Here is a 72089-nt window from a genome sequence, read left to right on the forward strand (position 1 = left end):
AAATGAGTGAAACAACTGAACAACAACAAAAAGGTGTGAAAGCTGTCCTTCCATCTTGTCTCCTTGCTCCCTCACTGCAGTTTCCTGCTCACCTAAGGACGTTAAAAAAAATTGCCTATGTGGAGATGGGGACCTTCTGACTTAGCAAATTTCTGTAGACCACATGAGTCACTAGACTCTGTCTTGTCAACCACACATATTTCCGTATGGAGTAGATGGGAACCACGTCCCAAGAAGCTAAGCACTAATATATTCTTACTGAACACTTTGGCTGTGTTAGGGCAAAATAAACCTTTTGTTAATTGTTTGATGACTGGCAAATGACTTGTTTTGACCTAATATCAACCCTGAACCATATCCTGGAATTATCCCTGCCACTAATATCTTGTCAACAATACCCTCAGACCCTATTTGTGCTTTTCTTCTAGTGCTACTTACATATTTGGAGATAGTGCCTATACATATATGTGTGTATACACACACACACACACACACACACACACACGTATATAATACATACATGCATATATACACATATATGTTTATATGTATATGTGTATATACAAATGCGCAAACATATATGTATATGTACACACATATATCTATATATTTATATTTATATATATTCATATATAAATAAATATATAAAATGTATTTGCATTGTTGTTATTATTTTTCTACTTTGGATCAAGTCAATGGGACATGATTCATAGCATTAAAATGTTGTAGATTTACACCTAGAAGTGAACTAGAAACTATCATTAAGTCAACTTTTCTCATTTTCGAAAAGAAGTTGGGGACCAAAGTCTTGATGTAAATTCATTATTACATTTCTTTTTGAAGTGAGAGGTCATCTGGCATAATAGAAAGAACATTGGATCTGAAGTCAGAAGATATGGTTCTAGTTCCAGTTCTGGTACTCACTCCTTGTGTGCCCTGGCCAAGCTGTGTTATCTCTCTGGGCCTGCTTCCTCATCCAAAATGCAAGGGTTTGGAAGGTTGGACTAGGTGCTGTTGGAAGTCCATTCTAGGCAGGCATATGGCAGATCCAGCCTGTAGAGAGCAGATCATTAAATTTCCAATGGAAACATTTAAAAAGAAAGTAGCAAATGCTCTATATCAGTGTGAGGTTTATTGTTTTGTTGATTATGTTGAATTAAGAAAGTGAGAGGGGAAATGTGAATAATGTGGATTAAGCTTAAAAGTGAGTCTTGTATTTTCAGAGAGCCAATAGTTAAACATTTACCAGCAAAACCCTGCTTCTGTTTCTAATTCTACAAATTATTAAATTAAATAATTATACCGCCACAATATCTATATATATCCACTAACCTTCATAAGTGCAAAGAAAATTAATCCTCCCATGATGTCTTAATAGAATTGTGAAAACAAGTCTGATTGTCAACAATTGTGTCTAATTCTGTGTTCCATATATTGAGGCCGTGAGTCATCACAGATATTGTGATAATTGATTTTAGTGGGGGGTCTATACTTTCTTTTCACTCTTTAGAGTGTTTAACTTATTGCAAATTAAACACATGACCACAGTTTATAAGAGGTCATCTTGTTGGTCGTTCTTCAACGATTTCAATTGTGTCTATGACCCATTTTGGAGTTTTCTTGGCAAAGATAAGGAAGTAATTTATTATTTCCTTCTCCAGCTCATTTTACAGATGAGGAAATTGAGGCAAACAGGGTGAAGTGACTTGCCTAGGGTTACAAAGCTAGTATCTGAGGCCAGATTTGAATTCAAGTCTCCCTTATTCTAGGCCCAGCACTTTAACTGCTGTGCCACCTAGCTGTCTTCTAGGGAAACAGAGGTGACTTGCCCAAGGTCACACAGCTAGTAAGTGTCTGAGGCCAAGTATGAACTCAGATCTTCCTAAATTTAGGCCCAGTTTTCTGTACACTGATCTATCTAGCTGCCCCACATTTATATGGAACATTAAAATTTATCAAATTTTCATAACAATCCTGTGAAGTTCAATTCAATTCAATCCAATAAACATTTATTAAAAGCCCACCGTGTGCCAAGCAAGCACTGTGCTAAGGGCTAAAGTTAATAGTACTGGTATTATTAGTCCTATTTCAATGAGACTTAGAGTTTAAAGGAACATCCTTATAATCACACAGCAAGAATCAGGGGGAAATTTCCATCAGATTTCAAGCTCATCAAAAGCAGAGACTGGCTTTTGCCTTTCTTTGCATTCCTGCAACATAGGCACTTAAAAAATGCTAGTTAACTAGTCAGCAGGCCATTTTCCAAGCAAAGTACCCACAAAAACCATATGTGCAACATAATTGTTGATTTCTTGACATGGGTAGTAGCACAGTGTCTCACAAATAGTTGGATTGTATTATCAAGAGATTTGGAGATAGTGGTCCAGTCTCATCATTTTATGTTTACCCAATAGAGAGGGCTCTGTCTAGGTACCTTATCAATTTCCACAGTAAAGCCCCACGTATTTACCATTCTATGATTCCTTTGGTGGTTGTGTTCGATTCAACTGGGAAACCCTCAGGTAGGAACACAATTTATGTACATTGAAGAGAGTTGTTACATCTCTCTAGGTCCACTATTTCCTTAGTGTGCGTGGGGCAGTAAAGAGGGGAGCATAGGCTGGGCAATGTAAATTTATCAAATTAGTATCTTGGCTGGAGCTTCCACCAAGAAAATCACTGCCTTCTACTGGGCCATTTCAGTGAACTCTAATCAAATGAGGTAACAACACAAGATGATCTGTAGAAAATTTTTACTCATTACTAAAGCAGTTAAATGAAAGAAATAAAATTGTATATATTAGAATGACTACCACAAAGGTTTTGCACCCCTGGCCTCTCCTGAGGATAGCGAGCTTTTCTTTAAGCTACCAGCACATCTCCAATGCTTGGAATTCTTGGACACAGTTCAGATGCCTAACGTTAATGTTCCCAGCAGTAGATCCCACAAGTAATGAACAAACTCTTCCCCCCTTCCAATGTTTCAGATTCCAGTGATTTGTGGAAATTTGTGATCCAAATGGCATAGTGGATAGGGCATTGGAGTCAGCAAGACTGACCACTGAGTTCAAATCTGGCTTTGTGACCTGGGGCAAGTCACTTAGCCTCTGTTTGCTAAGCTTAGTATGGTGCCTGGCACATAAGATATGCTACGTACATATTACTATCATCAATAATTACTATTATCTTCTTGTTCCTCCTTCTCTTCTTCCTCCTCACTATCATTGTAATTGTCGTTACCATCCAGGGCAGTATGTTTGGTCACTGGCTGTGCATCAAAAAAGCACCTAACAATAATATGGATTCCAATTCTGATTCTTCTGCTCACCAGCATTCCTAGATATTACCTCCACCCTGGCTAAGCCTCCAGACTCTACTGCCTTCTTTGAGGCCCACAACCTTTCCTAAATCAGCTTTCCCTTTATTTTTCACTGCCAGGAAAGTGGAAAAAGGACCAGATTGGACGTTCTGCATCCAAACCACTTTCCCCCTGCTCTTTTACATCACTCACCCTATTCTAGAAAATAGGGCACACCAGTAGGGCTTACACTTTTAATTTTTTTTTATTTTTTTGCAACCCAAGGATACTCTTCAATACTGTATATGTTGTCTCACCTTTAGGGAATAACTGTTCATGTGCCCCTTTCCAATTACTATATCCATCTATCTATTCATCTATCTACCCCCCCTACATTTATGTCTGTCTATTTCTATGTATCTACCTACGTAATTATCTATATATCTATGTATTTATGTATCTATCTATCTCTTGTCTATATTTTATATATGCTTATATGAAATGGAGGAGGCTGGTGACCTGGTACATAGAGATTGGCTTATATAATTCCCATGCAGAATAGACAGGGTAGACTGCTCCTGAAAATCATGATGGCCAATAATGGAAGTGCCTTACTACTCAATATGGAATGTGCGTAGACATTCTATAACTGTTCTGGCTCTACTAACTATGGTAAAGAATGAATGACCTTTTGGATTGGGTGTGGAGATGGAAAGAGAATATATTCCAAAGGCAATAATTAGTCTCTTCTTTGCCTCTTCTTAATTTGAGAGGAAGCCATAATGCAAACCTCTAGACTGCATCAACCAAGCTCTAAATGCCTGCTTCCCAAAGCTTTTCCCACTCTCCAGCTTTGCCTAATCACATCTCTATCTATATATTTCTGTCTACATGCATGTTATCTTCCAGAAAATAATGCAAACTCTTTGAGATATTGCTTCATTTTTGTCCTTGTTTCCCTCGAGTCAGTGGGGCATAAAGCCAGCAAGTCCTCAATACAAGTGCTGCTTCTGATGTATATTGGCTGACAACCCTGAGGATGTCACTTAATATCTCAGTGCTCTAGGCAAAAATAGGTGATCTTCATTGATAGAGGGACAGGCATTCCTGGGAGTTCCCCATACAAAACAAATCAAAGGACCCCAATCTATCTCCATTTATTAGCACGTAGGAATTGCTTGACAAGATTGGGTGCTTCAATTGATGTAATTAAAAAAATACTCTAATTTCAACTATTTATGCAAGTGTATAATAAATGCAAATAATTACAGGTAGGTATTGTAACTTCACTTTAAAATAAAAATTTTTATCATATAAACTTTATTTTCTTTGCTAGATTACATGCCTCATCTTGGTCCTTCTTAAAGTGTGGTCCTTCTAATTAATAAATCCATATTAGATGGTTAATTGATATAATTGAGAACATTGAGCTGATCTTTTTCTGTCCTCCCCTACCCTATTGGAGCATATTGAGGAGGGTCTTATATATAGATCAGGAAACTGAGGCCTTGGGAGTTTAAATGCCTTGTCCCAAATCACACAGCTATCATATAATGTAGCAAAGTCAATTCTAGGTTCTCTGAGGCCCAACCCAGTGTTCTTTTTTTTTTGGCTAGGCAATGCAGTTAAATGACTTGCCCAGGGTCACACAGCTAGTAAATGTTATGTGTCTGAGGTCGGATTTGAACTCAGGTCCTCCTGAAATCAGGGCTGGTGCTCTATCCACTGTACCACCTAGCTGCCCAAACCAGTGTTCTTTCCATTACAGTATGCTAATGACATAGCAATATAATTTCATTGACTCTACAAATATATCATGAATTAATATTAGCTTAGTTTTGGTGATTTGTATACTTAAAAAAATTACCCACCCATGAATAGTAGTCCACAAACTAAACCCCACCCTCCCCCCCCAACAAAAAAAATAAGTTCAATCTGGTTTGTTACCAATTAAAGAAAATCTTTGTTGAATGATATTTAATTAAATTAATACAAAATAACTGAGATTTTTCCATTTTCCATTGGGTAAAAGCTTCACGGGTACTTGACTTAAGTTGGTTTTGCTTCCACCTAGTTCCCTTTATTCTTATCTCTTCTGGGATCAAGGAGGTCATTACTCTGGTACTCCAGTCTTTGTGATGGTGAATATTGAACTGAAGGATTAGAGGTGATTTATAGCTTAAGTATTTCCTTCTAGGGAGTTTATAATTTCTTTTCCAAAGTCTCTTTCATTTGAAATTTTCTGCTTTTCATCTCAACCAAAAGGTGAATATTTTGAAGAGCTTGAGAGAACTCAATTCCGCAGCTTTTCAAAAAACTTATATGAGGATGGAAAAATGCATTTTTCTACTATTTCAAAAAAGCCTCTGGCATTTATTTACACTCACAGTACTTAAGAGCAGTTGAAGTTATAATCCTGCAACTTGGCAGGATCACAACCTTCATCAGATTAGGAAAATCAACAAGAATTTGAAGAAAAATTTCCAAGTAATTTTGAAAGTTAGAATGATGTATACATAGCAGTGTAAGGAAGCTACCAAAAATAATCCATTCTTTAGGTTTTAAAGGTTGAAGTAAGATTTTCTTGAGATTTCCAATAATATTCATGCCTATTTTTAAAAAAAATTTCCCCAAGTGGAAGTCACTGAACATAATATTTGTAAACATAGGCCTAACATCAGAAATGCTTAGTTCAAGTTTTCACTTTTGATGTTTTAAACAATCATCAAGTGTTTAAGGTTCTACCATGTGCCAAACATTATGTTAAGTGTAGGGAACACAAGGACAAAAATAGATACAGTCCCACTCCTCAAGGCATCTTCTATTACTCTGGGAGAGAATAGTACACATGCAAGTATACACAAATACAGACACAGATAAAGATAATTGAAAGTGGGAAGCACCGACCTTTTATATTGTCTGGGCCCTCGGGTGACTTCAGCATATTTTCCCAGACTCATTGTACATCTCTTTCACACAGTCTTCACGTTAGTCAAACAGTGCTGTTTTGGGCTTTCCAAACTTGCCATTCTATTTCCTGTTCAGAGCCTTTTCTAAGTTGTCCTTTGTGACTGGAATGCCTTCTTGACTGACCTCTACTTTGTAAAATTTCTAGTTTTCTTCAAGGATTTAGCTTAAGTCCAAACTCCTACTTCTCTCATTGCTGGTATTGGTGCTCTTCACCTTGTCAAGTTACATTATGTGTGTGTGTGTGTGTGTGTGTGATTAAATGATGTTCCTTAATATCTAATTAGTTTATCTTGGACAGTGTTTTTGGATTGTTTGTCTTTTCCCTTTTCCTTTTTTTTCTTTGTAGAACTGTGCCTTCTGCATAAAAGGTATTTAATGAATATTGTTCTATTGGATTGAATTGATGTCCCTATAACCTTTATTTCTGCTATTTTGTAAACCCAATTCAGAGGTAATAATAGTCACCAGTTTGCTAGCCCAGGTTAATAACTTTTACATAGCATTTATTATGAGTCAGACACTGTGCTAAGTGTTTTACAGTGATCTTATTTGATCCTTGCAACAACCCTGGGAAATACATGCTTTTATTATCTGCATTTTACAGATGAACAACTAAGGCAGAGGCTAAGAGCTTTTCCCCAAGTCACATAGGTAGCAGGTGTTTAAGGCCAGATTTGAATTCAGTTCTTTCTTACTCACAGGCCCTGTGCTCTAGGTACTGTGATATTGTGAAAATATTGCAGTATCTTTACTGGTAATTATTAAATTGATTTGAAATCTGCTAATTTAGTTGGAAGGCCAATTTAAATTGCAATGAGAAAACCTACCCAGTTGTCAGAAGGAAATCACTTCCAATCCAAATGTCTTTCTTCTAAGGATAGGATTCCAAAGACGAAAGATTTGAGGACATGTTTAGAATCTTTGGTCTTCTTGCAGATGAAACATTCAACATTATTCCCATTTCCTGAATGAAAATCACTTTAACCCTCGAACTGATTTAAAACTCTTATTGTGCTGGTGGAGGTAACTTCCTCATCCTTGTTATTGTCATAGTATTCCCAGTATTGAAAGGAAGGAATCCCTCTCCACTACAACCCATGTGACCTTGGGCAAACCATACACTTTCAACTCTTATGCTCCAAAGTCCTCAACTATAAAGTGAAGGGTTTGGATTATAGGATCTTTATTATCCAGTTTGGAATCCCATGGGGCTATGTTTATTATGTAGATAGCAAAAGATAAGATTATGGAATTATTAATTTAGAATTCAAACTGACTTTGGAATCAAAACAGTCAACACCCCCCTCCCATTTTACCATTGAGAAAACTAGGGTCTAGATAGAGGCAAAGTGGCTTCTCCAGAGGAAAGAGTGAAGTAAACAAAAAAAATAAGATTCAAACCCAGGGCCTCTGGGAATAACGTCTTCCCTGAAATTAGTTTTTCAGGGCCAGGAATTGGCTCTTAGCTAGTATGTCTTAGCTAACTTTAATAGTCTGTTTATTTTGCCTAAGGAAGGCATTCAGCTTCATCACCTCATTCAACTCCACAAGCTTTTTTTCTGTTAGCAATGTGCAAAGTGATATTCTAGGCTAGTGAGATTCTTAACTTGGGATTATATATACATATATTATATACAGACACATACATACATACATACATACAAACATGCACACATATACATGCACACATACGTATATATACACAAACATATACATAATTATACATTATATATCCTACGAATATGTTCATATGGGTTATATGTTGGTATTGATTAATATGATATATTATATACATATATGTATAAAAGTATTTCAATATAATAGCTTTCCTATATAATCTTGTCTATTTTATTTAGTCAATTGAAACATTCTTCTGATAAGGGGTCCATAGGGTTCACCACACTGACAAAAGGTCCTATGACACAAACAATGGTAAGAGCTCCTGTCTAGGGCTACAGAATTAAAAAAAAAATTCTCCTTATCCTCGAGGAGACTACATTCAACAGACTCACTATTGCCAATATATTTTTTAATTAAAATATCTTTCAATCTAGAGGTAAGTCAATGATTTTTGCTAGTTTTTATAATTGTCATTGCTCTTGACACATAAGGCTTTTAGGTCCAATGACTCCCCATTAACTTCAGTGTCATTTCTTTGTCTGACTTTACCACTTTGAGTTCTCAATACAGCTACACTGAGCTGCCCAAATCACAACTCATCTACCTTCTGTATCTATCTCGCTGAGCCATAAATTTGTCATGTAAAACCAATGACGAATCTTATTAAAAACCTGATACAATAGGGGTATCACTTGTCCATCCCTTCATTTTTACCTATTCTATCTTCAATTTAAATTTATTCACTGTGGACCATAAGATGCCCTATCATGGGGAACAAGGAAAAGGGAAGAAAATCTATGGAAATCTACTTCAGGAAAGCAAGAGGGCAATTTACTACACAGCATGCCCTCCAATATGCACAAACAAGAACTTGTCATAGCCATCTGTAGTTGTGTTTACATAAAGATACATGCCAGCCAGAAACCAGAGGAAGTCTTGCTGAATTAATGGATATGTGGAAGCAGAGTGTGTGTTTGCAAAAAAGGCAAAGACTTTAGCATATACATGCAAGTCGATTAGCAAGTGTGAAGAAACTTGGAATTGAAACTTTTGTTGCTGAATATATGTACATACATAAATATATCTATAGAAGTATGTGTATATCTATATCCAAATATCTATCTAACTATATATATGTAATGCTTTTTTTTTTTAATACATCAAGAAGATATGGATGGCTCATAGCTGGCAGCAGGAAATGTAGCTCAGTGGTAAAGAGAATGCTTTGTATATCTTGGGTTTGTTTCCTGGAAACTCTAATAATTCAATCCTTGTGCAAATGTCCAAAATAGATACTCAATAAATAACTATAGAATGAATTAATAACATCCTAGCAAAAACTCTTCTGAAATAGCTATGCCCTGTTGGATGGCTTTGTTATTGAGTTTGAGTCAGTGTGTTGTTACTGATTGAGAGTTGAATTTGCCTGAGGCAGCACATACTGTAGCTTTCAATAGCAGATGATCTTAGGCCATATGGACATCACAGCCTAATAGGAGGGACTTCAAGTTGACATGTTTAGGCTGAGAGGTGGACTAGCTGTGTGGGTAAGGAGTTAGCCTCAGAGTCAGGAAGTTCTAGGTTGAGTCTTGACTGACATATGATAGCTATGTGATATTAGCCATGTTATTGAAACTCTCAGTGCTTCCAGGCAACAATCCAAGAATCTCAAGGGCAGACCAGTACTGAGCTGCGTTGGTAGAGGAAGCAAACTCACTAAGTGTTCCCTAAACTTATCAAATCACAGGTTCGATAATCAAAAAAAATGTCTGAAGTGCCTACTATGCACAGCTGTGCTGAGTGCTGGGGATACAAAAAAAGGCAAAAGACAGTACCTGCCCTCAAGGAGCTTAGCATCTAAGAAGAGAGACAACATTCAGACACAGACATACAAAGCAATCTATGTACAGGATAAACAGGAAATAATTAAAAGAGGCATAGTGCTGGAATTAAGAAGGGTTAAGGAGGTCTTGCTGTAGGATTTTAATTGGGACTTATTAGAAGCCAGGGAGGTAAGTAATTGGAACCAAAGAGGGAAAGCATTTAAAGTATGGGAACAGACATATAAATTGTCTGGAGCTGAGAGATAGAATGCCTTGTTCGTGGAACTGCCAGACGAACAGGGTTACTATATTGAAGAGTACATGTTGGGGAGTAAAGTATAAGAAGATTGGAAAGGTAGAAAGGGGCTAGGATATGATAGGTATTGAAGAGTAAGCAATGTTTCATTTTTTTTTTCTGGAAGCAACAGTGAGTCACTGGAGTTCATTCTGTATGGGAGTGACATGATCAGACCTGTGTTTTAGGAAAATCACGTACGTAGCTGAATGTAGGCTACGCTAGAGTGGGTAGACACTTGAGGCAGGCAGATCCACCAGTATGATATCGTAGTAATTAAGAAATGAGGTGATGAGGGCCTGCACCAGGGTCCTGGCAGGATCAAAGAAGGAGGTGTATTTGAAAGATGTTGCAGAGGTAAAATCAATAAGCCTTGGAAACAGCTTGGATATTAAGGGTGACTCCTGGATTGTCAGCCTGAAGGACTGGGATGATGGTGTTTTCCTCCATCATAATAGATAAGGTAGGAGTTGGGGAATGTTTGGAGGGTAAGACTGTGAGTCGTATTTTGGATGCATTAAGTTTAAGATGTCTGCTGGACATCTCCATCAAGATATCTGAAAGGTAGTCACAGATGTGGGATTGGATGTTAGCAGAGAAGGACAGGTAAATTTGGGAATCATGAGCACAGCAGCCCAATCCCTCCATCTTTCCCCAAAGAAAGAACAACATTTACACTAAATAATTTCCTTGGAATTGCAATATCTTCTTTTTTGTTTGTTTGTTGGACAGCAGGAAGAATTTCAATGCACCTTATGAAAGATACTAATACTCATTTCATGTACCATAAGCATTAGTGATTGTTATAGAGATTTTAAGCACTTTGCATTTAAATGAAATCTGAAGCACTTTTATAACAAACAGTGTAATGGATAACAGAACATTTTTTTTCATATTTGATTAGTTAGCACAAAAGCAGTGAAACTTCACAGTAATAGTCTCCCATTTAGCATTTTCCCACGTTATGTTAATTTTTGAACTCTTCCAGAAGTTTAATTTTTGTCAAAGACACAGAAAAGGTATAGAGCTTTCTTTCCTCCTACTGTTAAAAACAATAATAATAATGGAACAGATCAGCAACTTTCAGGAAATTATTTTTCAGTGCACCTGAATTGGTCAGTTAATTGGTAGCAATAACAAAAACCGCACAGCACCCTCAGGTCAGAGGTGTCTGTAGTACAAATAGTCAGCCATATCTTTCTGAGGTTATGATGTTTGTCTTCACTGTAGCTCACACCCATAATGATGGGAAACACGCTCAACTAGGATGGTCTGTATTTCCCAACTTATAAGGACTGAGAGCATAAGATGAAATAAAACTTTTAAAATAGAGAAGCAACACTCTCTGATGCTAGCAATGCCAAAAAGTCAATGCTCTCTATGCTCCAATAAAGATAGAAAAGTCATTTGTATTCAGGGGATCATGGATTTAAAGTTTGAAGGAACCTTAAAGACCATCAGATTGAACCCTCTCATTTAACAAGAAAGTGAGGCCTACCTCACTTTGTAGATGTCCCCCACATACCTACTCATCTATCTCACACACAGAGTAAGTTTCTGAGGCAGAATTTGAACCCAGTTCTTCCTCATTCAAATTCTATCATACTTTTCTCTGTGCTACTATGTTTTCTCTATATACTACATTGCCTCAGGGGAAGCTAGGTGGTTAGAGGGCTGAAACTGGAGTCAGAAAAACTCACCTTCCTGAGTTTAAATCTGGCTTCAGACACTTAGTAGCTCTGTGACCATGGGCAAGTCACTTAACCCTGACTTGAGAAGGAAATGGCTAGCCACTCCAGTACCTTTGCCAAGAAAAACCCAGATAAGATCATGAAGAGTCAGAGATGACTGAAAAATGACTGAACAATGTTGCCTCAGACCCATATTTTCATTCTCATTATTTATTCACAGATGGTGGGCATAAAGCTCTAAAAAGATTTTTTGTGTGTATATGAATGTTTTTATGCCTATAAGAATTTCTAAATTTCTAAATTTAAAATATATTTTTAAGGGAGTGAAGATTTCTGGTTTAAATGTCAATGTAAAGCATCATAAAAATCTCCAACTATCCCATGTGTGCCTAAGTGTAAAAAAAAAAGTCAGTATATCAAATAATTATCAAGAAATTCCCCACATGTACAAAAATATTTATAGAAATTCTTTCTGTGGTGCAAAGAATTGGAAATTGTGAAGATGCCCATCAATTGGGGAACGGCTGAACAAGTTATGGTATGTGAATACTGTTGTGCTATAAGAAATGATGAGCAGGTAGACTTCAGAAAAACCTGGAAAGTGTTGTATGGACTGATGCTGAGTGAAGTGAGCAAAACCAGGAGAACATTATGCACATTAACAGCCACATTGTATGATAACTGACTTTGATGGACTTAGTTCTTCTCAGCAATGCAAGGATCTAAGACATTTCCAAAAGACTCATAATAGAAAATGCTATCCACATCCAGAGAAAGACAATGGAGTCTGAATGCAGTTTGAAGTATACTATTTGCTCTTTTTTTCTTCTGTTTTGTTTTGTTTCTTCTTTCTTGTGGTTCCTTCCATTGGTTATAATTCTTTACAACATGATTAATGTGAAAATTTAAAAAAAATAGGGATTAATAATAAAAAGGAAATTCTAAGAAAGACCACCATAAGAATTTCTATCCAACCTTTGATTATACACATATGTGTGCACACACGCATGCTTGCACGTGCACGCACACACACACACACACACACACACACACACACACACACATATAGTGATTATAAAAAGCATAAGGGCATTAGGAAGCAGGATTTACCAAGGAAGCCATCGTAAGCTCACATAAATAGGCCTGAAAACTTCTCTAACCAGGGATACTTGACAAGGAAATGAAGTGTACAGCATTCTGAGCAAAAATACTATGGAAGACCTGGAGATTATAGTACTTTCCCTGAGGACATGAAGGGGAACATGAAATCCACAGTGCTCTGACTAGTGATATTAAAGGGAAGACTTAGGCTTAATATCATTCTGAATGCAGACCCACCAAGTGAGGAGGAGCCTTTTACTAGGAGCTTTCAAAATTGAGGTCAAACTACAAAGCAAAACAAACAAATGAACAAACAAAAAACTTCTTACAAGCACATGAACAAATATATGAAAAAACAGCATCTATCCTTGGCAGAAGTCAAAGATCAAGAAATGAGATGGGAAATTTGAGTAAGCAAGGGAGAACCAGCAAACAAAATGAAGAATTACAGTATGTAAAGAGTGGTCCAAGAGGTAAAACCAGTAAACAAAAGTGATTCTACAATTACTAAAGAGCTTAAGGTGGTTGGGAGAGGTAGTGGCATGGTAGACATAGAGAAGAAAAGGAATAGATTATAAATGAAATTATTTCTCACACAAAATGGAATAGTGTAGAAGAAAGGATTAAAAATCAAACTCCTATACTACACATATAAATATATTAACTTAACACTAAGTTAAATGAGAGATTGGTTGAAAATTTAATATTCTGTATGAAAAACAAAAATCATTGGTAGTAATTGTAGTCTTGGATAAAGAAGTGATAAGATATGGCTAAAGAAAATAAGCAGGAAAATAAAGTTATGCTTAAACTCACCATCGATACATAGATAATTAAATAGCATCATTTATATACATACATACATATACATGATGAATGATATAGAATATAAGTATTTAAATCTAACTGATTTCCTTTGCAGAAATACAGGAAGCAAAACTGTAAGAGTTGAAGACATTAATTAAGACCAAAATAATTCTAGCCATAAGATACACAAGGAAGAATTGAAATGCTTGAATAGAATTTTAGAAAAGTTAGAAATGTTAGAGCTCAATCAATTTGTGCATGGGAACCAAACATATAGATATTTCTGAGCCATACATGGGACCTTTACAAAAACTGACTATATGGTAAGAAAAAAAGAGGAAAGAAAAAAATAGAAGAAAAAAGAGGAAAGAAAAAAAGACAAAAAAACCCCATATAAACAAATAAAAACAAGCAGGTATATTAAACATAATTTACTGTTCACAACACAATTATATTCTCATCAATAAAAAATTTAAAGAAAGGCTTTTAATTTAAATGTATACTAAATAATTGAATTCTAGAGAATTAATAATTCAAAGTATGAATCAACTTTATAATATATAATCTTACAAGAGAAATCAATACCAATGGCAATGACAACATACCAAAACTGGATTGGAGTTAAAGCAATCCGGGGGGGAGGAGTGAAATTATATCTCTAAACACTTTCTGCAGCAGAAGAATAGAAAAAAGAGTTCAATAAAGAATTAACTTAGAAAGCAACAGATCGTAAAATGTCAACTAAGTGCAACATTGAAATTCTGAAAATCAAAAGGTGATTAAATTTAAAAAATGAATTGATCAAAATTAGAAGCTTTCTTAAAAACAAAATAAAATAAATTAACCATTAGCTAATTTTTTTTTAATCGAAGAGATCAAAAATGAAATGCCAATATAAAAAAGGAGAATCTACAAGAAAGGAAACAGAAAAAAAGAAATTTTAGACACTATTTACCCCTCTCTATTCCAATGAAAACAAAACTGTCAGTGAAATATATATACATATATATATATGCACACACACACACACACACACACACACATATATATATATATATATATATATATATATTTGAGAAAACATAAAATAGTAATGTTAACAGAAGAAACAATAATTTATGTAACTCAAACTCAGGAAATAAAATTGAATGAATCACAGAACTCCCCAAAATATGGAGCAAAGTGGGATATAAAGTGAATCCATAAAATCCTCAGCCTTTTTTTGTATTAGGTAACAACAGCAGCAGCAATAATAGCAGTGACAGCAGTGGAAGCAACAGCAACAAAAGCAAAGCTAAGTGGCTGGAGAGAGAAAAAAATAAATTCTACTCAAAAGACTGAGAGAATGTAGTCAATATTTGGTCATTCATCTCCAAAGGCCTACACTAACATAATTTGAATACAATTACAAAACACTTTCTACAAGTAAAGCAGACCTAACTCGTTATAGTGATATTAATTGAGAATAGTTGGACTGAGCCAGTATAATATAAAAACACAATTAATTTACACCGTGAGTGCCTTGTGAATTAAAATACCAAAGGATTACTTTAGGGGAATAGACAAACATCATCTCAAGGAAAAAAAAATGCAAATTTCAAAAGAATACTGTCTGTCTAGATTTCCAATTATACTTCAAAGCACTATTTATAAAAACTAGTACTTATCAAAAAGAGAAAAACTGATAGATAAATAATTTCCAGAAGCAAACAAATACATTAGCATAGTAGATCAAATCCTCTGGACCCCAAGTAATATGAGAGAAGAAACAGAACAAAAGGGAAAAGCCATGAAAAAAAAAGTTAAAATAATAAGCTTTGATCTGCATTCAGAGTTTTCTCAGGATGTGGATAGTTCTTTCTCTGGATGTGGATAGCATTATCTGTCATGAGTCTTTTAAAGTTGTCTTAGATCAGGCCTGCACAACCTGAGGCCCTCGGCCTCTTATGGCACTTGGGTTGCTTGCTGCATGTGGAAGGAGGGATTTCCTCTACATACAAAGGATGTTTTCCTCTACATTTTTGGCAGGCTGCCTGAAATGCTCTGGCATGCTTCCAGTAGCCCAAGGAGCTGCCCATTGGCTACAAGTTGGTCAGGCCTGTGCTAATGACTCAAAATTCAAAAAGAAAAATAAAAGACTGCTGAGAAAATGCTAAATCAGTCTGACAGATATTACATTTGTATCAAACATTTATGGGGGAGTGCACCCCAGATTTACAGAGACCCTGTTTGGTAAATATGATTTTTTGCTACTAATCCACTAAAAATACTTCTACTGTAAGCTAATGTCATATACCAAGCAGCTAGATGGTACAGTGGATAGAATGTCTTCCCTGGAGTCAGGAAGAATCCTCTTTGTGAGTTTAAATATGGCCTTAGACACTTAATACATGTGTCACATTGAGTAAGTCACTTAACTCTGTTTGCCTTGGCTTCCTCATCTGTAAAATGAACTGGAGAAGGAAATGGAAAATTACTTCAGTGTCTTTGCCAAATAAGCTCCAAACGGGGTCATGAAGAGTTGGATACAACTCAAAAACAACCATGACATATACTGGCTCACTAAGGATGCAAAACACTGGAACTACAATAAGAGGAGGAGTCAGGTTACCCCAAGTCACCTTCTGGGGACCTGACCCTCAAGTGTAAATTCAGATTCAGGGAATGGGAATAGCTCCCTCATGATACTATATGGACAGATATTTTAAAATTTATTTGCTTGCTTTTAAATATATAAAAATGAACAGAATAATAGACTAATTGTACTGCTTGTCTATGTCTCATAGTTTACTACCTTCTATACTTTGTGCATTTTGTAAATGTATTCTCAACATTTTTCTTTCTTTTCATCCTGTTTTTTTTTTGAGGTGATCACTACAGCTGCCTCTAACACTCAGACAAATTCCTTTACTACTGAATGGCTTGCTTTTTTTTATCTTTTCATCCACACCTACTGAAGATGATTAATTTAGCCAATCAGAAGTTGATTCCACTGGGTTGTCAGTTGCCTTTACCAATAGTCAAAACTTTACGCTGTAATCATTTCAAGTGGAATGATGTGAGTTGGAGAAAAGAGCTTCCTTCCTTATGTACATAATTAAGATTCACTGCTTCCTATACTAGTCCTTTGTTTTGTTTTGTTCTTCTATTTTAACTTTATAATATTATAGGAAACTTCTTAATACCTCTTCTATACTTAATATCTCTTCTGCATTTTTTTCTCTAATCTCTTCAGGACCAAACTACATCATTATGATTAGGCAGTGTTCATTTCCATTTTTATAATTATACTTTCCATTTTCATTGCTTTCAGATAATATATTTCATTAAATTTATCAAATAGTCTATAGCACTTAAGATGAAAAATTCATTCATCATGAGTACATATCTAATATGAAGGATCATTAAAATTTGCTGTTTTTCTAAATTTCATTAAAAAAATACCCCTTCAAGGAATTTTGACACCCTGATGGTATTGTGCATGTATGTGTTTTCTCATTTTTATCTTTCATATCAGCAGTATTGAATTTTTGCACACTATATTTTTTAAATGGATGAGTAAATTTCTAGGAAGAAGAGGTTGTGTGGGTTCTGTCAGTCCCTATTTATAGAATCAAAAGGGTCATTGCTTATCTTGTTCTGCACATTGCAGACCTGAGCTGAGTATGAGTTTCTTTGAAGTCAGTAGGGGCTCAGCTCTTAGAAAAGCTCCTCTTGGTACTAAGGAAGAGAAGAAGTGGTTTTCTCCATCAATAATATTTTTATCTTTTTTATTTATTATGGTATTTTTAAACTAAGAAATTAATTACACTCATTTATGGAAGATCTAATAGAGGGAAAAAATTACAAAACTTTCAATTTATAGAAAGCAAAAATGTTTCTTTTTTTTTTTTGCAGAGATCTGTTCTGTACTTTTTCATTCAAGTCCCTTGCACTATAGTGTGTTAAACAAAATGGACATTAAATGTAAGTATCCAGACCACAGTTAATATATTGAGAGCGATAAGGATTTGACGAAAATGATACCACTTAATCTAATTGATCCTCAGTTTGCTCATCTGTAAAATTAGAGAGTTAGACATCTGAAATCCCTTCGTTTTAAAACTGTTCAGAGTGAATAGGCATCAGGCCTAAGTCATGTGATTGGCTATGGTTTTGTATCATTTGTATCACATCTTGGATCAATGGAGCATTTACTCAAGCTTTGTCCAGGGCAGTCATCACATCTAGTGTCCTTCCACATGGGGTCATTTTCTAAGGGTACCCTAAACTCTAAACCTCTGCCAGGGGGAGTAGAATCTTTAGCACATAAGTCACTTTTTTTATCCTGATATGGCTGGGCATTCAGTTTCATGTGCTCTTGGTCACCACCATTCCTGTCTCCCAATATGGACAATGATCTGTGCTACCATTAGCTGCCACCCCATTGCCCTTAACAAATTTTGCCCCAGTGAAAGAATACTAGATATAGCTTGGTTTTGCCCACTCCAAGTATAAGACTCTGAAGTTTGGGGGAAAACATGAAACCAAACCAAACCAAACAAAAAATCTGTATTCTCATCCTCATATTCAATGAATCTGGAATGAGGTGAATGGTGATGTGTCTATATGCGTGCATGCCTGAGTAGGTTAAGAATGGGGAGGGGGGGTGATCACATCCAAGGCATTTGCAATGTAATGTAGCACTTTAAATATATATCCTGCTGGGGCAAGTAGGTGGTGCAGTGAATACAGCTCTGGTGTTGGAGTCAGGAGAATCTGAGATCAAATCCAGCCTCAGATATTTAACACTTACCAGCTGTGTGACCCTGGGCAAGTCACTTAACCTCAATCACCTCACCAAAAAGCAAAAAACAAAGTATTCCACAAATCTGTAAGAATATGAGTCATTCCCCAATTGATAAAGGGTTGAATAATATGAACAGGCAGTTGTCTGATGAAGAAATCAAAACAATATATAGTAACAGCAATATTGTCTTAGGGACAACTTTGAGCAATTAAATAATTTTGGCTATTATAAATAACCAAATTAGCTGCAAAGGACATAAGAAGAAAGGTCTTGTCTGCATCCATAGAAAGAAATGATAAATAGATGTAGAGAATTATCTCACATATATGTGTAAATAGAAACATATGCACACACATATTTACACCAAATGGCAGCCATCTCTAGGGCAGGGGGAAGTGAGGGAAGAGAAAAAAAGTTAAAAAATTATGTGATGATTTTATTATACATTTAATAGGAAAAGCAAATTGTGCATAATAGAACTAGTTTCATGTGCACTTATCTTTTTTTCTATTATTTTATAGAAATGATTACTTTATTTCATAAATTAAAAACAAAATAATTCACATATATATGATATGAATACACACATATCCTACAAATGAAATTTTTAAGTATAAAAAGAAACATTTAAGAGATTGACTTGTAATAAAATCGATTTAAATTTCTGCATATTTTAAGTAGAAAATATGGTAATTTTTCACAACTTCAATACAAATGCATATTATAGGAATTCAGCTTTGAAGAAATATTTTCTCTAATCTCCAAACAGCCTTTACCAGATTGTAAAAGAACTTTCAACCTGATAAGAAAAATAGATCACAGAGAGACATCTAAAACTAAAACTAGGAGGATAAATCAAATTAGTCATTAGCAGGCTATATTACAGACAACATTGGGGAAAAGGGATCAACCTGCCAAACATGAAAGCCTCCTACATCAGCCCTGTGCTGTTGGAACCAGATTCTCACTCACTATGGCCCAGTAGAGATCAAATCTGTCCTTGTAAAATGAAGAGTATAATTTAACCAGAATTACAATAATTACCCAAATAATTTGAGCAGCTAATATTTTTTTGAATTATTCAATTAACCACCTCCATGTTCCTCATCTAATTTAGAGAGAAATACCTAGACATTGATACTCTTCAAGTTTTCAATTAAAATATTAGATCCAATATCTTTTAATACTGCAGATATTTTTTATGTCTTTCATAAATATATGCAAATGTAGACAGATAAATAGAGGTATAGGTAAGTTTAATATGTAGGTTTCTATCTAAGCTGTATCTAATTAATTATGTAGCTTACCATACTGTACCTAATGAGTTCAAGAAACATTTATTAAGAAACAATTACAGGTGGCACAGCCAAGATTACGAAGAGTAGCCAAGAAGTTTCCTGAGCTCTCCTCAGTTTCCCTCAAAAAAAATATTAAATCAAGCCTCTAAACAGATTCTGAAATGACAGAACCCACAAAAAAAAGATTGAGTGAAACAATTTCCCAGCTTAAGAAAACCTAGAAGAACTTCAAGAAAGTCTGTCTCACTTGGGTAAAAAGGAGAGTGCAGCCTAGCACAGATGGTGTCAGTGCAAGACAGTGTAAGGCACTTAACCGCAGCACAGATCAAGAACCTAAGCCCCTCAGTCCTGGCTCACAAGGCTAGTGGCATAGTAGGTCAGCTGTGAGGCCTTGAGCCATAACACGAAAGGGAAATTGTCAGCCCCAAAACCCAGTCACAAAAGGTACAACTAGGCTGGGGCCACCCCAGCACAGTGAGCAAGCCACCAGCACCTAAGGACCTGGAGTGGAAAGCCAGCACCTCACACAAGTATCTTGGGACTTGTGCCCCAGGAGAAGAATTGAACTTTAAATAAAGACCAAAAAAAAAAAAAAAGAGCCCTGACCATAGAAAACTGCTATGGTGAAAGGGAAGATCAAAACAATCTAAAACAGACTAAAAATTATTTCCCAGCTTTCTGCTTTCCTTCTAGTCTTGGTTGCATTGGCTTTGTTTGTGTAAAACCTTTTTAATTTAATGAAATAAAAATTATCCATTAGGCATTTCATAACATTCTTTAACTCTTGTTTGGTCATAAATTCTTCCTATCTCCATAGATCTGATAGGTTAACTATTTCTTGCTCTCCTAATTTACTTATGGTGTCACCCTTTATGTCTAAATTATGTGCCCATTTCAACCTTATCTTGAGACACAATGTGAGATATTGGTCTATACATAGTTCTTGTCATACTGTTTTTCAGTTTTGCCAGAAATTTTTGTCAAATAATTTCAGTGTTTCTGATAAAGGCCCCATTTCTCAAATGTATGGGGAACTTAATTACATTTATAAGAATACTATTCCTCAAATGATAAATGGTCAAAGGAATAAACAAGCATTTTCCAGTTATTTATATTCATGTTAAAGCTATTTATAGTCATGCAAAGATACTTTAAATTACTGTTAATTAGAGAAATGCACTGTTCATTAGAGAAGATAGAGAAAATTAGAGAAACTCTGAGCTCCTACCTCACACCTATTACGTTGGCCTATATGACAAAAAATGAAAATAATAAATGTTGGAGAAGATGTGGGAAAATTGGAACACGAATATGGTGTTGGTGGAGTTGTGTACTGATCCAATCATTCTGGAGAGCAAATTGGAACTATGCTCAAAGTGCTATAAAACTGTGCATACCCTTTGATCCAGCAATACCACTACTAAATCTGTATCCCAAAGAGACCACAAAAATGGAAAAGGACCCACATGCACTAAACTATTTCTAGAACCTTTTTTTGTGGTTGCAAAGAATTGGAAATTGAGGGGATGCCCATCAACTGGGGAAGACTGAACAAGTTATAGTATATGAATGTAATGGAAAACTATTATGCTATAAGAAATGATGAGCTAGCTGATTTCAGAGAGAAACCTTGAAAGACTTACACGAACTGATGCTGAGTGAAGTGAGCAAAATTGAGAGAACGTTGTCCACAGTACCAGCAACACTGTGTGATGATCAACTACAATAGACTTACTCTTGCCAGCAATTCAATGATCCATGAAAATTCCAAAAGACTCATAACAGGAACTGCTATCTGCATCCCTTGAAAGAACTATGGAGTCTGAATGAATATTCAAGCATAGTATTTTCCCTTTTTTTTTGTTTTGACTTTCTCATGTTTTTTCCATTTAGTTCTGATTCTTCTTTCACAACACAACTGTTGTAGAAATATGTTTAACATGATTGTACATGTGTAACTTTCGCAATTAAAAATAAATAGCTACATGTAAAATACTGTACTTAGTTCAGGGAAAAAATACACATAAAATGTACAAGTTTCTTAGAACTCTAAAAATTTATTTTTTTTTCTTTTTTGCATTCTTTTTTAATTCTTTTTTAATTTTTAGACAATTGGGGTTAAGTGACTTGCCCAGAGTCACACAGCTAGTAAGTGTCAAGTGTTTGGTGTGAGGCTGGCTTTGAACTCAGGTCCTCCTGACTTCACGGCCAGTGTTCTATCCACTGCGCCACCTAGCTGCCCCTAAAATTTTATTTTTTAATGGGAATGATAAAATAAAATCAAGTCAATACAATACAAATGCTAAAGAACGAATGTGAAAAAAAATCTCACTACAACAGCATACCATTTGAAATGCCAGAGTTTTAAGGCATAAACATGAAAAAATGTGAACAATAGTAAAGGTAGCTGTGCTAAATGCCAAATGGATGGGATATATAATAAGTGGTATAGGATTTCAGAAGATGCAGCAATAAACTAAGTTGTGGAGCAGGCTCAGAAGATTTAACTAAATAGACTGTGGACAACAAAAACAGTCTTATAGAGAAGATAGGAGACAGAGGGACAATTCTAGTCATGGAAGTTGGAGAATGGTAGAAATGAAGTAACACGCATCACATGTAGAGGCAATAATGAATAGACAAGTGTGGCTAGAACCATTCTTAGGGAAAAGTTATGGGAGCTAAGTTAGAAGATCTAAATAAAGTAGACATAATGGAGAGGCCTTAAATGTTGAACTAAGAAGTTTCTCATAATTCTGTACCCAGTGGGAAAAGGTTGATTTTTTTTTATTTTAACCTAGAGGTGATTCATGTTAAATAGTTCATAATTCAGAATATTTATCCAAAAAATGGCAATGATGGAGGTAGGAAAATTGGTGATTTATGAAATAATTAATGAATAAAATGTATTAATCACTTTATATATGTTGAAACAAGTTTAGGGATACAAATGAAAAAAGAAAGTCCCTGCACCAAAATAATTTACATTCTAAGTTGTAAAGATAACACATATGGGGTAAGAGGATGGACTGATAGAAAGATAAAATGGTGTAGACTTGGGAATCATCTGATAATAAAATTAGTAATTGATAAGAGTGGATGAGATTGCCAGTGTAACTACTGTGGAGCAAGAACAACATAGAAATAATAACTGAGCCCTATCATACAGCAAACTTTGGGGGGATTGTAAGAAGATGTATAGATGGAGGTGAAATGGAGGAAAAAGAACAGGAGGAAAAGAGCAAGAGGAAGAAGAGGAGGAGGGGGAGGAGGAGGAGGAGGAGAGGAAGAAGATGATTATGATGATGAAGAAAGAGGAGGACAATTAACATTTATATAACACTTAGGATCCACCAATTACAATAATATGAATATCTATATCTTGATAATAGTTATTTGGATGTCAGACCTTTCTGACATGCTCATTTGCACATATACATATTTCAAATGATTAACAAATTTGTATTTCTTTAATAATTGGTAGATGTGTTCTATTTCATTTTGTTAGCTTATAAACTACAGCACAGTAATTTTTTTTTATTTTAAATCATATTGATCCTGAATTTATATGTAAGAAAGGAATAAACTGTAGATTCAAAAGCTGTATGAATGCTTATAGTTCCTTACGGTAGAATTTAATAAAATAGAAGGAGTTATTTTATTGAAAATGTCTCAATGATTTTCAAAGTAGAACTCTTAAAAGTAGGCCAAATATAAACATTTTTGATAATAGCAAATCTAAAGGGCTACACAGTCTATTAAAGGAAAATATATGTGTGTTTGATCTATCTGTGCATATAAATGCATATATTCATAGCATTTGTAATATTTATAAGTAATTACTTATTCTGGTAGAAGGTAATGTTGGGATCCTTTTTTTAAAAATTTTAGGTCCATCATACCAGTTTCTGTTTTGTTTTGTTTTTTGTTTTAACATTGGAAAAATAACTCAATGTCTCTTGAGACTCTTTACTATATTGATCATTTATTCTTTTTTATATATGAAATCTTCTAGATTTATATATATATATATTTGGAGTTGTTTTACCATACCTCTAATGATCTTATGATAGTAACCCCACTCCTACACAAAATAGCTTCTATGATTTCTCCCTCCTCTCTAACTACATATAACAAATTATTTATAATTCCCCTATAATACCTGGGTCTGTTTATACCTAGAGTACAATCAGCCAGTTTTCCATTGTAAATATTTCATTGCATCAGCTTAAATACCAACTCCCAGAGAGCTTTCAGTAAACTCTCTGCTGAGTACATTGCCAAGGACAAAATTTGTTTAGATATACAACACACAAATACATATACGTACTCCCAAGTAGACATCCACAAAATAGTGATCACATCTAAGTTATATCCTACAAAGGAAATGCTGAATTAACCCCTCATATAACTTTATAAGCAGGGTAACTAATTTAGCAGTGTGCTGCAAAGAGCTCAAGATGGCTTGGGAAATCCTTTTGCTAATTTTCAGTGTGAGCGTTAACACATTGGAAATCAGAGATAGGAAAAAAAAATTCTACAAATCAGAACTTGATTATTTTGTTGATTATCTAGATTTAAGAATTTGATGGTGAAAAATGTTAATAATGCATATTAAACTGAAAAGTGGATTATGTACTCATTTTTCCCTACAGAGAGCTGGTTGTTCAACATTTCCTAGCATACCTCCGAAATAATGAAATATTATCCATAGGGTTAGGAAGCTACCTTGCTCAGAGAAAACATAAGTTGGAACTGGAACTTGTTCTCCTTTTCACTATCAGAGATATGAGGATAAGAATTATTGGGAAGGGTAGAGCAAAGATGGTGGAGAAAAGGCAGTGACTCACCTGACCTCTCCCCCCAAACACTCCAAATACCTTTAAATAACACCATAAAACAATTCCTGGAGCAACAGAAGCCACAAAAGGACAGGGTGAAGTAATTGTGCAGTGAAAGACAACTTAGAAGGTTGGCAGGAAAGGTCTGTCACACCTGAGTGAGAGTGAAGCACAGTCCAGCACAGGCCAAATCAGTATATCCCCATTCCCAGCCCCAGCAGACAAGGAGCAGACCTTGGGAACAATTGAATCAGCAGCAGCAGCAGCAGTTGCTACTTCCAGAGCTCTCAGCCTATATATAGTAAGCAGGTCAAGCAGCTAATCAGAAGAAGATTACAGAGGTTTCCTTGCTAGTACTGAGACAGGACTCTATCACTTTGCTCATACCAGGATATGGGTTACATTCCTGGATGGCGGTCCCAGGGTGAGGAGGAGCAATAACACACCAAAGCTTGAGACCATAGTGGAGCAAGGACGCTGATCACAGAAAAGTGTGCTTATGGTGGCTCATAGACCAGAGCATAGGCCAGGAGAGTTGTAAACACATACCTCTTTAAATCATACCACCTAGGAAGAACTGAAAATTTACAGGTCCCTAGAAGTCACTGAAAACAACTGCACAAAATCCCTGAAGTTTGGGACAGTGTACCCTCCACCCTGGAAGCAGAGCCCTACTTTAACAAAGAGTTAAAAGTCAAGACATGGGCTGGGGAAATGAGCAAACAACAGAAAAAAATTCAAACCGTGCAAAGTTACTATGGTGACAAGGAAGATCAAAACACACTCAGAGGAAGATACTAAAGTCAAAGGTCCTACATCCAAAGCCTCCAAGAAAAAAAATGAATTTTCCTCAGGTCATGGAAAAGCTCAAAAGAGATTTTGAAAATCAAAGAGAAGTAGAAGAAAACTTTGGAAGAGAATTGAGAGTGATGCAAGAAAATCATTAAAAATGAGTAGACAGCTCTGTAAAGGAGACAATAAAATACTGAAGAAAATAACACCTTAAAAGTTGACTAGGCCAAATGATACAAGAGGTACAAAAAGCCCATGTAGAGAAGGATGCGTTAAAAAGCAGAATTGGTCAAATGGAAAAAGAGGCTAAAAAATTCACTGAAAGAAAAAAAAAACTACTTAAAAAGTAGAATTGGCCAAATAGAAAAGAAGGTACAAAACCTCACCAAAGAAAATAGTTCTTTAAAAATTAGAATTGAGCAAATGGAAGCTAATGAGGAGAAACCAAGAAACAATAAAACAAAAAGAATAAATTAAAAGAAAATAGAAGATATTGTGGAATATCTCATCAAAAGAACAACTGACCTTGAAAATAGATTGAGGAAAGTAAAAAAAAAATGATTGGACTAGTTACCCTCCCTTATTAACCTTTGACAGCCCAGAAAATATCACCCCAGGAAAAACCCTGGAACAGCTGAGCCAGAAGAAAGATGGGGTGCAGCAGTCCAGTAGCCCAGGTAGCTTGAGGGATTAATGGGAAAGGCCTTTTTTACCCTGGGGGAAGGAAAGCAGTACAGAACAGGAGGTGTCTCAGCAAGCTAGTGAAAGGCCCCACCTCAGCACACTAAGAGGAGACCCTGAAATGCAGATGGTGGAGCAACAAAACCCTAACTCCTGGACCCCCAAGTGCCTCACTGAGGGCTAGGGAACTGGTGGAAATCAGCTCAAAAAAACCACCAGGTGCCTCAGCATTCTGCAGCACCTGGATTTTCCAGTGCCTCAGCAAAACTAAGGGAAGCAGTGCTCCAAGGGACCCCAGGCAGATAAACACCCTACAACATCCATCTGAAAGGACCTAAAGAAAGTGAAAGGAAGAAAGACCCAAGCAGGCAGGAAATCTCCAGGAGCCACACTACCCAATCCTACCACTGGAGATCCAGTGTTGCTGATTCCATCCTAACACCAGTAAGCTGCCAGAACCCTACAGCCTCCAACTGCCAGCATTGGAGGCCCCAGCACACAAAGCCAGCAACTAGCCCTAGGCTCCCAACATAAGAAGCTTGGTTCAGTGCCCTCTGCTGCCACAGGAGAGCTCAATCTCTTTAAAGGCCAGGAAATAAGCAAACACCATGAGCAAAAAAGAAACATAAGATAGATTCCTATTATGGGAAGAGTGAAGATCAAGGCAGGAATAAGAGGACAACGTTGTAAACAAACCCACATCTGGAACCTCAAAAGGGGATATGAACTGTTCTGAAGTCCCAAAAGCCTTCTTAGAAGAGCTCAAGAAGGATTTTAAAAGTCAAATGAGAGAGATAGAAGAAAAAGTGGGAAAAGAAATGAGAGGTATACAAGAGAGTCAATAGCTTGGAAAAGGAAAGACAAAAATTAACTGTAGAAAACAAGTCCTTAAAAAATACAATTGGCCAACTGGAAAAATTAAAAAAAAAAGCACGGAAGAAAACAAATCCCTAAAAATACAATAGCCCAAATAGGGAAGGCGGTACAAAATCTAATAGAAGAAAAGAATTCCTTAAAAATTAGAATTGGGCAAATGGAAGCTAATGACTCTATGAGAGAGGAAGAAATCAGTCAAACAAAAAGAAAAGAATGAAAAAAAATAGATGAAAATGTAAAATACCCCATTGGTAAAACAACTGATCTGGAAAATCGATCCAGGAGAGCCAATTTAAAAATTATTGGTCTATCTGAAAATCACAATGAAAAAAAAAAAGCCTGAAAGGTATCTTTCAAGAAATAATCAAGGAAAACTGCCCTGGGGTCAGAGGGTAAAATAGCCATAGAAAGAATCCTGAAAGAGATCCCAAATTGAAAACACCAAAGAATATAGTAGCCAAATTCCAAAATTACAAGGTCAAAAAGAAAATACTGCAAGAAGCCAGAAAGAAACAATTCAAGTTTTGTGGAGCCATTGTAAGGATAATACAAGATTTAGCAGCTTCTCTGATATTTTGGAGGGCAAAGAAGCTAGGATTACAACCAATTCAGCAAAACTGAATATAATCCTTCATGGATAAAATGAAAAGACCAAAGAGAAGAAGAAAAATATATTTCTTGATAAAAATCCAAAGCTGAAGAGAAAAATATACTTTTAAATACAAGACTCAAGAAAAGTTTTATGTATGTATGTATGTATGTATGCATGTATGTAAATATGTATGTGTGTGTGTTTGTATTGCAAAGATGTGAGTTAAAAATGAAGGGATGCTATCTAAAATTATAAAATTGATTGGTGATAGAGGAATGTGGTAAGAGAAAGGGAAAGGGAGATATAGACTAATGTAAATTATCTCATATAAAACAGGCAAGAAAAAGCTTTTACAGTGATTCTTTCCTTCCTCTCCCCTTACATTACTTCTCCCTTGTCTCTAGTTCCATATACCACACTGTTTATCCTTCCTGTATAATATTTAATGTATTCATCCTTATATGAGGGAGCACTGAAAAGGAGAATTTTCATTTTTCTTTTTTAAATTTTTCTTTTTTTTTTGTTTTTAACATTCACTTCCATAAGATTTTCAGTTCCAAATTTTCTCCCCATCTCATCCCTCCCCCCACCCCAAGGTGGCATGCATTCTGAATACTCCTTCCCCTAATCTATCTCTACCCCCTTCTTTTGTCCCCTTCCACATCAATTTTCCTGTGGAGCAGGATAGATTTCTATACCTCATTTCCTGTATTTCTTATTTCCCATTTGAATGTGAAAACAATTTTTTTTTAAACAATGTTCTCCTGGTTCTGCTCAATTAACTTTGCATCAATTCATATAAATCTTCCCAGGCATTTCTGAAACTATTCCATTTATCATTTCTTATAGCAGAATAGTATTCCATCACAATCAGATACCCTGGCTTGTTAGGCCATCTCCCAGTTGATGGGCATCACTTTGACTTCCAATTCCTTTTATAAATATTTTCATACAAATAGGTACATTTCCCTTTTTAAAAAAATATTTATTTTTAGTTTTCTGCATTCAGTTCCACAAGATTTTGAGTTCCAAATTTTCTCCCCATCTCATCCCTTCCCCCACTCCAAGACAACATGCATTCTGAATACCCCTTCTCCTAATCTGACCTTCCTTCTATCTCCCCCCTTCTCTTATCCACTTCCCCTTCAATTTTCCTATAGGGCAGGATAGATTTCTATACCCCATTTCCTGTATATATTATTTCCCATTTGAATGTGAAAACACTTTTTTTTACTTTTATTTTTAGAACTTTGGGTTCCAAATTTTCTCCCTTCCTTCCTCCCACCCACCCCCATTGAAAAGGCAAGCATTCAATCATTCTGTCTTTCTACATTGGGTTGTGAGATTCTTATGCCCTAATACCTGGTCAATTTTTGTGTAGGTGCCATGTACCACTGAGAAAAAAAGGTGTATTCCTTTCTGTCCCCATACAGTTTTCTCCAGAGGTCAACCATAGCTAACTTTTCTAAAATTCTATTCAACTCTTTAACTTCTTTCTTGTTTATTCTGTAGTTTGACTTATCTTGTTCTCAGAAAGGAAAGTTGAGATCCTCCACTAGTATAGTTTTGCTGTCTATTTCTTCCTGTATCTCCCTTAACTTCTTTTTTAAGAGTACCACTTGGTGAATATATGTTTAGTCATGGCATTACTTCATTTTCTATGGTGCCATTTAGAAGGCTGTAGTTTCCTTCCTTATCTCTTTTAATTAAATCTATTTTTGTTTTTGCTTTGTCTAAGATCAGGATTGTTACCCCTGCTTTTTTTACTTCAGCTGAATCATAATATATTCTGCTCCAGCCTTTTACCTTTACTCTGTGTGTATCCCTCTGCTTCAGCTCTATTTCTTATAAACAGCGTATTGTAGGATTATGGTTTTTAATCCATTCTGCTATCCACCGAATCTTTTAATGTTGAAGCTGCAAGGTCCTGTGTAATTCTGACTGTGGTTCCATGATATTTAAATTGTTTCTTTCTGGCTGCTTACAGTATATCCTCTTTAATCTTGTAATTTTGGAATTTGGCTGCAATATTCCTTGGCATTTTCAATTTGGGATCTCTTTTAAGAGGTGATTGGTGTATTCTTTCAATGACTATTTTCCTGTCTGGTTGTAGGACTTTTTGGCAGTTTTCTTTGATTATTTCCTGAAACATGTTCTCCAGGCTCTTTTTTTTTTCTTTCCATTATGGTTTTCAGTTAGACCAACAATTTAAAAGTGTCTCTCTTGGATCTAATTTCCAGGTCATTTTTTTTATCAGTGAGGTATTTTATATTTTCTTCTATATTTTTTCATTCTTTTGTTTTGTATAGTCATTAGCTTCCACTTGCCTGATTCTAATTTTTAATGATTTGGGGTTTTTTTTGACAAAAAAGATATTTTTATTTTGACATCTGAATAAGTGTTGACTCCTCAGGACACTGCCTTTCACATCTTTTCCAACTTTTTCATCAGGTTGCTGCACTGTGCCTTTCTCTGAAACATAGATGCCATCCAAAAAAATTTTTTTTTTTATATCCTTGTTTTTGATTGAGGTAGCCTGTTGGATCAGGACAACTGAGTTTGATGGAAATTCAATATAATTTCCTTCAAGAATTAACTCATATTTTTTGGGCTTAAAAAACAGCACAAGCAACACCTGGTCTCATTCATACTTTTTGGATATATTTTTCACCCAAGAAATTTCTGATTTTGAGAACTGAGCCATCCTCTTGAATAACCACATTGATGAGGAAGTGAGCATACATAGACCTCATCTTGTAACAAAAACCCAGGGTAATGTCTTTGATCATGTTTTGCACATGACTATAGATTGTGCATATGGTTGCAAGTTCTTTTCGATTTTCCCACCACTCGTCCACCTGGATGGAGCCTTTTTTTCCTTCTTTCAAAGGACACTGAGCTCAACATTGTTATTGTTGGAATTCCTACAGAGGATTCCTATGATCCCCTTCATAATAACTGTCCAACTCTTAAGAGAGATGCCAATATTTTCTGGTATGTTGACAGTCTGGCTGCTTAGAATGGTCTTCATTCTGTTAGTGAATAGGCTAGAAAATGAATTAGCTTCTTCTATTAGAGTTTGTGCATCTTTTCCCATTTGGCCCATTTTACTTTTTAAGGGGTTTTACTCTTCAGTGAGTTTTTGTGCTTCCTTTTCCATTTGGCCAATTCTCTTTAAGATTTCTCCAGTGTACTTTTGTTTTGTTTTGTTTTCTATCTGATCAATTGTATTTTTAAGTATTTGTTTTCTACAGTTAATTTTTGTCCTTCCTCTTACAAGCTATTGACTCTCTTTTGCATACCTCTCATTTATTTTCCTAATTTTTCTTCTATGTATTTGACTTTTACAATCCTTCTTCCAAGAAGGCTTTTTGGGCTTGAGACCAATCCATATTCCCCTTTGAGGTTTCAGATGTGGGTATATTGAACAATGTTGTCCTCTTCTGAATTTGTGCCTTGATCTTCCTTGTTCCTATAATAAGTCTGTTTCTACTTATTGCTCATGGTGTCTGACTATTTTTTTGACTTTTTTTTTTTAAAGTTGAGCTCTCTTACTTCAGTACAAGGGACACTTACCCAAGCTTCTTGTCCTGGGATCCCAGGACCTGGTCACTGTCTTTGTGTGCTGTGGACTCAGGTTCTAGCAGTTGAAGGCTATAGGGTTTTGGCAGCTTATCTGGTGCTGGTCTGGAGTCAGCAATACTGGAGCTCTTGGTGTATAGATGGAGCCTGGCCTCTGGGGAATGCCTGCTCACACAGGCCTCATACTCTAATGTTTGGTTCCTGCTCACTCGGGCCTTGCACAGCTTTATATTGCTACTGGAGGATATCTGTCAGCCTAGAATTTTGCCTCCTGGAGTTGTGCTTCCCAGAGTTGTGTTGAGGCACTGGGTTATTTAGCTGCTGGAGAATGCCTTTGCACATGGTAGTTTTCTGAGCTGGTGTCTCCCAGTTCCCTTGCTATACTGAGGAACTTGAGGGGGGCTAGTATTGCTGCTTGCCAGGTATAGCACCATGGCTCTCAGGATCTCCCCTGGTATGCTGAAGTGGGGCTTGCTGCTGGCTTGGGACACCTCCCTTCCTGTATTGTTTCCCCTCCCACAGATCAAGAGGGGCCTTTTCCATCAATCTCCCAAGCTTCCTGGGCTACAAGACTGCTGCACCCATCCTTCTGCTGGTTCAGCTATTCCAAGGTTTTTCCTGGGTTGATATTTTCTGGGCTTTCAGAGGTCAATAAGGGAGGGTGAGAGCAACTGAATTTTTACTCCACCATCTTGGCTCCCTGAAGCAGAAAGCCTACTTTTTCTTTACTTTCTTTCCTTTTCTTTCTTTCTTTTTGTTTGCTTTTGTTTTGGACTGTGTTTTCTTTTACAGAATGACTTACAAGGAAATGTCTTTTACATGGTTACACATACATAACCTATGTTAGATTGGTTGCCTTCTCAATGAGAAGAAGGAAGGAGGGAGGGAGAGAATTTGGAACTCAAAATTTGAAAAAAAATGTTAAAATTATTTTTACATGTAATTAGGAGAATAAAATTTAAAAAATAATAATGTATTGAGGGGAAAAATAAACATTCATCTATTTCACTTAGATTGTCAAATTTGTCAGCATATAATTGGGCAAAATAGTCCTACTAATTATTATTATTTTTCTTTTTTTATTAATTTATTTTGATTTATCAATAATCACTTCCATAAGCTTTTGAGTTTTAAATTTTTCTCCCTCCCCAAGATGACACTCAATCTGATATAGGCTATACCTATACATTCCTATTAAACATATTTTCACATTAGTGATACAAGTAAGAATTAGAACTAATAGGAGGAATCAACAGAAAGAGGAAACAAAACACAACAGAAGAAAAAAAAAGAGCAAGTAGCATGCTTTGATCTGCATTCAAACTCCACAGTTCTTTCTTTGGATGTAGATAGTATTTTCCATCATGAGGCCTTTGGAGATGTCTTAGATCCTTGTATTTCTGAGAAGAGTTAAGTCTATCAATCTTAGTCATCTCACAATGTGTCTGTTACTGTGTACAATTTTCTTTTGGTTCTGTTCACTTCACTCAGCATGAAACCATATAAGTCTTTCCAGGTTCTTCTGGAATCTGCCTGTTTCTCATTTCTTTTAGTGCTATAGTATTCCGTTACATTCATATATCAAATTCACAGTTATAATTACTATCTGTGTCTTTCTCTCCACCGTCCCCCTCCCATTTATGCCTTTTTTTCTCTTTTCTTCTTTCCCCTCCTCACAAATGTTTTGCTTTTGACCACTGCCTCCCTCAGTCCCATTTCTCTTCTATTAGTCCCCTCCCTTTTCTTCCCTTTACCCTTACTACCTAATAATTGTTTTAATTTCATCTCACTTTGCCCTCTTCAATTTTGATGCCAGTAATTTGGATTTCTTATCTTTTTAATCAAATTAGCCAAATTGTCCAGGATTAGATTGTTGTTCAGTTATTTTAGTCATGTCCAACTCAGGATCCCAATTGGGATTTTCTTGTCAAGACATTGGAGTGGTATACCATTTCCTTCTCTGACTCATTTTACAGATGAGGAACTGAGGTAAACAGGGTTAAGTGACTTTCTTAAGATCATACATCTAGTAAGTGTCTGAAGCCAGATTTGAATTCAAGAAGATGAGTCTTTTTGACTCAAGGCCCTGCATTCTATCAATTGTGCCACCAAGCTGCCTCTAACAGATGATAGGTGCTACATTAAGGCTTATTACTATTCCCTTCTCTTTCTAGTTGTTGTTGCTAAGTCATTTGTATTTCTACTTATTCATCCTTGGTACCTTAATTCTTTATTTTTGCCTGCAGTATTTTTCTTTTTACCTGTAATCTTTGGATTTTGGCTATAATATTACATAGAGTTTTCACTTTGTGATTTTTTTTTCAGGAGGTACCTAGTGAATTCTTGTAATTTCTACTTTGCTTTCAGCTTTCTGGTTCTAAGGCATCTTGAGATATGACAACTAGGTTCTCTCTCTCTCCCTCTCCTCTCTCTCTCTCTCTCTCTCTGTCACTTTATTTCTGTCCCCCTGTCTCTCTCTCTCTCTCTCTCTCTCTCTCTCTCTCTCTCTCTCTCTCTCTCTCTCTCTCTCTCTCTCTCTGTCTCTCTTTCTCTCTCTGTCTCTTTCTCTCTCATCTTTCAGATACTCCCTTCTTCAGTGTACCCTGGGTCTGTGACCTAGAGCTGAGAGCTGAGCAATAAAGTTGGCAGTTAATATCTACTCCTATACTTTGGATAAGCTAAGCCCCTCTGTCAGATTTGGAATCTCTACTTACACCAGCACACAGTCTCTCCTCGTTTCAGTTTGTTTCTTACATGTCTTCTTGATTAAACCCCTATCTCCTGTGCCTATAGCTTCTCTCTTTGCTATCCTGAGCTAGAAAAAAAATGAGCAACTGACTTTTTTTTCCTATATTTCCAGTTCAGAGTCAGTTTTGTTTGTTTTCTAGATCTATTTGGAGGTGTTGTGGCATGAAAGGCAAGGTAACTATGCTCCATATCTTCTTGCTATTTTGACTTCTTGGCTTTACCTCCTCAAGAACAGAATTCTTCCAATAATGCTGTAAGGAAACAAATCTTTTGCTTAGTAACAGTATTAAAAAAAATCAAAATTGTGAGTTAATAAAAGTATGCAGAAAATATAGTAAGTGGAATTAGACTATATAGTACCAAGGATAACTGTCATTCAAAAATGAGGCACAGACATAATTTAGGTTCCCCTAAATAACCAGAAAAGGGAAAGTGAGGTTGCACAGTGGAGAGAGCATCATGCCTGGTGTCAGGAAGGCCCAAGTTCAAATTTGGCTTCAGACACCTACTAGCTCTGTGACCTTGGGCAATTGATTTATCCCCTGTTTGGCTCAGTTTCTCATCTGTAAAATGAGTTGGGGAAAGAAATGGAAAACCTCTACACTATGTTTTCCAAGAAAACCCAAATGGTTTCACAAAAGAGTAAGACATGACTAAAATGACTGAACAACAATAACTAGTGAAAAAAAAAGATATTGGGTACTGCTGCAAATAAAAAGAACAGAGAAAAGAAAACAAGTGTTTGATTTGAAAGCTCCATTTGAATCTACAAAATGTTAAGACACGTGGGGAAGGTGCTATCCATGTTGGATCAATCCTCCATGATGGATATTCAAATAACCTAGACAGGAATTGACTAGAATAAAGGTTCTCAAAATGTTTGTTCTCAGATCCCCGTTCAATGCTGAAATATCATTGAGGAGTCCCAAAGAACTTTTATTTATATACCTTCTCTTTATTGATATTTACACTATTAGAAATTGGGATACCTTAGAAATATTATGAGAAGAGTATTGACATCCTGAAATGGTCTCAGGAATGCCTACGAGTTCCTGGATCACAATTTAAGAACAAATAGTATAGAATAAATAACTATGGAAGAACTGTGATTTTTACAACTGAAGAACCTCTAAGAAACATAAAGTGAGTAAGTGTTTGAGGCAGGGCAGGTCTTCCTGGTTCCAGTTCCAACATCATTCAAGAAACTTTAAAAAAAATATTACCATGGTTCAAGCACCGTGCTAAGCGTTAGATCAGCTCTACTACAAAACACAGCCATTTGGCATGTACGTTTATGACTTTTTTTGGACATAACTTTATTTTGACTTATTCTGTGATGTATTCCATTTTAGAACTCAATAATTACTGAAGTATATATCTTGAGTTATCTATCTATTCTGTAGATAACTATGACATGAGGAGAGATTGCAAAACATGAACATGTAAAATTCTTGGTTACTGAAAATGTTCATGAATTTCAGGAAGGAAGTTTTGAGTCCAAAAATTTCCTGGAGACTAATTTGTAAAGTAAGCTACATGCTGAGGGAAAAATTGAAAATATAAATTTAGTCATCATGCTAAAGTAAAATTATTTCTATCTAGGCATTAATTTTTTTAGTAGCAATTGCTCTTTTGCATTTGTAGAAAGTTATCAACTACATGTAAAATGCTTTAACTTGGATTTATTTAAGTAGTACATAATTAATTAAGACATAGGATAATGGATTTATACTATGGCTAAACTATTTGTTTAAAATTACTTTCAAAGTACTATAGTGACTGAATTCTGTCATAAAGAAATTACTGTATTTTTGAAAAAGAGATTGTTACAAGGCAAAAAAAAATTAGACTCTTTTTGAACTAAATTAATCAAATGTTACTTTTCCCCACAGAACATTTTCCAATAGGGATTAAAATGTGATGCATAACAAAAAATGAATCCATAAGGATTTTTATCAGCATACAAAATGTAAAAAGCTAAAAAGGCCTAGTGGGAAATCAAATAGTTATCAGTATATTAAATTTCATTAAGAAAAAAAAACATTATGCCACAATTATCACTAATAAACAGCCATTTTGCTTTTAGAAAAATAACAAAATAAGAAAAGAAATTTGGTTTAAGGAATTTGAAAGTTCTGTAAAGGCAATGACTAAATTTAGTTTAACAGCCAAAAAAGGAGATAAACCAAGAAATCTTATTAGAAACTGTGGCTATTCTTACATAGCAATATAATGCATTAGTTCATATATGAATATCTGTATTACCTGTCATTTTAAAGACTTCCTTTCAAGCCATATTCTATTTATGATGAAAGAAATATTTCCAAAGAAAAAATGAAGGTTCATAGTAATATTTTATTTTATTTTGTTTGTTTTTTTCTTTTTTTTCTTTTTCTTTTGGTGAGCCAGTTGGGGTTAAGTGACTTGCCCAGGGTCACACAGATAGTAAGTGTTAAATGTCTAAGGATGGATTTGAACTTCGGTCCTCCTGACTTCAAAGCCAGAGTTCTTTTCACTGCACCACTGAGCTGCCCCTGAAGTAATATTTTGGACTAGAACTATGTCAGCCATTTTCTCTCATATACAGGGAGATAATTTCCCTATTCTGATTTATTTATAAGCCATGGTGGTGGGCAAGGCAATGGAAGAAACTGGAAGTCCCATTGCAATTATAAACTTAATCTCCTTTATAAGCATAAATATCTTTAATCCTCATTACCCCCCTTACCCAACTATATGGTGGGGTTCCAGGGGAAGTCAAAGTCAGGGTAGACAAGATATGCTTCTGAAGTCATTTGCAAATTCAGATGAACCAAATTCTAGCCCAAAGAATGGCTTTCTTCCTTATTTTTTTTCCATACCTCAAACACTGATTATGAATTATACTAGGTGTTACAAAGGAAAAATTATGTAAAGAGTGGATAAGGGAGTTTGCTGATAAACATAGATAATTATAGTGGTGAAATAATCACTCTTTAATCATGTATATATTCATTATCTATATCATGGCTGACCTTTCATAAAGGCATCAGCTGAGGGGCAGGAACCAAATGTATCTGCCTCTCTTCATTCTAAGCACCAGACACTACTTGATTTTATGTGTACAGGGAAAATTATATGTGATTATATATACATACATGTGTAATGTATGTGACATGTAGCATATACATACGTATTTACACACATATAAGTATACACATTTAAATCTGTCTGTGCACAGATAATATTTCTACTTCATCTAGCTACTTAGGACACACTATAACCTTGGGAATGATGATCTTCCTGCTGTGTTTGAGAGGTTTTCCATAGAAGTTCTATGTACCTACATAACCTACCCATTTTCACCTAGAACTCCTAGTTGAGACCTTCGTTGGGGTTCTTTTTCAAGAATTGACAACAATGGGAACTTAAAGGACATTAAGTCACTCACTTTACATGTGAGGACTTAAAGAAATTTGACTGTCCACAGTCAGACATATAGTAATTGTCTGAGGCAAGATTAAAACCTTGGCCTCTCTGATTCCAAGTTCAGTGTTTTATATACTAAACAACACTGAGTACCAACAGGAAACATAATCTGCAAGAGCAAGACTCATGTCCAGGAGCTAGAAAGGGGAAAGAAACCATTGAAGACACCCTGTCTTTTAAGTGGTATTGAGAATAGCTTGGAAATAAATGGGTCAGAGTGTGTTCCTTACTGAACTTTTATGTGAGGCCAAATTTTGTGGGAAACAATACAAGAAAAGGATTTAGAGTATAAGAATCCTGACTCTGAAGTACCGGCTTTGAGTTGTAATGCACAGAGAGCATCCAAAGTCTCTGATAATAAGGAAAATCAAGCATCTCTCCAAAGTACTGAGACAATGATTCTTGGCAGAGAACCTGTTATTTGTGGGTACAGGGGGGAGAAAAGAAAAGGAGGTAGTGATACATATTGCTGATTGATAAATTGCTTTAAGATTCCCACAATCACTGAGAATCTGAAATAAATAATGTGGGCTGGGAGCTTTACCTAATGTATGGTAGATTCTCTGCAGGATTCTGGCGCAGTCACTTTCTGGTCACTGCCAATGCTTATTGTGTATTCTGTTTTGAGTTCTAAGACTACAACCCATAGAAAACTATTAGGAATAGGGACAGAGACTGGTCCTATAATGGAATTGATATAGGGAACTACAGAATGAGGAAACTCCTTCTACCAGTGGAGGCATGTGTCTTCTCTGCAACTTTTAAACTGGGAGAACTTTTGCAGTGCAGAGAGGTGAAGCAATTTACCTAGCTTCATGTTCCCACTGTGATTCAGGAGGGAGATTTAAGCCCAGGTCTCCAGGGTGGCACTCTAACCACCATACTACACTGTCTCTATACTAAACCAAGAACTACATGAAATTTTGTAGAGTCATATCTAAAACTGTAATAAGATATGATGTGATATGATATATTCATGATATAATTGTATATCATGATTAACATAAAATATCATAATATGATAATTTAGATTACAGTTAGATTCAGAAAGCAAACTTTACAACTACAAGTGTGTGTATATATATTTACACACATACATATATGCACATACACACACGTATATACAGATGTGCATTATGTTTATACTATACACGTATATGTGTGTGTAATTATGGATACATACATACATACATACATACATACATACATGCATGCATATGTATATGTATATGTATATGTATATTCACTTTTTCTGACCAAACCACAGGGATTTCTATGAGGTCACACTTTTTCTTCTTGTATTAAGATCTCAATTTCATTTTGCTTGTTCGTGTGCTTTGTGCATTTGTGTATTGGCATATGAGACTATGGGTTTTCATATTGATTCTCTTTTTGGATTTTTTTTCCTGTGGATTTCAGAGCATCCCTACTGCTACTCGTCTTCCTTTGCAGTTGCCATATTCAATAGTATCTACCTCAATAGATAAGCATAGGTGGTGTTCTTTCTATGATTCTAGAATGGTTTTGAATATAAATTCAATAACAGGGAGCTTCCCAAGGTGAATGCAAATGATGGGCAATACTTATTTGTATGTACAAGTTCTGTTTTGTTTGTTTAAAGAGTCAATCTTATTGATAGGCATATCTTATATGGTATAAGTCTGTGTTTCTGGGTACATTTGTCCATTCAGTTTACGTTCTCTTAAAAAGGAATTGACCTGAGGGGCGATTGTCCTGTCTGTCAAGATGGCAGAATAAAAGCAGTGGCTTACTTAATATCTCTCCCAAACACCTCCAAATACCTGTAAAAATGACTCTAAAAAAATTCTAGAGAAGTAGAACCCACAAAAGGACAGAGTGAAACACATTTTCAGCCAAAGACAAACTGGATGGTTGATGGGAAAGGTCTGCTGCACCAGACGGGGGGGAGGGAGTGGGATAAGATGGAGGGAAATATAGTTAGTCTTTCACAACATGACTATTATCAAAGCATTTTGCATGACTACACATGCATAATGTATACTGAATTGCTTGCCTTCTCAATGAGGGTGGGTGGGGAGAGAGGAAGGGAGAGAATTTGGAACTCAAAGTTTTAAAAAGTAATGTTAAAAATGGATTTACATGCAACTGGGAAATAAGACATACAGGTAATCGGGCATAGAAATCTATCCTGCCCTACAGGAAAATAGGGAAGGGGATAAGAGAGGAGGGTTAATAGAAGGAAGGACAGATTGGGAGAAGGGGTATTCAAAATGCACACTGTCTTGGGGTGGGGAAGGGGAGAGATGGGGAGAAAATTTGGAACTCAAAATCTTGTGGAAGTGAATGTTGAGAACTAAAAATAAATTAATTATTTTTTTAAAAAAAGGAATTGTCCTTCCAAAACTAGTATATGTATTCTTCTCTGGTTAGGGGACTTTGTGCCTTTTATTTTTTTTAAATAATCATCCTAATTTAATAACAGCAATAGCTAACATTTATATAATATTTTAAGGTTCATAAATATGTAATATACAGATTTTTGGGTACAAAATACATATGTACATATAAATAGACACATACACGCACACAGGCATATACAAAGATGCATGCAACAAACAAACAATTTGTATTTACAACAAGTCTGTGAAGTAGTTAATATTATTATCCATTGAATGTCTTGTCCAGGGTCACACAGCCAGTGAAATGAGAAGTAGGATTTATTCTCCAGTCTTCCTGAATCCAAGAATAGCACTCTTGCTACTACATCTCTTATTTCTCTCACCAGTTTAATTGTCTAAAATTCTTTGGCAGACATAAAAGCATTTCAATAGTTCAAATTATTATATTCTTACACAGTGGGGTGCTGATAAATGTTTAATAACTGGCTCTCCAGGAAAAAAAAATGTACAGTTGGCATACTTTGAAGTTTTATCTGTACTATTAAGATTTTCTGCATCATTTTCTTAAGTCTAAAAATTGAGAAAGCAATAAATCCAGTCTTGATTTCCAGCATTTGCTGATGTCTGAGGTATTGCACTGAAAATTTAACAATCATCTTGTGTACCCAAATAAGAAGAGGCTCCAGCACACACAGTATGAAATGGATAATCTTCAGAGGTTTCATACTTTTTTACTTGATTTTCACAAAATTTTGCGTTGACTATGTCCAAAAGAATATTTCTCATTTTGCATCTTCACTACATCAATTCTCTCTGAAGACATAGGTATGACATTTCATCATCATTGCTGGTTGGTCATTACTTTGGTCTGATCATGATTTGCTTTTTCTTTTGATATTAAATTTTATTTTTTTTTAAATTATCAAAGAGGAGGAGCCAAGATGGTGGAGTAAAAGCAGTGACTTGCTTTAACTCTCCCCCAAACCCCTCCAAATACCTATAAAAATGGCTCTAAATAAATTCTAAAGCATCAGAGCCCACAAAAAGACAGAGCAAAACAAATTTACAGACCAAGACAGCCTGGATGATTGATCAGGAAGTTATATTACACCAAGCAGAGAGAGGAGTGGACCTCTGTATGGGCACTCAGGCAAGGCAGGCCTCGGTGAACCTGGAGCAGCCCTCAGAGGACTGAATCATGGGCAGCTGTGGCAGTTTCCAGACTTCTCAACCCATGAACACCAAAGACAACTTAGAAGGGTAGTAGGAAAAGTCTGTGTCTGCGGTGAGAGAAAGAAGAGTGGTCCTAGCCCCAGTCCCCGAGCTTAGCCCCAGGGTGGCAGTTGCTTCTAGAGCTTCCGGCCCACAGACTGAAGGAGAATAAAGTGGCTGATCAGGGTGGGGATTGCAGGGATCTCTTTGTTAGTGCAGGATTCTCTTGCTTTGCCTGTGCTTAGATCTGGGAAGAGGAGCACTGGCATGCTGGAGCTTGTGGAGGCACTGGAGAGAAAATCCTCCTCACAGTTCCAAGATAAAAAAGAGTGCTTGTGGTCACCCATAGACCAGAGCACAGGACAGAAAAGGAGTAAACACCTTGCCCTTGATCATACCACCTTGGAAGAACTGAAAATGTTTAAGTCCCTTGAAGTATCTCTGAAAACAGCTGCACAAAACCCCCAAAGCTTGGGACAGTACATTTTCCACACTGGAAGCAGACCACTATCTTAACAAAAAGTTTATAACTCAAGTACTTGGCTGAGATCGTGAGCAAACAGTGCAAAAAGAGTCAGACCATAGAATCTTACTTCGGTGACAAAGAAGATCAAATCATACAACCAGAAGAAGAAAATGAAGGCAAAGCTCTTACATCCAAAGCCTCTGAGAAAAATAAGAATTGGTCATGGAAGAGTTCAAAAAGGATTTTGAGAAGCAAGTAAGAGAAGTAGAGGAAAAACTAGGAAGAGAAATGAGAGTAATTCAAGAAAATCATGAAAAACGAGTCAACAGCTTGCTAAAGGAGACCCAAAAAAATGCTGAAGAAAATAACATCTTAAAAAATATCCTAACCCAATTGACAAAAGAGGTCTGAACAGCCAATGAGGAGAAGAATGCCTTAAAAAGCAAAATTGGCCAAATGGAAAATGAATTCCAAAAGCTTACTGAAGAAAACACTTCCTTAAAAATTAGGATAGAGCAATTGGAAGATAGTGACTTAATGAGAAATCAAGACATTGTAAAACAAATGAAAAGGTAGAAGAGAATGTGAAATATTTCATTGGAAAAATAACTAACCTGTAAAATAAATCTAGGAGAGAGAATTTTAAAATTATTGGACTACCTGAAAGCCATGATCAAAAAAAGAGTTTAAACATCATCTTTCAAGAAATTATCAAGGAAAACTGCCCTAACACTTTTGAACCAGAGAGCAAAATAGAAATTGAAAGAATCCATTGATCACTTCCTGTAAGAGATTCCTAAAGTAAAACTCCTAGGAATATTGTAGCCAAATTCCAAAGTTCCCAGGTCAAAGAGAAAATATTGCAAGCAGCCAGAAAGAAACAATTCAAGTATTGTGGAAACACAATCATGATAACACAAGATTTAGCAGCTTCCACATTGAGGGACCAGAGGGCATGGGATATAATATTCCAGAGGGCAAAGGAGATAGGATAACCAAGAGTCACCTATCCAGCAAAACTGAATATAATCCTTCAGGGTAAAAATGGCTATTCAGTGAAATAGAGGACTTTCAAGCATTCTTGATGAAAAGACCAGAGCTGAATAGAAAATTTGACTTTCAAATACAAGACTCAAGTGAAACGCGAAGAAGTAAACAGGAAAGAGAAATCATAAGAGACTTATTAAGGTTGAACTATTTACATTCCTGCATGGAAAAATGATATTTATAACTCATGAGACCTTTGTCAGTATTAGGGTAGTTGGAGGGTAAAAAATATATGTATGTATGTAGATAGATAGGTAGATAGAGAGGTAGAGGGCACAGGGTGAGTTGAAGATGAAATGGTGATATCTGGAGAATAAAATTAAGGTGAGGAAGGATTATACTGAGAGAAGGAGAAAGGGAGTGGTAGAATAGGGTAAATTATCTCACATAAACAGACAAGAAAAGGCTTTTACAATGGAGGGGAAATGGAGGAAGATGAGAGGGAATGATTGAATCTTATTCTCATAGCATTTGGCTTAAGGAGGGAATAATATATACACTCAACTGTCATAGAAATCTATCTTACCCTACAGGAAAATAGGGGGGAAAGGGGACAAGAGAGCAGGGAGATGACAGAGGGAAGGGCAGATTGAGGGAGAAGGTAATCAGAAGCAAATACTTCTGAGGAGGGACAGGGTCAAAAGAGAGAATAGAATAAATGGGGGACAGGATAGGATGAAGGGAAATAGAGTTAGTTTTTGACAACATGACTACTATGGAAGTGTTTTGCATGACTACACATGTGTAACCTGTATCAAGTTGCTTACCTTTTCAATGAGGGTGGATAGGGAGGGAAGAAGGGAGAAAATTTGTAACCCAAAGTTTTAAAAACAGGTTAAAAATGTTTTCACATGCAACTGGGAAATAAGAAATACAGGAAATAGAATATAGAATGCTATATTGTCATACAGGAAAATAAAAGGGATGGGTGAGAAGGGAGGGGGTGAGTTAGAAGGGAGGGCAGATTAGGGGAAAGGGTGTACAGAATGCATGTCATCTTGAGGCAAGGGGAAGGATGAGATGGGGAGAAAATTTGTAATTCAAAATCTTGTGGAAGTGAATATTGAAAATTAAAAATAAATAAATAAATAAAGACAAAAATGATTATCAAACTTTAATGTTTCTTTCTTCCACAATCTCCTCCACTGAGGGGGTGTGGTGAAGGATACTCTTGTAACACAAGCCATCAAGCAAAACTTAAATCTTTCAAAAATATTTGTCTTTCAAATGTTATTCTATACATTGTCACCAAGTGTTGCTCACATCACTCTGCATCAGTTCACATAGATCTTTACAGGTTTCTCTGCAATTGTCCCTCTCATAATTTCTTCTGACAAAATACTATTCCCTTCTGCTCCTCCCCCCAATCTCCTTTAATCAATAAATACACATTTATTAAGTTCCTACTATGTGACAGGCACTATACTAAGAATATTAGGTGCTGAACTTTTATTTAGTCTCATGTTTCTTCAGACACCTAAGTAAATAGTTTTGATGAACCTCTTATTATTTAGGGATAATTAGGTTCCTGTATAAAACAATATTGACACATTTCATAACTGATTAAGGAAAAGAGTGGCCAATTTCATAGTGTATCTGCATCAATGTAAAAAAAATGAAAATATGACCATGTATATTTTGAGGAAAGCCCTTTGAGATTTTAATTTGTGTTTCCTCCTATAGAACATAATAATAAGGAAGATTAATATCATCTCCAAAATAACCTATAATTTATTCTTTTAAAACTAGAGAGCAATACAAAACACAAGATGGATGATTCAAATTTTACCACTGCCTTCTTTTCCCCAAGATAAATAGCCTGCCAAGTGGAAGTATGCATACTACTTCTAATCATCAATGTAAATTTCACATGCAGTGGGTAGCCTATGATGTTATTGTATTTCTTCCTCTTTAAGTTAGTGCGTCAGCTAGTTCAGCAACATAGAAGCCTGCTATTAAAATTTAGATCCTACATTATCCTGAAATCGTTGAGGAGCTCTCTGCTAAGCTGCCAATGGCATTAAGCTCAGCTCCCCACTGATGAGTAACCTAGTCTTCTAGGAATCATGTGTATGTGTAACTATGTGTATATGTATGCAGGTATGCATATTTTTAAAAATTTGAAATTATTACCAAAAGGAACTCTTTGTATTCCCTACATTTATTGTATTTCAACAATGAAGGATGTAAGATAAAATGGTACAACGAGATATGTTGGAAATAGCCTTGATACAAAATTGCCTAATGGGGTCAAACAAATTTCACACTTAGAAGTATTTTTCAGATGTATATGCAGACTTTAGTTCTCTTAGGAAGCATGGACAGAAGGAAAACTCAGAGTGAATGTTGAAATTATATTTTTAGATGCCCAACACTATAGCTGTTTGAAATCACTATTTCATTATACATGTGTATATATGTATGTGTGTGTATATACATATGTATGTGTGTATATGTGTATGTATATATACATACCATATGTTATTGTGTATTATATGCTGTATATGTTACACATATATTACATGATATATGTACATATAGGGGTGTAGGGTGTGTTCAGGAAAGACTAGTACCTCTGAGGTGATGGCTGCCAAGCCCTTTTCAGGGCTGCTTTCCACCTTGGGTGTCCACCTGTTCCACCCATCTCTCACATGTGGCTCCAAGAAGCTGTAGCATGCACAATGGCTACGCCTTGGTAAACTATTTGGTAGATGGGCCCAACCTGTGGTAGAACATTCTGAGCTCATATTGGTCTGATCAGCCACAGTGAGACACACTAAAACTTGACTCTATCATAGTGATGCCATTTTGGTCCTCTTTGAAAATGAAGAACGACAACCATACACACACACACACACACACACACACACACACACACACACACATCATACAGAATAAGACAACGTAGCATATGATGGTATACAATATGAATATATACATGAAGAAATATATGTATGTTAGATATTTTAGCAATTTTTCTGTATGGCAGTAAGACCTGTGACAATCTACCTCTGAAGAACTAAAGATAACTAGCACACAAAAGGTAATGGAATGGCATATATTAGATGTACATGTCACACCATATATAACAAATGAGAAACTGAAAAATCAGGATAAAGGCTGCTATAAAGAAACTGTATGACAAGAAAAAAGATGGGTTGGGCATATTGAAGAACAAATGATGGACAGCCAGACTGCTCTTGCAATGTGAGGAAGATCTCTATATAAGAAACTCCTAAATTCAGGTTATTTCCTCCATCAACGTAGGTCAGTACTTTGTCTACCACTCATAATCTTAGAGAGTTTCTTAGAGTTTCTTTTCTTGTATACTTACCATATTATATTATATAAGATATATGCATAGAATATAAATATGAATATATATAACTGTATACACATATGCATGTATATGTATATGTGTCCCATAACACAAAATCTACAAATATATCATATCATACACAATAAAATATGGAAACTGCATAAGAACATTTTCATAAATTCAATATATATACATAAACCCATACATACATACTTACACACACATATAAAGAATATGTCCATGTTGGTATGAAAGTTCAGCATAATAAAGACTGCTTCTGGAGGGAGATATCAAAGCAAGTGTCCAAGTGTCAAAATTTCTACCAATATGAAGGAGTGAGAAAAGTGTGACTTCTAATTTCTATTGTGTAATTAAAAGTGGATGTGTATACTTATTTTTCTCTTATTTTTATTTTTCCTTTTCAATCTGGACCCTGTGCCCAACTCATTTGCATATTCTTCTCCATTTGATGTTTTAGATTTTTTTTTCCTTTTTCCTTTTTCCTTATCATTCTTAGATTTCACATCTTTTGATTTGGCTTTGGCCTGTCTATAAGTGTTTAGATTGTCAGCGTAGTAATTTTTGTAAACTTAGCTCCTTCTCTGCAATCTCATCAGTGTCAAACACTTGATGGTGAGTATAAACAATCACCATATATTCAGTGACCTCTTAAATCTGCCCCTCACTGTCTTTAAATCCTCCTACTGATTAGTAACAGTATGGAAGTTTCAAGGAAGAAGTAGCGTTTACAGCATCATGAAGTTGTGGTTAGAGTGGTGGACTTGTGGTCAAGATCTGATTTCAAATCTGACCTCTGATGCTAGCTGTGCAGTCATAGGCAAGTCAACTTCTCTGAACCTCAGTTCTATCACTTGTTAAATGGTAATAATAATGGCCCTGGACCCTGCTCACAGGGTAATTTTGAGACTGGAGTGAGATATTTTGGGTAAAGCATTTTGCACACTTTAAAGCCAAAAATGTCAATCATTATGTGAGAAGAGGTTTGAGTGATTCATAGAATTTCAATGAGTGGCCATGGTGTTGAGGGATTTTGAAGTGTAGAAAATGATAAGCAAAATTTTTAAGGCAAGAAAGCACAGGATGAATTTGGGAAACTAGGAATAGTCATTTGTACTAAAACATGGATTATGAAAAGTGAAGTGATGTCAAATAAGGCTAGGAATCTCACTGAAGGAAGGGACTGTGTATATGTTTCTGTCTCTACCTATGTTAGAGTAACGTATTTACATATTAGGTACTTAATAGACATTTATCTAATGAGAGGCCACAGGATTATAGATTTTGAACTGGATTCGATTTTAGAGGACTAGGCAAATTTCCTTATCTTACAGGTGAGGAAGCTGAAGCTCAGGGAATTTAACTGACTTGTTTAAAGTCACATACAAAAAGTTGAAATTTGAAAATAGTTTCTTGGTCTCTAAATTCAGCAGTCTTTCCACCACCATCAGCATGATATAATATCCTTGATGTTGGCCTGTGGAATTTGGAATGCATTTGGTAGGTGATGGGAAACCCCTGAAGGTTTGTGAGTAGTTAAATGGCATAATGACAGGAAGATTCTTCTGACAGCAACATGCAGGGTGGATTGGAAGGGATACAGGATTGGACTGGGGAGATGGGCTAGTAAATAGGCTATTCTCGGAGTCCAGCTAAGACATTATGAAAGCTGAAATTAAGGTGATAATAATATGAAAAGTTAGTTAGGAATAGATGAAATTTCTAAATAAATCAAACTTAGTACAGTGCCCAGAAAACTGGTTCCAGGGTCAGATGAGTTCAGTTCAAACCATATTTCTGAGAACTGTGACTCTAGACGTCACTACACCTCCCTCAGCCTTCTTTGTTCAAAACATGATGAGATTAGATTAAATGACTTCTCATGTCCCATCCAATTTTAGATCTATGGTCCTAAAAGACAAAATCCATAGCACTAGTGAATTATTGGATTTGAAAGGGTAAGGGAGATAGATTCAATGATGGCTCAGATGTCAAACTTAGGTCACTAATTTGCATCAGTGTTATTAAAAGGAAGTTTTGAAGGGTAACAATTTTTTGGCAGAAGTATTTCATATGGATATGCTGAGTATGAGTAACTGGCAGGACCTTCAGGTGAATGAACTTTTATATTGAACTATATACTGTATTTATCTCTATGTTTATTCATTTGTTCATTTATTTTGCATGTCTAATCTTCCTCTACTATTTTTCATGATCCTCAAGGGAAGACGGAGACCCTGTCTTACTCATCTTTACATATAGGTCCCACAATACCTTTTACCTAAAAGACTGATGCATGGTTGATGTGATGTTGATTTGCAATATTGACTCATTCATTTGGATAAATTAATTAAGAGTTTGAGAGTTCTATGAATTCAGTTTTAAAAGGTGCTACTTTAATTCAAGATATTCCTATTTCAAAATTCTTCAAAATGATGAGCAGAATTAAATATCTTGTTATTATATAAATTGTCTTGGAAAATGGAGCAAAAGACTTGGTGGATTATAGAAATACTACAAAGGGAAGACATCTGACTGTAGGATAAAAGAAAGATTAGTCTGCTTAGTTCTAGCAGAGGCCTGGCAAGTGGGCAATGTTTTCCTTTTATGTTTCATTTATTCTAAAACATTGAGATATAATAATCACTAAAATTCCCTCCAGGATAATTTATCTCTATAAACACAGATAGTTTCTGAGCATTAAGAAAAAAAAGTAATAAAAATTGCTTACAGAGAAGGGTACCTTGATTTCATGTGCATTCTTACCATGATCTGTCTTTGTCATATTTGAATGAGCATTTTAACTGCAACATAGTGACAGCTTTTGTGTCTCTAAATTAAATTAAATTAAAGCGTGTTGCCCACCGTAGTAGATTCTACCACCCACTGGGAATTTAACCTAACAATAGGGAGATATTTGATTAATTCAGTTCTTTTCAGAGAATACACTAAACTTTAGCCCTTGGAGATTTGGTCTTCCTTGAAAACATCATCTATCCAGAATTATCTTCCTCATACTATGAATAGCTTTGATGTAATTATAATTAAATGTGTGAAACATAACTTACTCACATGTGGATATTATTTCACTAAACACAGACTTTAAAAGAAAAAGAGTGGTTGAATTAAGAATAGATATAACATTACTTTGAACAATATGTAAAGATAATTTAACCAACACAACACTTAAGACTTTCAGTTCATCAAGTGCATAAACTTAGTTCATCTATAGAATGCACACTTAATCATAGAGCCATAACTAAGACAGGGGGATTTGGAATTTTCTCAAGAGTGCCATACTATACCAAAAACATTTTTAACCCTTCAGGAGTATAGAGACAGTAATCTTAGCACCTATATGGTAAGAATAATTTATTAAAAATAGGAAATTCCCAGATGACACTTCTTTTTGGAAGTAGCACTCCAGGTAAGCTCTTCTGACCTTGCTCCCTACCAACAGAATCATGTTGTCTTAGGGTCCTATACCCCAGGCATAAAAGTTGTCATTTATAACTTTCCTTAATCATATTTTTTTTCCTTAATAAAAATGTATTAATGCTAATCCAGGCCACTCCTCTGTGTCTGGGTGAGACTTTGATCATATGAATATAGATTTAGAGCTAGAAGGAGCTTTCCCTTTGGATCTAAGAAGACTAAAGCCCTAGGTAAGCGAGATGGCCAAAGTCACAGAGGTAGAATGCTAGGCCTGACATTTCTGCTACAATCTAACTGGAGCTTGACCTAATGAGTCAATTAGAAATGACATCAACTACACCTTACATTCAGTCTTAGCTTGTCATTCTTTGTACCCCTCAGCAGCACAAACTGAGGGAAGCCTTGTCCTGATGGTATGTAGCCTACCTATTCTTTTATAAATGTCCAATCTAAGGAGTGATCATATGAATGTGGGAAAATTAAGTACTTAACAATGCGCCAAGTGTTGGACTAAGCTTTAGGGATACAAAGGAAAAAAAGCTGCTCTCAATATACTTACCTTCTTATTGGGAAAAACTATTTTTTAAAAAAAAGAGCAGCTGGAGGGTAGATGAAAAGGCCAAGCAGTTAAATGCATGGCAAAGCCCAGGGGGCATTAAATTACTTATGTATTTATGATGATAATGCTTGAAGATTGCAGAGCTTAGAGCCAGAATATATTGCAAACCTAGAGGAATATTGGAGGCAGTAGAGGGCAGATGGCAAGTCTTGAAGATCCTTTTTTATGAGATGAAATTCAATTATTGTCTTTCATTCCATTCAAACGCTGTAATTATTCAAGAAACCCAGGAAATGGGAAGACAAGGGAAAAGGGGTGACTCAATTGTTGGAAAGTACTTCTTACCACTTGATAGTTTTAGATGCGTTCCAAGATGCCTCAGAGATAAACAAGGGGAAGGTAGGTGGCAACAGTCCTCTGACACAAGGCCATTTAGGACTTTCCAAAATCCTGCATGAAATTACACATAGCTCTTCTCTTTATGAAATATATGCCCAAATAGAAGTTTGATCAAGGAAACTCAATGATATCTTCCTAGTCATTCTTTTTTCTCCCTAATACCTTGACATCTTTGAATTTTAGAATACAACTTCTGAGAGAGAAAGAGAGAGAGAGAGAGAGAGAGAGAGAGAGAGAGAGAGAGAGAGAGAGAGAGAGAAAGTCAGACAGAAACAGAGACAGAGACACACAGAGAGACAAAGACAGAGACAGACAGAGAGATGTATGGGGTAACAATTTGTGGTACAAAAATAGAGTGTAATTAAGTGATAAAATACAAAATGTGAGCATTCATAAAAATATGTAATATTTGAATGATGGGCTAATATAATCCCATCATTCATGGAATATAATGGAATAATATAAATTGATGGAATAATAGAAATCCAAGAAGATAGTGCACTTAATGAGAGCAGTAATGTAAGTGATAACACCAAAATAAAGAAATTGTCATAAACGTATTAGTCAAAAATAATAAATCAATTCCTTTCAGAAGACTGGTGGGAGACTATGAATGAAGAATAGGACATATACAAATAGCAGGCAGTGTGTCAATTGATTTTGTTTATTTATTTTTTTCATTTTTTATCATGAATAGTTGGAATGGAGGGAAAGAGTTGTAAGGCAAATGTGATTATTGAAAAAATAAAGTTACTAGTAAAACTTTAAAAAGAAAATGGTTCTGATTTAAGGTAGGGTGAAAGGACAAACTCAGAATCAGTCAATAAACATTTATTAAATGCTTACTATGTGTCAGATACCGTGCTGAGCACTGGACATATGAGAATATTTAAAATATGGTCAGTTGCATTGATGTCTAAACAAAAATATTTTCATTTTGGGGGGGAAGTAATATTTAGAGTACTTCATCCCTTCATTAGCACCTAATCATTAACAAGCATAGGCAATACAGATGCATCTTCATTTATTACTATTTATTCTTTCTTTTGAAAGGTACTGAGGCATTAAGCAGTAGTGTTAAAATGAAATACAAATGGGAACACCAAACCATACAGAGGGATTCCTATGAGCCATATATTGACTTAAAAACTTCACATGTTTGTACGTTTCTTTTTTTTTTTAATCAAAACATTAAAATCAGATAGGAACTGCATTTTAATCTGGTTGGAGCAGTAGTTTGGAGTGTTATGGGCTACATGTTGGTCATATCTGGTAAAGAGGATAGAAAACCAAACCTTGGAGTCAGAAGGACCTGCATTCCAATTCTTTCTCTGAAAAAAACTGGCTATATGATCCTGAACAACAAAAGTGAGGAAGGCGGCTCTCTAAGATTATAAACTGCAGACCTATTCTACATGGGTCATGATGGTTTTCTAACAATAAGTTCCCTATATCAAATAAATTATAAATTTGAACACTGCACCATCATCAATGGTGTAGAATCTATGACTTTGAGGCCACATGTGGCCTTCTAGGTCCTTGGGTGTGTCCTTTTGACTGCATCCAAGTTTTACAGAACAAATCCTTTTGTTAAGGGAATTTGTTCTGTGAAGTTTGGATTCAGTCAAAGGGCTGCACTTGAGAAGCTAGAGTGCCACACATGGCTTTGAGGCTGCAGGTTCCCCATCTGTGGTATAGCCACTCTGTTCAAAGAAATAAATTGTTATGCAATGTAGACAGATCCCACACTCCAAGCCTACCAGTCTTCCTTTAGCAGTCTATTACATGAAATGAATTAAATAAATCTCCTGCAAAATTTGTTGGACATTATATACATCTGTCTTTTTTCCCTAAAATTATAAAAGTGATTGTTTCATGAGACATTTTATCCAAATTGATAAAGAAATTAAAGTTTTGAAATATACTTTCAACGTGCTTGGTTTCATATGTAGATTATCCTCAGCAATGTGCTAGGTAGAAGATGTTAATTAATAAAATGATATACAGTTATTTATATTCATAAAACAATTTGTCTCAATCATTTTTTAAACTAGATATGATTTTTTATCAGATACATTCCCATCCCATTTTAAAATATTTAATATCCTTATAATGCCATTTTAATCCATACCATCTGGTATGAAATTTCATCAAATTGAATAAGTAGAATTAGGGAAATCCTCCTATGAGTGAAAGTTATAGCTATTAAAATAGTTGTTTCCAAAAATGGATTAATGAAATAAAACAAAGAAACAAACAAACACAACAAAAACATTTATTAAGAAGCTGCTTTGTGCCAGTCACTGAGCTATATGCTAAGGTTCCAAATACAAACATGAGACATCCACTGCCTTAAAGGAATTTACATTAGAAGAGAGATTATATAACACAGAATGGGAGTGGGAAGTCAGGGAAGATACTTTTCATGTAGGGAGCCACAGTGCTTCAGTATGGAATCATTTGACAGAAGATTGTCCTCTTCCTATAATTATTTACACTCCATATTGAAAAGATTCTCTCAGTGTAGACATATCCACATTACTCAGAAACCTTTAATTATTAATGAGTAGATAGAGCCAAAAAAATCCTCATTATGCATTGCCTTCTGTTGATAAGTCTTTCTGAATTCAAAAAAAGCTTTAACCTCTGATGATAAAAATACAATCCATCAAAAGGCCTGCCCTCAAAGATTGTATTTTTTCCTTTCAGTTTGAATGGGAGGTCACTACCACACCAAGATAAGACATGAGCATTAAGGATTCATGGAATAGTTAAAATACTACTCATATGGAAACTGTGTAAGAAAATTTGAGGAAGACTGAAATAGAGGGAGAGATTTTATGTGTCAAGAGGTGATTGTTCTTGTGCATAAGCTGAGTGAGGAGGTGTATGTGTCAAACAAAGTGTGATTTGACAGAGAAAGGAATGAGAAAATCTGGCATGGGAATATGAAGAAATGCTGTGTCAATATGATTGAATGCAAATGAATAAAGAAAAATCAGACAGCAGATAAATGAATGAAAGGAGATAGAGAAAGGAGTTTTCATGCTGAGAAAAAGGTTAGAAATAATGGGGTGAAAATGTACTGGATTTAACTTAATTCACTAGCTATGAATGTGTCTGGGCAGCCCTGAATATCCCTTGCAGCCATGCTGGTCAAAACCCATCTATAATTTAATAGGCAGTCTTTGAGAGTTGGTGCAGTTAACTAATTGGCCCATCCTGCAGCTAACTTAATCCTGAGCATCCCTGAACATATTTTACTTGGGCTGATCCTCAAAAGACAAACTTATAGTCCAACCTTAGGCCCACACTCAAAGGACATTTTAGGTACGGGCTCCAATGATATAGGTTTTGATAACCCAGGCTCACCTCAGTACAGAAATAAGGCATTGCAGTAAGGCTTTAGCATAACATTGAGTAATACAGGGTAATGGGGAGGTTAAGAGAGTATGTCAATGTATGGAACTCCCAATGTGGAGTCTCCCTTCACTAGCACTAGTATAATAGGAGAGTGAAAGGACACATTCATATCCTATCAGAGCTCCCAGCTTACTTAGGGAATTGAAACTTACATAACCAGTAGAACAAAGAATAGAAATGTGTATGAGGTAAACTTGGGTGATTGGTAAAGAACTGAGGGAATAAAGAAAAGGCAAGTATTTGCTTTTCTCTCATTTGGACTATTTTTAATTTTATTTTTTCCCTTGCTTCATACTCCAGACCCTTTAAACTATAAACTTCTTCAAAGCATAAGATCCACATTTTGTTTTTCCCAAAAATTCTGGATAAAGGCTCAGCACAAAGTATAATCGCTAACTGTATGGAATGGTAAAGAGAAATTCAAGCTTGGATTCTGGTGGACCTGGGATCAAATCCCACCCCACAATCATCGGGAGCTATCTGACCCCAGGTAGTCCCTTCACATCTCCGAATCTATTTCTTCAGCTAGAAAATTATGATTGTCTCCTTATCTCATCCAGGCTAGAAATACAGAAGCTACTTATGAGCCCAATACCAGTAATGACTAAGCATAGGAACTTTTAACCTGCTCTGTTTCCAACCTGAGCTAGTTCACCTCTCCTTAGGCAACCTAGTGCCCCTACTCCATGAGGCTCACCATATTTATGCTAAACTTTGTACCAATGGGTGATTGACTTAGACCACTGTGGCTCAGAACTTTTGAGCTCAATCAATTCTCCAGGTAGTGCTTCATAAATGACATTAAAAATTATGTCAGTTATTATTATTTTTATGTCATTCTCTTTTTTGAACAATATTCAGACAAAATTTTCAAAATGTTGACTCTCCAAAAAAAGTAGTTATACTGCTATTATGTATTTATATTTAATATTTGCCTAATATTTATACTTAATAGTATTTAAATAACTATAATAATTATTTTATGTAATTAAAAATACAAGCATTAGGATATAAATCCATCATCTATGGGTTCCTTCCATTCCACAATACTCATTCTGAGTAGCTTTTGCTAGATTGAGTATGTGGCACAGTGGATAGAGCACTAGGACTGGAAATCAGGAAGACTTTAGTTCAAACCTCACCTCAGATACCAGTTGTGGTGTGATTGAGCAAGCCACTTAAACTTCTGTTTTCAAAACTGTAAAATGAGGGGTAATTATAACACCTGTCTCCCAGGGTTGTTGGGAAGATTAAATGAGATAATACTTGTAAAGTGCTTAACACATTGCTTGGTGTGTAACAGATGATTAATAAATTCTTATTCCACTCCTCCTTCCCCCAATAGAATCTGGTTTGCTGAATCCAGTTTTTAGTTGAAGTTACCAAATGGTGAGGAATCTCTTCATAATAGTAGTCCACAAAGCAAGGGGGGTAGAGTTCTGGGCTTGGAGTCAGAAAAAAATAATGTTCATATTCTGCATCAGACAAGTATTAGCTGTGTGATGTTTAAGTTCTCTGGCCCTCAGTTTCCCCATTTGTAAAATCACTCACTGATCTCCAGGGTTCCTTCCTGTTTCAGTTTCTATGATCCTATGGGTTACAGTCATAAATCTGGTAGTGGAAGTGTTCCTTAACACTATCTAAGCGACTTCATCATTCTACAGATTGAGGAAAATAAAGCCCAGAAATATTAAGTGAATTGCTCAAGGCCACGTAAATAGTAAATTTTGAACCCAAGTCCTCTGAATCAAAAATCAGTGTTCTTTGTGTAGTACCATAATAATTCCATGGTTCATTGTTATAATAAAATAGACAAATTAGCTGATTTTATTTAAAAAAAAAAAACCTTCTTCTACTTCATTTATAAGAGATACCTTAGTGCAGTTGAAGGTCTTTTCACAACCAACATCACAGTAAAATTTTGAAAGTGAAAATATTTTCTTTGTTTGAATAGGAAACTTGGATGCATTTGTGGCCTCCTTTTTTTTTTTTAAAAAGTAATGGAATAGGCTTTTAAGAAGATGTAGATTTTATTTTTGACAACCTACTCTAAAGAGAAAAGTCTAAACTGTTAAAAGTAAATTAGCAAATATGTCAAATTTTAAACAACAAAGATTTTAGATACCTCATCAAGGCACTGTGGGAGTTCAGAAATTACCTTCCAACTGCTTAATCCATATTATAATCATCAGTCCCAGTTGGAAATGTTTTTGAAGATCATACTATTTTAAATATGTAGTTTTGAATTAGTGCTAGCCTGAGTGAGAAAGCCTGAAAATTCTCCAAGTCTTCTTCCACTCACCATCCTACAAAAATGACCAACAATTCCCTGCCTAACACTACTACCTTAAGCCTGGGAAGTTTCAACTTTCTCTCTTTTCCCAGATTAAATGTCACTTTCTCCACAAAAACCTTGCTGGTCCTCCTCACCTGGAAATCATCTTTCCTCTTATCTCATAAAATTAAAAAAAAATTCTTAGATACATTTCCCAAATTTGTTATCATTATGTTTAGTTGTATTCAGGTTTTAATTATCCTATTCAATTTAATTTTTTTAAAGCATTTAGTCAATAATGTAAAGGCACTATGCTAGATACAAGAGTTATCACAATAAAAACAAAATCATTCCTGACTTGAAAGAGCTTACATTTTACTATTAAATGTAACATGTACACAGATGAATGGCTGCTGTTGAGTAGTTTTTCACTCTTGTCTGACTCTCTGAGACCTCATTTGGGGATTGTCTTGTCAAAGATAATGGAGGGCTTGTCATTTTCTTCTCCAGCCCATTTTATAGATGAGGACTGAGAGAGATAGGGTTAAGTGTCTTGCCCAGCTTCACACAGCTAGACTGGATTTGAACCCATTAAGAGGGGTCTTTCTGACTCTAGGCCTGATACTCTGTCCACTGCACTACCTAGCTGACCACAGATGAGTGGGGAAATCACTAATAACCAGAGGGATGGGGCATGACAAATGACATTTGAGTTGGCCCTCAGAGAAAGATCAGGCATCAGAAAGCAGGAGGTAAAGACAGCATGCAAATGCTTACAGGCAGGAGATGACATGTCCAGTTTCAAGAACTTGACCATTCCCATGTGTCTGGAATATAAAGGGAAAGAAAAGAAGGAATGTGAAGAAAAGTAAGTTTTATCACTCAAAAGCATTTATTAAGCACTTACTTTTATGACAGGCACTGTTCAAAGCATTGGAGAATTAAAGAAAGGTATAAGCAATCCTTATGCTTAAAGAGTTTATAGTCATAAGGAAGAAAACATGCAAATACCTAAGTAGATATTTGCAAGACTTATACTGGGAAATGGAATATCATGTGTTTTGAAAAACAAAATGGTTTCTAAAGCAGGATCATTGTTTTTGTTTATTTGTTTGTTTTTTGGGGGTATAATAGAACTGTACAGGAGCAAAAGAAATATTTTATGGTACTTTAATTGTCAGAGGATTTTATATTTGATCCTAAAATTAATAGGAAGCCATTAAAGTTTACTGAATGTGTGTTTCTGTGTTTATTGAGAGAGACAGAGAGAGAGACAGAGACAGAGAGAAGCAGAGAGAGAGAGAGAGAGAGAGAGAGAGAGAGAGAGAGAGAGAGAATGACAAAACAGAGAGAGGGGGAGGAGAGAGAGAAAAATCACCTTGCCTGCTGAGTGGAGGTTGGATTTTAGTGGGGGAGAGACTTGAGTCAGGGATATTAATTCATAGGCTTTTGACTAGTTCAGATGAGTGATGAGAATCAAATCTAGTGTGGTGACTATTTAAATATAGACAGAAAGGTATATGTTGTTGTTTTTCAATTACTTTTCTTTTTTATTCATGTCTGACTCTTTATGACCCCATTTGGTGTTTTTCTGGCAGAGATACTAGAATACTTTGCCATTTACTTCTCCAGCTCATTTTACAGATGAGGAAACTGAAGGAAATAGTGTTAAGTGACTTGCACAGGGTCACACAAGAATTAAATATCTGAGGCCACATTTGAACTCAGGTTTTCCTGACTATTCCAGACCTAGAGTTTCGTCCACTGCACCACCTAGCTGCTCAAGAAAAGTATATATACTAGAAAATTCTTAAAAGTACAAATAAAACAATTCATGGAAATTGAGGGAAGGCTCATCAGTTGGGGAATGGCTGAACAAGTTGTGGTACATGAATGTAATAGGAAACTATTATTCTATAAAAAATGATGAGCAGGTTGATTTCAGAAAAACCTTGAAAGGCTTACATGAACTGATGCTGAGTGAAGTGGGCAGAATCAGGAGAACATTTTACACTGTAATGGCAACATTTGTGATGATCAACTATGATAGATTACTCTTCTCCACAATACAATGATACAAGACAATTCCAAAAGACTCGTGATGGACAATACTATCCACATGCAGAGAAAGAAATATGGAGTCTGAATGCAGATCAAAGGATACTATTTTCTCTTTTTTTCTCTTTCTAGTGTTTTTCCCCTTTTGTTCTGATTTTTCTTTCAAAAAATAACTAACATAGAAATATATTTAATACAATTATATGTGCATATCTATATTAAATTGCTTGCCATCTTAGAAAGGAGGGAAGGGAAGAAGGGAGGATCTCATGAAAATGAATATTGAAAACTATTTTTATATGTAATTGGGAAAAAATTTAAAAAAAGAAATATAATAATTCAGAAATAGATTGGGTGTAAGGTAAATGAGGGGAAAAAGTGTATATTTTTGTCTTAAAAGTAAAAGCTAGTGATTGAATTTTTTTAATGGAAGTGACACAGATTTGTACCTTAGAAATATTATTTTGGCATATCTGTGTAAGATAGATTAGAAAAGGGAGAAATCAGAATGAGAAAGATGATTAAGATCTTTTTGAACTAGTCCAGGTGAGTGAAAATGAGGATGTTAACTCTTACATGGCTGTGGAAGTGGAAAGAAGAGAATTACAACAAAGATGCTGTAGGTGTTTAAGTGACTGAACTTGGCATCTGACATGATATAGGGAATTAGAGAAAGTCTAGGATGACTAGAGGTATGAACCTGCATGTCTAGGAGGATGCTGGCATCTTCCTCAGAAACATCATGTTTGAGTACAGACAAATAATGGATTTACTGTGGAAGAAAATCAATTGTAATAAGGCCATGTTGAAGTTTAGATGCTGTTGGGACAAACGATGATGGTAAGCAGTCATTTCTCTAAGTAGGACTGGAGGAAGAAAGACAGTTGCACTGAATAGATAGATAGATAGATAGATAGATAGATAGATAGATAGATAGATAGATAGATGCATGGATAGATAGATAGATAGATTAGACAGATAGGTAAACAGATATAGATATCTTGAGATGGATAGATAGATTGGCACTCAATTGATTATCACTGATGACATGGGAGTTGATAAGATGTCTAAGAGAATAAGAATAGACTGGGTCTGGGTCTGTATCTGTTCTTTCAAGGCAAGGCAACAAGGGTTTTTTTTCTTTTTTCTTTTCAGGCTATTGGGGTTAAGTGACTTGCCCAGGGTCACACAGCTAGTAAGTGTCAAGTATTTGGTCTGAGGCCAGATTTGAACTCAGGTCCTCTTGACTTCAGTGCTGGTGCTCCATCCACTGCTTCGCCTAGCTGCCCCCAACAAGCACTTATTAAGAACCTACTTTGTGCCAAGCTCCTGTGATAAACACTAGGGGTACAAAAACAGTCTCTGCTCATAAGGAGCTCAAAGACTAAGAGGGAGAAAATATGCAAATGACAAAGTATACAGTATGCATACATTAAGGCAAGTTAGCATCTTCTATGCCACTTTTAGTTTTGGAGAGTTGCCTACAGCCTTGGGAATTTAATAACTTGGCCAGTCACACAGTCAGCACATGTCATCAGTGATACTGAACACAGGTTTTCTTGTGTCCTTGGCTTTCTTATATATACTATGCACACTACCTCTTACTTAGTGGCTTCTTACTTCATCACTCAATTGGTATCAATTTACTAATAATATCTCATTTGCCAACTATAATGACTTTTTCTTTGTCCTCATCTTTATCTCTACAGCATTTGTCACTGTTGACCAACTTCTTCACCTGAATGTTCTTTTCAGGTTTTTATAACACTGCTTTCCTTGGATTCTCCTACCTCTCTGACAATTTCTTCTTAGTCTCTTTTGCAGTTTTGTCATCCATTTCTTACTCCTTAGCTGTGAGTGTAACCCTTGGTTCTAATCTGGGCCTTGTCTTCTTTCTACCATTTTCCATGAAGTGATTTTATCAATTCCCAGAAAGATTATCATCTTTTATAAATCTATCCATTACCCCTATCTTTATTTCCATCTCTGTATCTCCATACTTTCTATACTGAACTCATCCTACATCACAAACTGAATTTCAGTCATTTTGAATTATCTTAACTTTAGGTATTTGAAACATATCATTTTAAAAAACTCATTATCTTTCTCCAACATTATCTTTCTCACCTCCACTTTAAATTTCCCGATTTACATTAAGGATAATATCCATAAGTTACCCAGGCATGCAATCTCAGATTCATTTTTAACTTCTTACACTTGCCAAATCTTGTCATTGTTATCTTCACAAAGTCCCTTTATTCTATTTCCTTTTCTCTACATACATAGACATCAAACTAGTTCATGTTCTCATTACTTCTCATCTGGTCTATTACAAAAGCTTCTGAATTGGCCTCTGTACTTCAAACATCTAAACCATATGTCATATAGGTACCTACAAGGGTTTCCTAAAACATTAACCTCAAAGTGAAATTTGAAATTGATATCCTACTTTACTTTGTGTTATTTATTTATTGAGAATTATATCTAATTCCTGGAACCACTACTTATAGATCAGACTTAGATTTGATTGTATAGGCCTTCATAGTAGAGTTTGTAAGTTTAACTTCCCTATTCCTTTAGGTTACAGCCTGGACTCAATCTGTCTCATCCCAGAAGTGAAGAGCAGGAAAAGGGAAAATTAGTCAATCTGGTCATAAGATGTTTTGCCTAGCACCAGAACACTCTGGTGTAGGTGGTGCCTAAGACAAAACTTGCCAGAGGAAGTTAGCCAACTCTGTTTTTCTCTTTGTCAAGGGTTCTGGAAAACCTCTCTAAGTCAAGCCAAATATAAGCCCACCTTCTATATTTGTGTTAGACTAATCATAGTCTTAATTTACTTTGTATCACTGAACCTTGCCAAGAGCGCCTGTGTCCTTGGCCATGGTCTGATGCCAGCTAAGTGTGAAGAGAGAAAGAATCACACGAGCCGGGTGGGAGATGTCAAGAACAACCTCCATTTATTGATCTGAGGGCTCAGATTTACATAGTACTGGATCAAGCAATAGTAACATTCTTTTCCATGAAAACCACAAATCTAATTAAGTGATTTCCTTATTTCCTTGCACCTTGTCTGTTACTTTCTTTCCTGCATCCTGTCCTGTACCCTATCCATTTCCTCCCTTCCTGCCTCTTGTTCTCAAGAGACAGAACAGGAGGGTGGTGAGCCATCATCCTGAGTTTACACAGCTGTTGGGCTTAGTACAAATTATAGGTAAGACCTGGGCTAGCCTAAGCCCTCCAGCTCCCCAGAACTGGCCCTCAACAGAACCTTATGTAACCAACTGTATAAAATAGTTGCTCTGCCTGTTAGAGGGCTCTTTGACTAATGAGGTACCATTGACCCCCATTTTATTGGCACCTGATAGCCTTGCTAATAAATTGATCATGTCCAGAACTTTTTGTGCCTCAATTTCTCTTTGTCAGAAATTTTTATTGAGATAACGGACTGCTGAGGGTTCTAGAAACACTATCCAGGGGTCTGGAAGATCAAAAGTATTCGTCATAATAATAGTAAGAAATTATTTGCTTGGTAAAATGCTCTTCCCTTTTCCAACTATACACTTGTGTGAGGCCAGATTCTGTTCATCTATTTCAACCAAAACATGACACAACAGACTCAGAGTCAAGCTATTTTCTAGTAATTAAAACATAAATGAGATTTGAGGAAAAATATGTAGAACAATGCCATTTTCCTCATTATTATTTTTAATATAGTTATTTTCATAAAAAATAATAAACGTGCTGTTTACATTAACAAGTGATAGTTTTAGTATTATTAGGTTAAGATGAATAAATGCATGCTTTAAAAATGCATTAATTTCTAATATGATAAGTATTGATAGATGTAACTCATAAACATATGGTCCTTAAGTAATTTTTAAGAGTACAAAAAATTCTAAGAACCAAAATGTTTGAAAAGTGCTTTACTAAAAATTGGAGTGTCTCCAGAATCTTAGAATACAAACTGGTGTACTGTATAAAATGCTGAATCATGAGTCAAGAAGTCTTGAGTTTAAGTCTATCCTAAGATTCTTGTTAGCTTTGTGACTCTTGATCCACTTAATCCTTATCTGAAAAAAAATTCTCATCTGTAAAATGGAGATAATAATAGCACCTATCTCCTAGGAGTATTGTGAGGATAAAATGAGATATTTGTAAAGGGCTTTGCAAGCCTTAAAATGCTATGTAAATGCCAAATATTATTACAATTATTACATAACCATGTAACTATATAGATGGGACAGCTAGATAGCATAGCTTTGTTCATCTCAGTTTCATCATCTGTAAAACGAGCTGGAGAATGAAATGAAAACTATTCCAATATCTTGGCCAGCAAAATTCCAAATGGGGTCACAAAGAGTCAGACATGACTAAACAGCTAAATAATATCAACTGTATAGATATACAATATTATGTATGTAACTATACATTCATATGTGTGTATTTATGTTATGTATATATACATTATATGTGTGTCTATATGTAGACACTATATATAGATATGTGTGTATATATGTGTGTGTGTGCATTTATATATACATAGAGAGAGAGAGACAGAAAGAGAGACAGAGAAATGGGCAGAGACAGGGAGAGACAGAGAGAGAAGCAGAGAATGAGACAGAGAGAGAGAGAGAGAGAGAGAGAGAGAGAGAGAGAGAGAGAGAGAGAGAGAGAGAAAGGGGTAAGATAAACAAAAAAAGAAATGGAGACAAAGACTGAGAGAGAAACAGAGACAGAGGGAGATAACATGTAAGCTTCTTTGCTCAAGAACAATCTAATTTGAGGGGTTATACATGTTGCACCTAGCACATTGTAGATGACTATGACATGCTTATTTTTTTTTTGACAGACTCATTGAATGAGCATGTTTATGAACTAACGATGAGTCCAATAAAATTCTCTACTTCCCTCCATTCCTCTTTCTTCTCTTTCCCTCACCTCTCCTTTCATTCTTTCCCCTCACTTCCTCTCTTCTTCTGCTATAGGAATTCTCTCCACTGATATAGAATAACAACTCTTCTGCATATTAAAATCTTTAAGATTTGCTTCAGAGAACTGAGCTATTTAGAGAACTGCCCATGACATGTCCCATAACAATATGTGTCAAAGGTTGGACTTCAATCAAGTTTTCCCTGACTTCCAGGTTATTATCATTTTTTTAATTGACTACACCACACTGGTTGCTGTTCATTTCATATAGTAGATATTGTCAATGTTTCTCTTGAATGAATGTCTACTTTATTATCATTTAAAAAAAATCAATCAAGGGGTAACTAGGTGGTGCAGTGGATAGAGCACCAGCCCTTGATTCAGGAGGATCTGAGTTCAAATCTGATCTCAGACACATAATACTTACTAGCTGTGGGACCCTGGGCAAGTCACTTAACCCCATTGCCTAGACAAAAATAAAATTAATCGAATACAAATTCATCTTAAAATTATTTAAATGAGCAAAAGGAATCCAAGGAATAGGAAAATATAGGATTTGTCTGTCATTGAAGGATGTTTATTCTGCTTTTATAATAGATCCTGTCTCTTTCTTTTGATTGTGTAGGCTTAAGGCAACTCAGATTTGGTCTGACTACATTTGAATGATAACGTCCTTTGAGTGAATACTTATCTACCTTTTCTGTACAGTATTATAAGCCTGAAGGGCCAGAGTTAAGCATAGTACTTATTTAAATGGATAATGCATAGACTCCATTTAGAAATGCTTTAAATCCTTTAGGAATGTCTCCTAATAAATTGAACACAGGTAATTAATGAGCTTTTCCCAGTTCTCTACAGCTAGCATTTGTGGGGGTAGAGAGAATGTAGGAAAGCAGAATTTGCTATTATTGTAACTATTCTAGGGAAATGGGCAATGTGACCTTCCCTCCTCCATCTCTTTCAGATTCTCATTCATTACAGAATCAGAATTGTTCTTTCTACCTTCCCTTTCTTTATCTATTCTGTGACAGATGGACAGTATTATTACCTGAAAGCTCATGTGAGAGCTGAATCAATTAGGACCAAGGCAACTTCCTTTAAGAAATCACAGGATGGCAAAGAATTGGAAATTGAGAGGATGCCCATCACTTGGGGAATGGCTGAGCAAGTTGTGGTATATGAATGTAATGGAATACTATTGTGCTATAAGAAATGATGACCAGGCTGACTTCAGAAAAACCTGGAAAGACTTATATGATCTGATGCTGAGTGAAGTGAGCAGAACCAAGAGGACTTTGTACACAATAACAGCCATGTTATGTGATGACTAATAATGTTAAACTGAACCCTTCTCATGATTACGAGGATCTAAGACATCTCCAGAGGCCTCAGGATGGAAAATGCTGTCCACATCCAAAGAAAGAACTATGGAAGTCAAATCGCTTTCACTTATTGTTACCTTTTGTTGAGTTTTGTTTCCTCTTTCTGATGGTTCCTCCTATTGGTTTTAATTTTTACTTACAACCTCACTAATGTGAAAATATGTTTAATGGGTATGTAAATATAAAGCCTATATCAGATTGTGTGCAGTCTTGGGGAGGTTGGGGGGAGGAAAAGGGAGAAAAATTTTCATCTCAAAAGCATATGGAAAAAAAATTTAAAAAATAGGAGTTTTTTAAATTTTAATCAATTCAATTAATAAAACATTTATTGACTGCTTACTTTGTGCCTAGCACTGTATAAATATGATGAATGATAGATTAGTAGAACATGCGATGTTGAGTTGCACAAAGTTTACAATCTAAAGCAGTCAAGAAATGTTTATTAATCAACTGCTATACTTGAGATAATGGGATGGGTACTTTGGGAGAGATAAAAGAATATAACCTCCATTAGAATGAAAGTTTCTCGAGAGCAGAAAATTCTTGCATATCTCTTTGTATCCCCAGACCTTAGAACAGTAGATTGCATAAAGTAAATGCTTAGCAAATAATGGTGTCATTCATTCATTCAATGGAAAATGCAGATTTTTCACATTGGAATACTATAAATTCTATTAACAACTTATCTTACACAGTATTATGCCATTTTAAAGCATTTTCACTTGCATTGTTTCATCTGATCAGTCAATCAACAGACAATCAATAATCAACAATTTTTTTGAAGGACATACTATGGGCTAGACACTGTAAGAGGCAATGGGAAAACAGACAAATATGAAGCAGTGTCTGCCCTAAAGGTGTTTCCATTTTATGAGAGGATATAAAATGGACATAAAGAAGATTTTATAATATATTTATATATGGAAAACAAATGCAAGGTAATTGTGGGAAGGTTTCACAAGGTGCCAAGGAAGACCACAAAGGAAAAGAGGATTTTTTTTGAAAAGTCATTGATATTTATTCCCAAGCTAACCAATGGAAAGGGTGGGAAAAGAGGATTCTCAAAGCTGTTGAGGAATAAGTACATTCCATTGATAAAAAGGAAAAGCCTATGAAAAATCATGAAGAAAGAAAAAGGAGTCCGTGTATGGGGAAAAGAGGGGAAATACTTGTAGTACTCAACAGTAGAGGGTATAAAAGTTATTTATATATAACTATTTGAAAGGAAATGACAAGTTTCTGTGAAAAAATAAGTTATGTGAATTTCTCAAGGTAATATGCAGCTACTGTAACTTAATTAGTAGGGGAATGAGAAATAGGTAAAATAAGAAAGAAGTAAGTTGGGGCATGGAAATGATAGAAGAAACTGTTTCAATATGGTAATAGAGAGATGTCAAAAGCAAAAAGAAAAGTAGTCAGGACAAAGGGACTGGTGGATCAGGTTGGTAGCTGTGTGATTAAAGACACTAGAAATATGGCATTAATATCAATGCAAAGGGAGAAGTTCTGAATATTTTTGGTAGGGTGAAACTTGCTTTGGACAAATTAAATTTGAGAAGTGTCCAACAAGGAGCTGATAATGTTGTACTGGAGCTCAAGAGAGGATAAGTTTGGGTAAACATGTAAGTAACATTTGTATGTAGATGATAATTAAATCTGATGAGCTTGTAAGATCATTGTAAGGGCAAATAGAGAGAAGATGGCCCAGGATAGAGCCTGGTGATCATGTTGTGGATGATGATATAGCAAAGGATGTTGAGGTGGAGAAGTCATATTGGTAGGAGGACAATTAAGAAAGGAAATAGATTATACAGGAAGAAAAGGTGGTCAATAGTGTCAAATAGTGCAGGAAAGTCAAGAAGGATGAAGACTGAAAATGGACATGAAATTTGACAATCTGTGATTCACAAGGATAAATTGGGTATTACAAACATAGGTAACTTTGGAGGGAGAGCATTTTTAGATGATTGGCAAGGTCAAAAATTTGATTGCAAGAGGTGAGGAAGTTAAGAAGTGAATCAGAGGAGAAGAAGTAAAAGCAATGAGTATAGATAGGTTTTTCTAGAAGTTTGCTTAAGAAACATTAAAAGGACAAATTATGATAACTTGAGATATGATACAGTGAGTCATTTAAGGATGATAGAGACTTGTAGCTCTTTGTATCAGCAGGAAAGAGATAAACCTTTAAAATCCTGAAAAAATTATAAATGAAGATATTGAGATTTAGATAACAGAGAATGAAAAGAAGATCAATTTTCTTGAACAATGTGACAGAATAGGATCTAGGGTACATAAAGGCCTTGACAAATACTTCTAATATTCAAAAACATCTTTAAAAGTTGGTATTATGGGCTAAATTTAATATGATAAAACTTATTATGTATAAATATAAAGTCCTGCAATAAGATTCATAAACTCAACAGGTCAAGTAGAACATGAAGGAAAGTTAATAGACAAATGGAAATTCTATGGAAAAAATATTTATGGTTCTATTTGATTTAACTGTCAAAATTCTAATATGATTTCTGGATGCATCAGTAAAATTAAAGTGTCAAGAATACAGAAATATTATTTGTAATTCTGGTATGTGATAGGAGGAAGAGAGAAGATATTTACAGTAAAATTTCATATATATATACATATATATACATGTGTATGTCTATATATATATATGTATGTATGTATGTATGTATGTATGTATGTATGTATGTATGTATTTTTTCCCCCTGCTGACAACTATATATACTGATGTGTTAAAGATTTTTGGTTCACCAGCTGCTCATTTCAATTAGCTGGTTTGACTTTTTTGCCATTGAATTGAGTTGTTGACTTATCAGCCACATCTAAATAGACCATCTTGCAGCATTAAATAGTCTTCTACTAGCCACCTCAGCCATATCCCATTGCAATATCTTAAATTAAGAGTGAGCCTAGGATGCTTGTGACTGGTCCAGTATTCTTCTCAATTATTCACACAAAACTGCTTAGATGAAGATAACACACAAAGGGAAAGATTATGTGTGTGTGTGTGTGTGTGTGTGTGTGTGTGTTTCCTTATATTGTTAAGAGGACAAAGATAACTGTGATCCTTTATTGTTTTTTATTTCTATATATTCTTTTTTTTTTACATATTTAAAATTATTCTGAAGAGTGGTCCATTGGCTTCAATAAATTGTAAAAAAAATAGTCCATGATACTTAAAAAAAGTTAAAAAAGTCCACCTACTACATGTGTTGATGTATTCCAGCTACTTCTTTTTGTAGATAATATTGGTTGTATTATATCAAGCTCCAGAATGTTACAGTAAATATTTCATGTTGTCATAATTATATTAAATAGGTCAGCATAACAATCTACACAAGAAAAGCTAAATGGAAAAAAAATTGCCTTTAGTTCAAACTATGAGATAAAGATAGATGGTCATTCCATTGAATTAGTGCAAAATATAGAAATGTAAGATAGGCACTTTAGATGAATGATAATTTGGTATTAGAGGTAAATAGGAGGCCAAAAGCAGGCTAGATTGCATTTGGGAAATTTTGTAGTACTTGTACTGCTTCTAAACAAATTAAAAGAAACTTTATAAATTCCCTGCTGGTGACTCTCTATAGTTGTGAATTTTGGAACACAATGATCTCTGAGAACTAAAAGTTCAAGTGACACAAAGGCAGTTGTAAGGCATGTGGTAGACTGAAGCAGTCAAAGTTGCTACAGGTTTCCATTCATTTCCTATGCTCAAAAAGGTGGCTAAAACATACCATTGAAGCATAGCATAAGAAGGTTGGACAGCTGGTCAGAAAGAGAACACAAGTGGCTCTTTACTGGCACTGGGAGAAGCTGGCATTTATTTATTGGCACACATACTGGTGATAAATAATTCTAAGTCACAGTTCCTAGGCAAAGAGAGGCACACTCTGATCAACCTTGCCCAAAAGGCTATGTAATTTTGCATACACTTTGACCCAACAATATCTCTACTAGGTTCACCAAAAAGAAAAATAAAAAGGACCTATTTGTACAAAATATTTATAGCAGCTCTTTTTGTTAAAAAAAAAAAAAGGAAATCAAGAGGATGTCCACCATTTGGGAAAGGGCTAAACAATTTGTGGCATATGCTTGTGGTTTTTTTTTTTGTTTATTTTATTTTGTTTTGTTTTTCTTTTTAGTGAGGTGGTCGGGGTTAAGTGACTTGCCCAGGGTCACACAGCTAGTAAGTGTTACATGTCTGAGGCTGGATTTGAACTCAGGTCCTCCTGACTCCAAGGCCAGAGCCCTATTCACTGCATCACCTTGTCGCTCATGGTTGTGATGGAATACTATAATGCTAGAAGAAATAAGTGGGCATTTGTTTTGGAAAACAAAATCAAACAAGCAAAACATGGCAAGACCTATATGAAGTAAGTTCTACAAAATAGACAGAGTAAGAAATACCTGGAGATCATTGTGCACAGTGACAGCAATGTGGTAATGATCAACAACTTGTGAAAGATTTGGCTGTCTGATCGTGCGCGCGCACACGTGTGTGTGTGTGTGTGTGTGTGTGTAATTAACATCGTTATGCTTGCCTTCTCAAAGGGTGAGAAAAGAGTAGTTGGAAGGGAGAGAGTTGAAATTCAAAAATTTTTAAAAAGAATGTTAAAAATGCATAAAAATTTAAAAATAAAAGGCTTTTGTAAAGAAATGCACGATGAGAAAAATAAATAAGACAGAAATGGACATGTATAACACAAAGGCTACATTAACACCCCTAAATTTGACAAGACTTAAAGCCTACAGAACTGGATGGATTTTATCGAGGTTCTTGGGAAGAACATAGTAAGAATCACAGAGTATGAGGAAGAATGAATGGGCTGTGACATGTACCAATGAAGGGAACATATGTGTAGATAAGGCATGAGAGCCACTGACATATTGACATATTGAAGCAAATGCCCAGGAAGATAGTGAGCTATCCCAGGACAAAAATTAGATAACCCTAATCCTAACCTTTAATCCTTAGGGGGAAAAAATACAGTATACCCTACTGAGCATATAGCAACAGGTAGCAAAACTCAGTTGATGACCATTCTACATTAGTACATGATTTTTAATAGAACTGACAATTTCTTTTAAGTTCCTTCCAAAATTGGGACAAGACTAGCAATGTCTATATGCTACTGAAGGGCATCTAATAGATTCTTTAAAACAAACAAACAGAAATCCTTATAGTCAATTGCAAAACTCTGATAGAGATCAGTTATATTTCCCCCTGTAATTTTGTCACTGGCTATTTATTTTGTTACTTTACTTAATATTATTTATGTAGAAAAGTTAATAAGACTACAGAAATGAAAATTAAACCATAATGACCTAGCATGTTGCTACTGACTAAAACATCCTAGAGAAGTTCTGAACAAGGTTCTCAAATATTTAATATTAATAATTGGGGATTACAACTACTTTGGAATTTTGAAATAAGCAGAAATTATTCAAACTGATGTATTGTGTATAAAATATTGGAAAACTCTAACCATGCCTAATATAATGACAATGGATGACCAAAGTCAGGAGAAAATCGTACTTCAATTTTAGTTTCTACTATACTGATGAACCAAGTCATGAGAAAGATGTTAAACTATTAATCAATGAAATGCAGTATAATTGGAGAAGAAAGGTGCAAGGTGAGGGAAGAAAAAGGAGGGGGAAGAATCATCCATCATAATAATCTTTCTAAAGTTTTCAAGGTACATGTATGTGAACAAATCAAAATTTTTAAATAATTCTTCTCCAACCAATATAGTTCTAAGGTTTCATATTTTGTGATTCAATTATTTTTTATTGTATTTTCAACTGATTTTGTTTATTCTTCTTAGCTGAGTCAAACTATTCCACCTTAGTCTCATTTTTCTTTTCCAGGGTGGAGGTATCTGTGCACTTTTTTTTTAGTGCTACCTTGAGTGAATGATTTACAGTTAGGTCCCAATAGTGCAAGAAACACATCTTGTAAAGTGGTTGTATTATTTAAATTCATACTGCATATTTCCATTAAACTGGAACTAATTGTCAAATTTTATTTATGTGAAACTTTGAATAGGGTGAATTTGAATAAATATAACCATTTCATAGGATTCATTATTCACACTAGTAGTGACTTTTCTTACAGAAAATCCACCCATAGTAAACATAGTTGATAAGAAACTCATTGAAACTATTCATAGATGATTCCCCTCCACTTTATCCCAGTCACTCCATTTGAAGTCCACAGTTCCTGCATACTCATAGATTACAGTATCATTAGATAATAGTTGCCATGGTGGAGGTGCCATTTGAACCCCTGTTATCCTCACTCATTCACCCACAAATTAGAGAACCCTTATGGGTTGCTATTCTCCCTACATGTTAGTGATGTACAAAACTTTTTTTCATCATTACTGCTCTTAGGATTGTGGCAAAAATAACTAATGTTAATGAAAAGAAAAATAGTCACTCCTCAGTGATCATCAAGTCTAATTCCAGTCATTCTTTTGCTAATAATATTAATGGGAAAAGTGAAACCATGAACTCATTAAGCATATTGAAAACTCAGCAATACTCTTGAAATAGATGACTATTGTAATGTGCTAATTCATCATGACTCTCATTCTGATAAGTTTAATTAAGCATTCTTTCATTTAAAATACACACAATTTAGATTACTATTATTTTTCCTGAAGCAAAATGCAAATGAACTTTATAGCCATCAAGACCAAATAAATTACTTCAGCAAGTGTTCCTGCTTCTTGCACCTAATAGATGTCTCAACTAGATGCATTCATTGGATTCAAAGAAAGATTTTTCTCTTGTGATTAGAGCATACATGGAATCAGAAAACTAGTAGCTAGAATTGAAAGAAAAAATTGTGGTCATCTAATGTATTCATCAAAGCCATGAATAAATACCTCTCCTACCCCTCCTTTAAGATTCTTCATGAGTAGGCATTTATATTTTCATAGTAAAGTAAAAATATCTTTTCTTTTTAACTTAAACTATGACCATGACTTTCATACTAGGGAGAGAGGTCACTTTCCAGACAATATTTCAGGCAGTTGAAGGAGAGAAGAGAGAGAGAGAGAGAGAGAGAGAGAGAGAGAGAGAGAGAGAGAGATTATGTATGTATTTGTATAGACATACGCAGACACAAAGACACACAGACACACACATATGTATATGTGTATACACATATGTATATGCACATATATAAACACATGTGTATATATGTGTGTGAATATATATATATATGTATATATACACATATTATAACTTGAACCTATATACCAATTGACACATGAGCTTATCAACATAGGTATTCCCTCAAATATCTCAGATGAAAAAAAAAGATCATGTATTTTATTCTGGGTAACTCATTTTCAAAATATTTTTATTTCCTTAAATATTTCCCAATTATATGTACAAGGTTTTTTTTTAACAATCGTTTCTTAAAATTTTGATTTCCAAATTCTCTCCCTCCTGTCCCCTCCCTTCTTTAAGAGAGGAAATTTTATATCAGTTATGTATGTGAAGTCATGCAAAACATTTCTGTATTAGCCATGCTGCAAAAAAAAGCTAAAAAAAAAGAAAAAGAAAGCAAAAAAAAAGCATACTTCAATCTTCATTCAGAATTCATCAGTCCTCTATCTGGAGATAAATAGTATTTTTCATTTTGCCTTGATCATAGAAGCTAAGTCTTTCACAGTTGAATATTCTTAAAACATTGCTATTATTATATACAATGTTCTCCTGCTTCCGCTCACTTAACTTTGCATCAATTCATGTAAATCTTCCCAGGCATTTCTGAAACTATCCTGCTTATCATTTCTCATGCCACAATAGTATTCCATCACAATCAGATACCCCAGCTTGTTAGGACATCTCCCAATTGATTTCCAATTTCTTGCC

General features: G+C 35.4%; 1 pseudogene; it reads right to left on the reverse strand.

Annotated features, from left to right (window-relative positions):
- Positions 1-3169: 3169 nt before the first annotated feature.
- On the reverse strand, positions 3170-30505 carry LOC110195957 (large ribosomal subunit protein uL6 pseudogene; annotated as a pseudogene).
- Between the last annotated feature and the right edge of the window lie 41584 nt (positions 30506-72089).

The sequence above is a fragment of the Phascolarctos cinereus genome, unplaced genomic scaffold (assembly GCF_003287225.1).
Source record: "Phascolarctos cinereus isolate Bilbo 61053 unplaced genomic scaffold, phaCin_HiC Scaffold_1;HRSCAF=81, whole genome shotgun sequence".
Taxonomy (NCBI): domain Eukaryota; kingdom Metazoa; phylum Chordata; class Mammalia; order Diprotodontia; family Phascolarctidae; genus Phascolarctos; species Phascolarctos cinereus.